Below are 54,375 nucleotides of genomic sequence, written 5' to 3' on the forward strand. Positions count from 1 at the left end.
AAACAAAATTCAAATAACAAGATCATGGAAATTCTTTCGCAAATTTGCTTCAGTCTGCAGCCTCTGCTAAGGGAAAGGAAATGGATTAGGTTGGGTCAACAGAAGGAAAAATCTCCTTTGACCTCCATGTTTTTCTCTTCCTCAGAGACAAGCTGGACTTTGCATGGGGGTGGGGTCCCATCCTAGATGTGGCCCTAGTCACAGCTCCATCACATAAGAGAAACGGCAGAATATGTGGGTTCAACAGTGGTTGATGCTCTTGCTAGTCTCTTATTTAAACTTGTAATTTTTTTCAAGATTGCTTATTATGCTAAAATGTAGTCTCTTTGGAAACAGCTGACGTCACCTTGTGAACTTCAACTACACCAACAGTGGAATAGTATCTGAGTTGTCTAAGTATGTCCTTCTAAGGAGGTGCCCACATGCTACCAGCCTATGCCTTTTCCCTGACAGACCCATCCTTTGTCATTTCCCACCCCCTTTCACTCTCACCTTCTCCTATCTTCTCTCTCTCATGCAGCCTCACACCCACTACATTAGTCTGCTAGGGCTGCCTTAGCAAAATGCCATTGACTGGGGGGCTGATAAACAACAGAGATTTATTTCTCACAGTTCTAGAGGCTGAGAAGTCCAAGATCAAGGGACTGGCAAGGTACGTGTCATTCTGAGGCCTCTCCTCGTGGCTTTTAGGGTTGCTTTCTCCCTGTGAGCTCACATAATCGCTCCTTTGTGCTGGTTTTGGGTTTGTATTGGGGGTGAGTGTGGAGGGGAAGGGAAAAGAGAGAGACAGGAATGCAGGGGTGGGGGGAACTCTCTAGTGTCTTCTCCTCCTTTTATAAAGACACTAATCCTGTTGGATCAGGGCGCACCCTTATGACCTCATTTAACCTTAATTACCTCCATAAAGGCCCTACCTCCAAATGCAGTCACATTAGGGGGCGGAGCTTCAACACAGGAATTTGGGGGCACAGAATTTGTGCATAGCACCTACCCTTGCTTCCTTCCTCCCACCTAGCTTCCTACTTAACTTTGGTCTTAGAGACTAAGTGGCAGTAATGGGGTAGATATGGCAGGAAAAGACCTGGGAAAATTGGGCCCAGCAAAGAAAGGTGTTTAAAAATAGGAAGTGGATTAACTGAGGTGAATGGTACCCCCATCCATTTAGTTTTGCAGACTTAAAGCCCAAAGTAATTTTCCACCCTTCTGGTATCAGCTAGCCATTGCTGAGGAACAAACAACTTCCAATTTTAATTTTTTGAAACAGTCTTCATTTATAGTCACTCAGGCATCTAAAAGAGGGCTGGATTTTGGCTGATCCAGGCCAGACTCAGTTGGGTCACTCTGTTTCAGGTTGCAGCAGCCCTGTGCTCTGCTTCTTGCTGTAGGTCTGTAGGGTGCCCTCTCCCACAGGTCTCTCATCTTCCTCGGACAAGGAGGCCACTCTTGCCATGTTCCTCTCATGGTGGTGGCTGCAGCCCAAAAGTAAAGCAGAAACACACAAGGTCTCTTCAATCCTAGACTCGGAATGGCACGCTCTCTTCTGGCACTGCCCTAGGCTAAGCTTTCCTGTTCCACCTGGACATAGCAGTAGCCTCCCAAATGGTCTCTACTTATCCAGTCTTGGACCTAACCTCAAAGTGACCTGTCAATTTCACAGTTCTGCTCATGTCACTTCCTGTGACTGCTCTTTGTTCTGAAGATAAAGACAAAAGCTTCTTATACCACCTAGGGCCCCACGTAATCTGACAGCCATTAGCTCTTCTGTCTCATCTGTAACCCACTTCCTCTCTGCGTTTTGGCGCCACTGGCTTTCTTTCAGTTCTTCCTAAGTGCAGGGTTCTGTGCCACTTCAGGGCCTTTAAAATGCTTTTGCTTTGCCTAGAACCCTGTCCTCTTCCCCTACCCTCCTAATTCACTTTTCCTTCAGATCTCAATCTTAAATCTCTTCTTCAAGAAAGGCTTCCTGGATGCCCCAGATCAGCTGTTTGTTTTAGAGAGTCTCATATCATGATGTACCTTTACTTCCTGTCTTCTTTTTTGCATTTTGTCACGACACATTTATTTGTGAGATTATTAATTAATGTCTCATCTCTCCAAACCCCCGGGGTAGACCCTGTGAAAGTAGGCATCCTTTCTATTTTTGTTCATCATTGTGTCTCAGTGCCTAGCATGGTGCTTGGTACATGGTGGGGACTCAATGCATTTTTGTTTCATGAATGAATGAACAAACTGGTCCAAATCATCAAGAGAACAAAACTAACTCTTTTGATTCTCTTCTCAAGAACCTGAGGATTGGGGCCAGCCCTGTGGCCGAATGGTTAAGTTTGCGTGCTCTCCTTTGGCAGCCCAGGGTTTCGCCGGTTCAGATCCTGGGTGCGGACATGGCACCGCTCGTCAAGCCATGCTGAGGTGGCGTCCCACATGCCACAACTAGAAGGACCCACAACTAAAAATATACAACTATGTACTGGTGGCTTTGGGAAGAAAAAGGAAAAATAAAATCTTTAAAAGAAAAAGAACCTGAGGACATCCACAAACTTTTTATTAAGATTTAATGCAGACATTCTATTTCAGAGAAAAATGCAATCAAGGACAAAGGACAGTTTCACAGGACAATGAAGAAATCTTTAGCCACAGATTCCTTCTTTCTGTATCCCTCCCAAGACTCAGTCCAGATTCAGTCTAATAGAAGAAAATATTCCAAGACTCATGGACCTTTTTCTCTGTTCACTTTATGAGTGTGTCTATGACTGTCGAGTAGGTTTATTATAGAACGTGAATTCCTCCTAGAAGAAAAATATGATTAATTACATGCTAAATAAAGACAGCAAATTCAGGTTTTTTGTTGAAATTATCTTTACTATTCTCAATTCCAGACAACTATTATTAGCATGATGGTAGATTGTTGCATTGATAGCCCCAGCTAGTGGTCCCCTTGTGTCCGTGTTCTTTGCAATGTGACTCTGCAATTCATCAAAAGATGGAATCTGTTTCCCCACTCCTTGCATCTAGACTGATCTTGTTATTTGCTTTGACGAATAGAATGCAGTGGAAATGACATTGAGCCGATTACGAACCTGTGCCTCAAGAAGCCTTGCATGTGTCTGTTCTTGGATTTCTGCCATGCCGCAAGAACGAGCCCAGGCTAGCCTGCTGGAGGATGAGAGGCAGTGTGGAGCAATGTCAAGTTGTCACAGCCAAGGCAGTTCGAGATCAGGCCCCCACCACCCTCCAAGGGGAGATCAGCCAAGATTGCCTCAGATCAGTAGAACTACCTAGCCGACCTATAGATTCCTGAGCTAAATAAATGCTTATTGCTTAAGTCTGGCGTGGCTGTTACATGACAACAACTAACTGAGCCAGTGTTTAAGGCAATATTACTGGGCTTCTAAAAGAAATTATCGCTTCTCCAAAAAGGTTATTAACTGGACAACTTTAGGCAAGTTAATTAATAGTTCTAAACCTCAGATTTCTGATCTATGAAATAGAGATGATAATATTGTGGCAGAGAAGGGATCTAGTTATCCCCCAATATTTGTTATCTTCTTTTATCTAGGTTTTAGATCCCCAAATTTTTAGCTGGGCACATGGCCACCCACCTAGGTGTTTACGTGACTAAGTTCTGGCCAATGAGCTCTAAGTGAAATATCACGTAGCAGAAATCTTCCTGAGGAAGCTGGTATGTTTCCTTTGCCCCTTTTTTCTTCATCCCTTTTCTCTCTGTTGGCAGTGCAGCCAGTGGCCAATTATAAGGGAGAAAGAGATTGATTCCCTAAGGACTTTGCAGAGCAGAACAGTGAAACCAGCCCTGGACTGCCTACCTTTGGACTTTTACGTGAGAGAAATCAAATTTTCCCTTTTTTAAGACATTGTTATTTTAGGTGTCTGTTCCTCACAATTGAACCCAATCCTAAGTATTATAAACAGCTTGCTTGCTGGTTTGTGGTAAGTTAGGTGACAGTACAGGTGCCTGGCCTCATGCCTAGGACACAGAAAGAGTCAATAAATAAATGTAGCTCATATGATTTTTTTATTGATGATAATAGTACGGGCAATACCAACATACCTCCCGGCTAATGTTGAGATAAAACTGGCAATATTGTTGAAGTCACCTAAAGCTACGACTGTAGTCACAACATTTACATAATAGCATAGATCTATGACGTGTGTTTGTTGATAATCTTATTTGAAAGAGTTTTCTTCTTACCTCATTCCTCACTAAAATAAAAATCCTATCTTAATGAAATTTAGGAAATAGATGTACATTAGCAATGTTAGTGTAGTACTTACCTTACACAAATTTTACTCATTCATGTAGCAAGCCCTCAAAATATGGCAACACAGAAAGGGGTTTTGAGCATGTTCTATATAATTCTTTTTCCCTCATAAACGTTTCAAAACTATATTAAGAAAATGCAATCTTGAGCCAGCCCTGATGGTCTAGTGGTTAAAGGTCAGCACTTGCTGCTTCAGCGGCCCAGGTTTGTTTCCCCATCATGGAACCACACCACCCGTTGGTCAGTAGCCGTGCTGTGGTGGCATCTCACATAGAAGAACTAGAACAACTTACAACCAGGATATACAACCATGCACTGGGGACTTGGGGAGGAAAAAAAAAGTAGAGGAAGATTGGTAACAGATGTTAGCTCAGAGCAAATCTTTTCCAGCAAAAAAAAAAAAAAAATGCAATCTCCATATGTACTTGAAGAACAATATTATATATAAAATACTATATTTACTAAGGTAATACAGCTTCTTAAAAAATTATACCTCAGCTTTAAAATATTGGAAAACTTTATTTTGGATGTTGGAAGAAGAAATACTTTTTAGAAAACTACTACCATTGTATCTTTGCCATTAGCTTATTCTCTACCGTGAAGATCATTATTTTGAGACTTGGAAAGTCAGCAAAAAGGCCTGCAGTATCTCCCTCCGTACTGAATCAATTTTTTAAGACAAATTTTCCTCAGAAATATGATGAAACTCAGAGAAGTCATTCAAAATGAGTTACTCAAGCAAAAATTCTTTTTAATTATTCTGACACTGGAAAAAGAGCTCACAGAGAAATTCTGTTTGCAGTAGATTCCTTATAGCATTTGATAGTTATGTGTCATTACCAGAGTAACTAACAGGTCCCAATTTCACTGGATGGGGTTTTCCCATTAAGGGGCTTTTTTGAAATTAATTAATTACTGAAGACTATTATGAAGACTTTTCAATAAGTCCTATACTGTGGAGATCAACAGATTCTCAAAATAGTTATTAGGGGAAATTGGTTAGAAAATTGCACGAGGTAATTCAACAGGAGAATCAAGAAAAGTTTCCAAGGTATACATAGACTTGAGATGTCTTAAGGAGGGATGGCGGTGTGACTAGTGAGATACAAAAGCACATGAGAAGCACAGGTCAAGGCAAAAGGCGAAATAGCCTGTGGACAAGTTGCCTAGCAGTAGCAGCCAGTGGGATACTAGTTAGGAATAGTAGAACATAAGATTGGAAATGTAGATTGTGACATTGTAGAGGGCACAGTATGGGATGTAATCTCTAATTTCTTAGCAATTGGTAACCATTAAAGGGTTTTTAACAGAAAGGAAAAAAAATCAGTGCTGACCTCGTTGGGTGAATTCTGTCAAACATTTACACAAGAGTTAATACCAATCCTTCATGAATTCTTCCCAAAACGTGAAGGTGAGAGACTACTTCCCAACTCATTCTATAAGGCCACTATTACCCTGCTACCAAAACCAGGCAAAGACATCACAAGAAAAGAAAATTGTAGATCAATGTGATTATGGATGCAAAAACCTTCAACAGAGAGTTAGGTAACCAAATCCAACATCATATAAAAGGATTACCTTCCATGACCAAGTGGGATTTATCCCAGGAATGCAAGATTGGTTGAACATTAAAAAATTAAGTAATGTCACCATATCAATAGAATAAAAAACAATAACCACATGAACATCTAAATAAATGCAAGATAAGCATTTGAAAAAACCAACCCTCACGGTAGACAAAATCCAGCTAACTAGGATGAGTAACTAATTTCCTCAATCTGATAAAAGCCATCTAGAAAAACTCACAGCTAACATCATACTTAATCGTGAAAGTCTGGATGCTTTCCCCCTAAGATCAGGAACAAGATGAGGCTGTCTGCTTTCACCAGTTCTATTCAACATTCTGCTAGCAATTCTAGCCAGGACAATCAGGCAAGGAAAGAAATAAAAGGCTTCATGAGTGGACAAGAAGAAGTAAGACTACCTCTATTTGCAAGTGACATGATCTTGTATACTGAAAATCCTAAGGAATCCACACACACAAAAATCCCATTAGAACTAGTAAACAAGTCCAGCAAAGTTGTAGGACACAGGATCCATATGCAGAATTAATTATGCTTCTATACAGTAAACAATCCAAATTTGAAATGAAGAAAGCAATTCCACTTACGATAGCTTCAGAAAGAATTAAATACTTGGGAATAAATTTAACAAAAGAAGTGTAAAACTTATACTCTGAAAACTACAAAAATTGGTGAAAGAAGTTAGGGATAATCTAAATAAATGGGAAGACACCCCATGTCTATGAGTCAGAAGATTTAATATTGTTAAGATGGCAATAGTCAATGAACTAACCTCAGATTCAATGCAACCCCTATGAGAATCCCACCCGGCTTCTTTGTAGAAATTAACCAGCTAATGCTGAAATTCATTTGGGAACTCAAAGGACCCAGAATAGTCAAAACAATCTTGAAAAAGAAGAACAAAGTTGAAGGACTCACATTTTTCCAATTTCAAAACTACCTACAAAGCTACAAATAATCAAGACTGCGTGGTACTTGCATAAGGAGATAAATATATGAAATAGAATTGAGAATCCAACATAAACCCTCACATTTATGGTCAATTGCTTTTTTTTAATCTCTTAGATATGATCTCAAAAGCACAAGCAATCAAAGAAAATAATAGATAAATGGGACTTCCCCAGAATTAAAAACTTGTTCTTCAAAGGACATCATCACGAAAGTGAATAGACAAACCACAGAGGTGAAGAAAATATTTGTAAATCATATATATAATAAGGAACTTGTATGTAGAATATATAACATCTAGTCAACAGCAAATAAAGAATCCACTTAAAAACTGGGCAAAGGATCTGAATAGATATATCTCCAAAGAAGATATACAGATGACAAATAAGCACACGAAAAGATGCTCAACATCATTAGTCATAAGGGAAATGCAAATCAAAACCAGAAGGATACCTCTTTACATCCACTAGTTTGGCTATAATAGAAAAGACAGACAATAACAAGTGTTGGTGAGAATGTGCAGAAATTAACTGGAACCCCCACATACTGCTGGTGGAAATGTAAAATAGTGCCGCCATTTTGAAAAACAGTGTGGCAGTTCCTCAAAAAGTTAAGCATAAAGTTACCGTAGGACCCAGCAATTCCATTCCTAAGTATATACTCAAGAGAAATGAAAATATATGCCCACACAAAAACTTGTAAATGAATGTGCATACAGCAGTACTCATAATAGTGAAAAAGTAGAAACAATCCAAATGTCCGTCAACTGATCAATAGATAAACAAAACGTGGTCTAGCTACAGGCTACAACATGGATGACCCTTGAGAACAATATGCTAAGGGAAAGAAGTCAGTCACAAAAGACCACATACTATATCATTCCATTTATATAAATTATCTAGAATAGGAAAATCTACAGAGACAGAGAGCAAATTAGTGGTTGCCTAGTGCTGGACGGAGAGAGAGAAGGATTGGGAGGAGATTTTAAGGGATACGAGTTTCTTTGGGGGATGATAAAAATGTTCTAAAATTGAATGTGGTGGTGATTGCACAACCCTATGGACGTACTAAAAACCATTGAATTGTTAAAAAAAAAATCAATGCTGTGTTTGGGGGAGATCACTCTGATGGGAGTGGAGAGAAACAGAAAGCACAGAGACCAATTATGAGGTTATTACTCTTCTAATCTAGACTCTTAGAGAAAAGGCGTGTCACCTCAGGACTTCTCGTCCTTCCTTCTCCATGCCTATTCCCCTCACACATAATTAGAACGCACTTAATTGTCAGATCTGTACTTGACAAATTGATAAATATGCTACAGGGTGGGACTTGGGAAAAACGAATCATAAAAGGAGCTCCCAACTCTATAATGATCATTTTTGTTATTTAAGTAACCAAGGGAAAAGGCCCAATTCCCAATCATTTACTTAAAGGCCAAGAATTTAAACTTCGATTCTGAGCAAGAGGTACTTAGCTGATGCAGAGCCTCAGACTAAATGGTGAATGAGTTTCTGGTTTGTTTATGGCACATAGCAGTCCTCAATAATATTTTTAAAAATAAATTAAATGAACGAGTTTTTCTAAATTATTTTCTTGAGGTTATATTGGTCTGTAACATTGTATCATTTCAGGTGTACATTATTAGATATCAGTTTCTGTATAGACTGCATCATGCTCACCTCTGATAGTCTAGTTTTTATCTGTCACCATACATGTGGACCCCTTTACCCTTTTCGCCCTCCTTCCCATCCCCTTCCCCTCTGGTAGCCTCTAATCTGTTCTCCTTATCCATGTGTTTGTTTATCTTCCACATAAGAGTGAACTCATGCAGTGTTTGTCTTTCTCTGTCTGACTTATTTCACTTAACATAATACCCTCACGGTCCATCCATGTTGTTGCAAATGGCACAATTGCGTGTCTTTTTTTATGGCTGAGTAGTGGTTCATTGTATATATATATACATATAACATCTTCTTTATCCATTCATCAGTTGACAGGCACTTGGGTGTCTTGGCTATAGTGAATAATGCTGCAATGAACATAGGGGAGCATAAATCTCTTTGTATTGTTGATTTTATGTTCTTTGGATAAATACTCAGCAGTGGGATAGCTGGGTCTTATGGTATTTCTATTTTTAATTTTGTGAGGAATGTCTATACAGTTTTCCATAGTGGATGCACCAGTTTGCATTCCCACCAGCAGTGTATGAGGGTTCCCTTTTCTCCTCATCCTCTCCAAAATTTGTTATTTTTTGTCTTGTAAATTATAGCCATTCTGACAGGTGTAAGGCGATATCTCATTGTAGTTTTGATTTGAATTTTCCTAAAAAATAGTGATGTTGAACGTATTTTTAAATGAATGAATTTTAAGAATAAAAATAGATTTTTCTGTATTATGTAAACATGGTCAAGAAAGACATTGTGAGATGAGAAAATGACACATCACCTTAAACAGGTGATGGAGAAAAAATTAAGAATGAAGAGAAAGGAACAATCATTTAACAAAATAGCAAACTTCCGAGATGTGTCATGACTTCCATCCCTTTCAGGGAAAAAAAATTGGAAAGAAAAAGAAATAAATTGTAAAGTTATATAAAAGAGATTATCTAAAAGAGTTATATAAAAGAATAATGCACCTTAAGAATACAAAAAAGACAAAAGTCAATTAATGTAATCCATCACAGCAACAGATCAAAGAAGACAAATCGTATAATCGTATAGACAGATGCAGAAAAAGCATTTGACCAAATCAAATACCCATACATGACATGAGCTCTGAGAAAACTAGGAATAGAAGGGAATTTTGTCAACTTGAGAAAGAGTAAAAAAGGAAATTAGACAAAGCGGAAACCAAAGCCTTTTAAGGATGCAGAGAGAAAAAATCAAAAATTAGCTCAACTAAAAGTGCAATAGAGAAAAAAGAGATTAAGGAAAAGAATAAGGAAGTAAAAGAAAACAAAGGAAAATAAGGAAGTAAAACAAAAATAAGGAAATGTCTTCAGTATCCAAAATTGAAAAAAATAGTCATACAGTCACCAGGAACACCATCCTGGGACTGTCATGTTCTCCCCAACCAGTTCTAGCCAGACAGAGCTGGTTTTTCCTATCCAGAGACCTCCTGTTCTTTGTCATAGGGAACAATTAGGAAGTTGAGAAGAAATAAGCTCCAAATTCAGGGATTACTCAGTACCATCTCACAAGAATGATGATTAAAATATCGTGATTAAAAATCAAGAACCTTTAGCCCCTTTGAGTGCCGATTACAAAGTGATTAGTAGGGCTTACTGTGAGATTAACGGTGTTTGCAAGGAAAATGATTTGATTCATTCCAGGCGTTAGGGACAGAGGTGGCAGATGGTTTGGTTATAACAAGAGAAACTGCAAAATATATAGAGTGAAAGACAGTTGGATTTTTATTCAATTTCGTTTGAAAAAGAAAAAATAGTTCTTGAAGGATGAGGACATGTTGTTTAAAGTCGTATAGGCTTAAGTTATAGCTTTTCAATTTATGAAGAGTGCCAAAACGCTGTGTTTAGTTTCTCCCTGGGAGGAATGAAGAGATCCAGATAATGAAAACGTTAAGGCTACGGTGCCTATTTTGTCCTTTATATATTAATTAAAAGCCCTTTGATGAGGAATTTATGAAGTGAACTAACTTGTTTGGTTTACCACTTAGACAGGTGTGGAAGGAAATAGAGTAGTTAAATCTTTAAACTAGGACTTGCATATGCAGATGACATGTTAATGATTTTATCAACTGATGAGTCTGTAAAAACCGTCTCTTGAATTTTTGAAGCATATGTTTAAAGCAGCTGGTTCTGAAATAAGTTTAAGAGCAGCCATTTGCTTGATAGAACAGACAACTAGGAACAGGTGATCATCTTGGCAGAAGGGGTTGTTCAAAAATGAACCAATTGGGAGTTTAGGAAGGTTTTTGAAGAGTCAAAACAGTGAAAAGTCAAACAGAAAATAGATGTAGCAGATAAGTTAGTGTCTCTTTAGCAGATTTGGAAGTTATTTTATTGTACTGAATGTGTTGTTAATCAAGAAAATTTCTCATTGCCTTGAGCCATATGGAAGTGATTTGCCATGTTTTTCTGGCCGGCCATTTGCAAAGTTATGTTTGAGGAAGCTGGCAAAGTGCCTTTTAAAAAAACACTGTCTTTACAAAGGTACCTTAATGAGCTGATTGAAGACAAGATTCTTCGCATGACAACCATGAGGGAAGTAACGGTCTCAACTTGTAAGAAGAGTCTATATAAGAAAGAATTTGACAAAAAAATTCTTTCTCGAGTAAGCCTGTTATTCTGAGACATATTTAGGAAGCATGTACACTAAATACACTCACTACTTAGAATTATCTACAGAAAAGCCTTTCCAGTCAGTATAGTTTATCAGAATTATTTCATAATCCTTTGAAAACCTTTGGTATGAAGAAGAGGCTTACTGATAGAGAACTATTAAAAGGCCATCAAACCCTCTCTTGAGGCAAAATGATGTAGGGGAAGGAGCCAGGAGGTGAGAGTCAAGAGATCTGGTTTCCAGGACCAAAGTCACCACTAGTTGTCACCCTTTCCCTGTCTTGTTTGCTTCACCTGAAAAAAAACAAAATAATAATAGCTAACATTTATAAAATGCTTACCAGCCATCAGGCAGAGTTAAAATAGTTTATATGCCTTGTTTCATCTCCCACCAACAATTTGTAGTAAACGCTATTATCATCCTCATCTTACAGATGAGGAAATGGAATAGAGATAATGGCAGACCTTCCATGAGAATGTAGTATTAAAATGTAAGAGGTTTTTTTTGTCTTAATAATAAAATATAACCTCAACTGCAGAGTAGTTTGGGTGTCGTCCAGACTAAGAATGAAGGAGATAGATTAAAAGTTTCCTCTATACCCATTCGTGATCAAAAAGCTTAGCCAACCAGGAATAGAAAGATTTCTTCTTAATTTGACAAAAAGAATCTGTAAAAAACATACAATAAATATCATACTTAATGACAAAATATTAAAAATACCCCTTGAAATCAAGAATGAGATACAGGTGTTTTTATCAACATTGAACTGCCATTTTTAGCCAAAGCAATAAGGCAAGAAAAAGAAAGAAAAATTATAAAAATGGCAAAGGAAGAAATAAAACTGCCATTATTCACTAATGACATGATTGTGTAGGTAGAAAATATGAAGGAATCTGCAGCAAATGTAGCAAGGTCACTGCATACAAGGTCAATACAAAAAAATCATATAATAACAATTAGAAAATGAAAATTTAAGAATAATATCACAGCATTTAGCAATCATAATGCTTTGGAAATAAATATAATGAAACATGATAAAAATCTACATAGAAAACTACAAAAAAATATTGAACGAAAAATGAAGAAAATATAAATACGCAGGGAAATATGCCGCAATTGCGGACTAGAAGATTCAATATCGCAAAAATGTCAGTTCTTCCCAAATTGGTCTAGAGAATTTAATGTAAATCCAACAGACATCTCAGCAGTTCTTTTGTTTTTTTAAGATTTTATTTTTCCTTTTTCCCCAAAGGCCCCTGGTACATAGCTGTATATTTCTAGTTGTGGGTCCCTCTAGTTGTGCTATGTGGGACACTGCCTCAGTATGGCCCAATGAGTGGTGCCATGTCCATGCCCAGGATTCGAACCGATGAAACTCTGGGCCACCAAAGCAGAGCACGTGAACTTTACCACTTGGCCACAGGGCTGGCCCCTCAGCAATTCTTTTTAAAAAATAGAAATTGATTACTTGATTCTAAAATTTACTTGGAAATTCAAAGGACCAAGAATAGCCAAGAGAATTGTGAAGAACAAAGTAGAAGGATTTATAAAACTACAATAATTGATTAGTCTGTCATTGGTACAAAAAGAGACAGATCAATGGAACAGAATAGAGAGTTTAGAAACAGAATCACTGTGGTACTATGGGGAAAGTCATGGTCTTTTCAAATGATGCTGGGTTAATTGATATCCTTATGAAAAAAAAAGTGAAACTTGTATCTTCTCTCTCCCTATACACAAAATTAATACCAGATGAATATTAATTCTAAATATGAAACAATAAAAATCCTAGAAAGAAGTCATATGAGAATATTTTCATGAATTTGAAGTAGGTAACAATTTCCTACACTAGACATAAAAAGCACTAACCATAAAAATAAAGATCTATAAGTTGGACTACATTAAAATAAGAATTTGTATTCATCAAAAGACATTAAAAGAGTGAAAAGGAAGATTACCAAGTGGAGAAAGATATTTTTAATACCAACATCCAACCATGGAATCATATTTCTATATACAAAGCATTCCTACAAATCAATAGAGAAAAGCAGACAACTTAACAAAAAATAGGCAAAAGACTTAAATAAGCATTTCACAAAAATGATACCCAAGCAGTCAATAAACATATGACAAGGTGCTCAATTTTATTAATCACCAGGAAAATACAAATTAAAACCAAAATGCAGGGGGCTGGCCCCATGGCCGAGTGGTTAAGTTCGCGCGCTCTGCTGCAGGCAGCCCAGTGTTTTGTTGGTTCGAATCCTGGGCACGGACATGGCACTGCTCATCAAACCATGCTGAGGCAGCCTCCCACATGCCACAACTAGAAGGACCCACAACAAAGAAGATACAACTCTGTACCGGGGAGCTTTGGGAAGAAAAAGGAAAAAAATAAAATCTTTGAAAAAAAAACAAACCAAAATGCAAATTAAAACCTCTGCATACCCACCAGAATAGTTAAAATTAGTAAGACTGACAATACCAAGTGTTGACAAGTCTCTGAAACAGCTTAAACTTTCATACACCCTGGTGGAAGTGAAAATGTGTATAACAACTTTGAAAAACTGTTTGACGATATATACAAAAGTTGAAATTACCCAAACCTTCCATTTTTCAATGTATAACCAAGGAAAACTTACACATATGTGCACCAAAAGTCACACACACAAATGTGCATGGCAGGACTATTCATAATAGCTCAAAACAACTCTAATGTCCATCAATGTTTGATGGATAGATATACTTTGAATAAATACATTATGGTATTTTTGTACAATTTCATTTATTCACATACAGCAATGAGAACGGATAACCTACTGCTGCGTGAAGCAGTATGAATGATCCTCACAAACGTTCATGTTGAATGAAAGTCAGATTTGAAATAATATATACTTTTGATCACATTTTTACAAAGATCCAAAACAGGCAAAACTGTGGTGAAAGAAGTCAGAACAGCAGTTAGCTTTGGAGTGAGGAGGACTAAATGGCAGAACAAGGGGGCTTTCTCTGGTGTTGGTGACAATCTGTTTCTTGATCTGAGTGGTTGTTATATGCATGTGGTCACTTTACAACAATTATTTGGCCAAACAGTCATGATTTGTTCACCTTTCTGTACATATAATATTTCAATAAAACATTTACTTAGAGAAAAGTTCCCTTCCAGCTTCACAGGTCTGTGAAACTTTATGGGCAGGAACAAACAGAAGAAGGTAAATGTAACCAATGGTTCTTCAAGCAATTCTTGCAAAGCCTGCTGAAATGATAACTGTGTCCGGTCACTACAAGCCCTGGAAGGTAAAAAGGATGCTTGGGGTTTGAACTTTTTTTCTTTTTAATTTTTTTTAAATTTTTATTTATTTATTTATTTCTTCTTGAGAAAGATTAGCCCTGAGCTAACATCTGCTGCCAATCCTCCTCTTTTTTGCTGCAGAAGAGTGGCCCTGAGCTAACATGCATGCCCATCTTCCTCTACTTTATATGTGGGACACCTACCACAGCATGGCTTGCCAAATGGTGCCATGTCCGTACCCAGGATCTGAACCAGTGAACCCCGGGCTGCCGAAGCAGAACAAGCGCACTTAACCGCTGCACCACCAGGCCAGCCCCTCTTTTTAATCAACAACATAAGATCAGAACTTTATTTTACCACTTTGACAAAGAATAGTGTTTATTGTTGACATTACTAAGAAAGTGTATCCACTGCTATGCTTTCTACTTCTAAATATTATGAGCAATTCTCCCTCTTTAAATCTATTCCCAGTTAGTAGTGCCTATTTTCAAATTTCTAATGCTCCTGAGCCCCATGTATTCATTGAACATTGCATGTGTTGCTGTTGATTTTCTTTCCCCTCAACCAACAATTCTCACTGCTAAGTAGCAACGTTCAACCGCAAAGGAACCGGTGTAAATTCTCAGGACACTAGGCTACCACGGTTGTCTTCTTTCTCTTTTGTCACTTTTGAAAAGTAGAAAAGTTTAGGGCAGCATTCCAAAAACATTTGAAAGACACTGTCATTGAAACTTAACTCAAATGGTGGAAAGGAAACATTGATTAATAATCTGCTAAATCAGAGTCCTTAAGAGGAAATTCAAAAACTTTATTCCTTTCAATAATCAAGGCACAAACCGAAGAGTAGTAATAAGTTGCTGGTTTACCTGGATCTCTGGTTTTACATTCTCCATGATAGAGCTTCCTGGATCCTTGGAAAGCTAATTCTAGAACAAACCCATTGCTGTACTTCAGAGAGCACAAACAAGAATCGGGCAGCACGTTTCTACCCTTTAAAAAATTTCCATATCCCAGGTTTCTGAGAGCCATGGGGTCAACTGACTTTGGACAACTTCAGATCTGGTAAATAAACAACCAGATCCTTCTTATAAGCACAGATGGCTAGAAGCAAAATTCTTTTAGCCATGGGTTGGAACTCTCCAGGGAAAAATCAAAGTTTTTTGCGTTTCAAAAATTGCCAGTGACCTGAGGTGAGAAAGTAGAGAGCCCGTTTTCCTCGATACTGGGGCCTGTGATACAACTTTGCACCTTCCTACCCTTCCAGCCCATCCTTGTCAAGAGGCTTACGTTAACAGGAGGAGACCAAGTTGAAGTTCAAATTCTTTGAAGTGGACGCTCAGCTTATCAGGCACTAATCTGTGATGTCAACATTTCTAAGATGTAAAAACCAAAACTACCATGTTTGAGGCCAGATAGAATTTGGCCAAGTCTCATTTTCCTCCTTGTGTCATCCAGCTGATATAAAGAATATCATTGTCCGTTTAGCACTCATTGATGTGGCACAAACCAAAAAGAAAGGCTATGTGCAACCGCACTCTGGCTCAGCATCTTGAAGACCAGAGTGGCATTATGAATATGTGTTTTTCAAATTGGGCTCATCCAACATCCTAAAGTCAGTGTAATCAAAAAAAATAAGCATTTCGTTGCCTTCTCAGAGACCGTAATTCGTATAAAAAGTTAATGTATTGATGTATATTAAATGTGGTGTAAACATTCTAAGAAAGTCAGGTTATATTCCAAACATGAAGTCAAAGCACTCCGCAGAGGAGAAGGGAGCCATCAAGATGAGCCATGAAAACAAGGGACGGAAATCTTTCTCCGGTCTGCGTCTGCTCTGGGGTAAAAGTAAACCGCTCCTATCTAAGGGATTTTTTGCACATCCCGTATGCTATTCCCACACCCCGTTTTGAAATAAAACATGGCCTATGAGCTCTCTGTGTTCCAACTACTATATTTATTGACTTTAAGATGTATATTTTTCCCATTTTTACATCTCTGAAATTGGAATATATCTTACAATTGGTGGCATCTTACAATTATAATTGCCAGCAATTTTAATTTCCTAGTGATACATAAAATAATAATGCAACTTACAATTAATCTTGCCTTAGGATCAATCAAGTATGGTATATATAAATGAAACTATTTCCTAGAATGCCAGATAATTCTTCCAGGAGCAGTTACTTAAACATTTCTCTTGACAAAAATGTTATAGATTAAAAGAGATTTAAAGATACGCTAGCCAAATTCAACGTGAGCATCTTGTTTGGATCCTGATTTGAACAAACCAACCATAAAAGGACTTTTTTTGGACCAACCAGAAAATTTTGAACACTAACTGGATATTAGGTGTTATTAAGAAATTACTATTAACTTTTAAAAACTGTAATAATGGTATTGTGACTTAAGAAAAAAGCTCCTTATCTTTTAGAGAAATATTACGGATGAAATGATATAATGTCTGGGATTTACTTTGAAATAATCCAAGGAAGAGGTGGGGGAGTAGAGGATAGAGATAAAAGAAGATTGGCCATATGTCGATATTTGCTGAAGTGGGGCGATGGGTTCATTATTCTCTTGTCTCTACTCCATATATGTTTGAAACTTTCCACAATAAAAAATTTAAAAATAATGTCCTAAGTTCTGAGTGACTAGTTTTTGTTTTAATACATTAATCTTTCCATAAAGCCACTCCACATACCCATTAAATTATTTTAAAATAGATTTCAATCTAAGTGATCTTCCAAATCTATATGTAAGTAAATTTCTTCATCAAAATGCATTTGCAATTTACATAACATTTATTTATTGAATGCTCTTGTATTCCACAAATATTTGGAAGTACTTAAAATTTTAAAGTCTAACATATACAACTTTCTCTCCAAAAAGTATACATTTCTAGAAAAAAAAAAAAACGCTGATGAAGCAGAGGCAGTGCTGCATTGCGGGAGAGATGGGCAGGTAAAGTGAGGGCCGCTGGGGGTTCAAGTTCTAACTCCAGCACCAACAAGCCATGAGACCTGGAGCAAACCAGGCACGTCCTCTGGGTTTCGGTTTCGTCTTTATCAAATTAGGCTAATATTAGCTGCTCTCTCTGCTGCACAGAGTGATGGGAGATTCAGAAGAATAGTAAATATAACAACCCCTTAAGTGGTTAAACATTTTTTTAAAAAGGGTACTCTTGGGGCCGGGCCTGTGGCCGAGTGGTTAAGTTCCTCCATTCCAGTGGCCTATGGTTTCGCTGGTTCAAATCCTGGGCCTGGGCCCAGCATGGCTTGTCAGGCCATGCTGAGGCGGCGTCCCACATAGCAGAACTAGAAGGACCTGCAACTAGAATATGCAACTATGTACTAGGGGGCTTTGAGGAGAAGAAGGAAAAAAAAAAAAAAAGAGGAAAGTTGGCAACAGATGTCAGCTCAGGGCCAATCTTTTTTTTCAAGAAAAGGGCACTCTTGGTACCATCAGATTAGAATTTGAGGCAGTGTCAACACAGTGGTTGGGAGAGAAAAATCAGCTACCTAACTGATTGTTTTGCTATGTGACACCAAACAACCCATTTGGCCGAGTCTCTCACTGACTTATCCAAACAGAGGAGATGTTTTAGTCCCGTTGTCGCAGCCGTTGAAGTTCTGCCCTTTGCCACACGTGAAGCAAGTCCTGGCCTGGGCACCAGGCGTCGTGTTGTACTGCTCTGCAAGGCTCCAGCTGACTCTGTGCTAAGAAGGACAGCAACAGTTGGGCAGACAGATTCAACACAAAGCTGATCGGGATTCAGAGGACCCTGTTAGAGACCTTAAAAGACAAGCAACGTGAACTTGTGCAAACAGAAGCAAGAGAAGCCAACTTTGCCTGGGTCCTGTTACATATGTGTTGGTATAGTTCCAGACAGTTTTAAAAGTTGGCGACTTTCTGAAATATATGTCCTCGAAGCCTCTTTCCTTTGTTCTGTGTTCCTTTCATCTCTATTGGTAATGCATTTAGTCCATTCTTGGCAGGAAGGGTTCCCTGGTGTGTGTTGAGTGGAACGTCCAAGGAACTGAAAATCTTTTTCAGAGTTTCGGCTCTACACAGAAAGAGAAAGTGAGACAATTGGAACTGGAAGACATGGGGAAACTGAGCCCAATAATGTTTTTAATCCCTTCAAGATGACAATAATGGCTTTAATTTATTAAAATGCTTACATCATTTCTTTGTGAAACTTTCACTGCTTCAGAAACAAATCTAGTCACTCTTTTCAGTCTCCCATAGAATTAAAGTAATATTCCACTGAAAATGAGACGTGTTTCCCCGATTTTCTCCTTCAGCCTCAACAATTTGCTTCTACCACTTGCTTATGCAACCAATGCCTGCCACTATTAAGCAGTGTTATCTTGCACCAGTTACTTAACCTCTCTGAACAAATACCTTGCTATTTTGTAAAATGAGTGGGTTTTGTCAGCTGTTTCTCCTAGCTCCATAATTTTTTGAACTTCTGATTCTTTAATCCTTACTAGAATGCTTAGAAAAAAGATGTTTTGACAGTATTTTCTTGCCAACTGAGGTTTAACCAACAATTTTTCTTATAATTCTTTTTCATTCAAAATGTGTCTAATGGGCATTATATTCCTTTTAGCAAATCCAAATGCCAAGTCATAAATATAACACTAGCAAATTAAATCTGACAGAATATTAAAACAATCATATATCAGATCTAAAGTTTATTCCAAGAATGCAAGGATGGTTTGATATCAGTAAGCATATTAATATCACTCAGCATCAATAAGATGAAAAAGAAAGAATATATAAATATATTCATTGATGATAAAAAGATAGTCAATGAAACTCACTTACTTTTTTCTTATTTCTAAACTGGCACTATAAGAAACCTTCATTAATATGGTAAAAAAAAAATTGTCTTAAATCAATAGCCACCTCATACTTAATAATGGAATTCACAAAAACCTTCCAGGTAGCCCATGATCCTAGAAACTCCTAAAACTGCTGACAAAATTTTGTGGGTGTGTGCATTTTTCTAGAGTAAGATTTTAATTGAATTCTGAAAGGGATAGAACATACCAAAAATGCTCCACAGGCACTGCGATTAATATCAGGAACAAGAAAAGGATTCCTGATGTTACCACTATTATTTATAATATTCTGGAATTCCTGGCTAGTACCATAAGACAAGAAACAGAACCAAGAGGCATAACTATTAGGAGGGAAAGATGAGATTATCATTATTTGAGGATAATATGATTGTACTAAGTTCTTTTGATTGCAAGACAGAAGCATGCTCAAGCTGTATTAGTTATAGCAATTAGTTATGAAAAGACACAGGAAGTCAGGAGGAGAAGAGTCAGCCACACTGAGTGGGATGTTGCTCAGGACGAAGGAATATGTCAAATGATCTGATGGTGTGTGTCCCTTGTTCTTTACTCCTGTGCTCTCCCAAGATGATTGATCTCCTGTTTCTGCTGCAATTAACTCATCGACAGAATCCATATGTCTCTTCTTTGTAAACAAACTTGGTCTTTCCAAGTTCCTGCTCATCAGGCCAAACAGAAATGTCCGTAAATTCAGATCCAGGCCAATCTTCCTTTTAGTATAAGGGGAATGTGAAGGAGAAATCCTCACCCTCGCTGTTGTTCAGGGATATCCACACGATTGTCCAGGATCCATAAAGCTGAAATCAACTTCTGGAATGTGCTGTAAGAGTGAACACAGCCAGCTATTAACCAGATCCATGTGTATTCACTGTCCATACTTCATTGGCAAAAACTAAACTAGCCATTGAGTCTGGTCCAGGGAGGGATAGCAGTTCAATTTGCTGAAGTCAAGCTTTACATTCAAGCAGCTTGCTCATGAAACTTACACGGCCTTGAGGCTTGTACAAGCCTGGTCCCATACAAATAGGATAATCATGATGATGATAATAATAGCTATAATTAGGAATGGGAAATAGCATAGTGGTTAACAGCATAACCCCCAGAACCAGACTGTCGTTACTCACCAGCTGTTTAATATAGACAAAGGTACGTAACCTCTCTGTGTCTCAGTTTTCTTATTTATAAAATGAGGATGATGGGGTTGTTTTGAGGATTAAATGAGCTATTACTTACAAAGCACTTAGATTACCTGGTTAATGCCATACAAATGTTTGTTAAGTAAACACTTAATGTCCCTGAGCACTTACCACGTGTCTGACACCATGCTAAGTGTGCCTTACATGTATTTTTTTTCATTTAAATTCCATAACAACCCTATGATCACGATGCTGATAATATAACAAGATGTTTAAAAGGGACTTTCTGCCTGAGTTTCGGCTGAGAACAAAACAATCTTAGCAAGAATTCCCACATTCCAGAGTTAGATGCTGACCAACTTTTGCAGGACTTTCAAACGAGGTGGTTAAGAACCAGTTTGATCCTTAGGTTAAAGAAGTAAGGAGAGAAGGCATCTTTGGAAAAGGGCATTGTAAATGGGAAGAGGACAGGAATATTTCCCTGGCCTCAAACCCATTGCAAAGGGCATTAAGGAGAGCTTTCCCTGTGTCTCTGGAGTTTGGGGTCACAAGCATCTGGTATCTGAGGCATAGCATCCAATTCTGAAAAATCTAAAGGACTGGGACTTTCAACCTGTGGGTAGAGCAAAGAGAGCTGCCTTCACTGGGAGCAGGTTGACCTGCCAGAGATGGCAGGACAGAAGTATGTGAGTTCCATGGACAGGATGGCCACGTGGGAGGGGCATGCCTGGGAGTCACTTTAAAGGGGCCTGACACCAGGGACACAGGCCTTTAAGCAGCAACTGGGGGGTGGCAGGCCAGCAGGACTTGTAAGTGACCATCCCCAAGAAAGACCTTGCCCATGCCCATGTTAGAAGTGCTGCTAGTATGTTCCTAAATGGAGTCTCCAAGGGACCAATAGGAACATCCCATGAGAGAAAGAGTCAGTGTTGAACATCTGTCATTTCCAGAGAACTCCAACACCAGTGTCAGTCAAGGAAAGTCACAGAGGGGTCAGCTACTCTGGCCATGGGGTTGGGGTCGGGAGTGGGAAGAGGGGGCATGGAGGTGGGCAAGCACAAGTTGGAAAGAGAAAGGAAACCAACCAGAGATCACTTCTTTTCCCTTCACAGGCTCATGTAATGAACCAGGGGTGACATCAGAGAAAGGGGAAATGAAGTCCAAGTTTAAATTTTCACATATAACTGGACATTTCAATTACCGAAATGTGACTGTTCTCTGACTACACATGATAGAGAACTTTACAGTACACGGGAGTGACTGGAGGTGTCCTAGGACCTTTCTTAGGTTTCACCCAAGGGACGGGGAAAGGCTAGCCCTACAGGGTGGGTTTGAATGCACAGTAGGGGGAACAAAATAAAATTGTTTTCTGCTTGCACTCTACGGAATCCTGCTCTTTAAATAAAATGGTTGAAATCATGATCATAGCAATAACAAGCCCTAACATTTACTGAGGACTTACTATGTGCCAGTTCATGTTTAAAGTGCATAGTATGTCCTTGCTCATTTAATCCTCATGACAACCCGAGGAGATAAGTCTATGGATTTTGTAAAACCCATTTACAGAGAATGAAACTGAGACTTAGAGAAATTAAGTACCTGTCCGTGATGACACAGCTAGTCAGTGGTAGACCTGGAATCCATTCGATGTTATCACACTCAAATATGGACGCTGAAAAATCACCTCCTCACCACAAGCAACTTGTGAGCCCAGTAGCAAGTCAGGAGCTCTCTTGATGGACAAGGGAACGGTTGCAGGGAGCAGAGACTTGCTCCAAAATCTCCGGGATCATCCAGAGAGATTTCCCACGGGCTCCACACAGTGCCCTGATCTACAAGGTCCTGTCTAAACTCATGGGACCAGAGGGAGGCATTCTTGGGTAGGTCTCTGGGGAAGACTAGAAGGAAGATTGATGGCATACATTTGTGATTTTACAGCAGACTTCCTTAAAGGTAACCAGCCTTTTCTTTCGTTAAGGCTTGGACTTTTTTAATGAACTCAAGCCAACGACTTGCCTGAGGGCCCGGTACTCCTTGCTCTGTTGAGTTTGAATTGGGTACAAGATCCTGTTTGTCAGGTCTAGATTTTTTCTTCTGATACAATCAAGCAATCCTTTGCGTTACGTGACAATTTTGTTCCTGTGGTCCCCATAATTGATAAGCTTGGGGTATGGGGCCTCTTCCATGAGTGCTTGCTCCCAATGTGTCCCAGCTGCAGCTTCCTGGATGACACACCCCTCTTGGCTTCCCTCTCCTTATAGTCACTACCTGGACCCTCTTGTCCCAGCTCACCTCATCCCCATGGTAGTCAGTAAACTGACTTTTGTTTCAAGTTCTTGGGGTGAGACATGAGATTATAAAGGAAGATAATGTGGGTGTCAAAAGTTAAGGTAATGTTCAGAGTTTGAAAGATAACAAAAACCAGTTGAGTATTCAATGGCTCAAGTTTGGGGATTCTCAAAATAGTATGAACGTCAAAATTTTCTCACTACAAAAATGATTGTATCTTAATACCCTGTAACTTTATTACTATACCTGAAGGGTTAGTAATAAAAAATCATAAATAGAAGAAGATATTGATAAATATATAAAAATAAAATATTAATAAATACAAAGTATATATTAAAGTATACTATGAACAGTTTTTGGTTTCATTTGGAGGGAAAATAAATGGTGTTGTAATATTGAATAACCATATAAAAAAATAAAGCTTGGATTCCTACCTCACTCCATTTTCAAAAATAAAATCCAGATAGCTCAAAGATTTAAGGATGAAAAGTAAAATCATAGCAGTACTAGAAAAAAACATGGAAGAATTTTTTTTCCTTTATAACATCAAAGTAAGAGAGGGCTTTTCTAAGCATAAGGTAAAAGCCATAGAGAAAAAATGAATACATTCGACCACATGAATTAAAAATTTCTGCTTGAAAAGTTAACCATGAACAAAGTTGAAAAGCAAGAACAAACTCAGAAAAAAATATTTGCGGAAAATATGATAGAAAAAAAAGGTTAATTTCCAAGAGTCCTTAGAAAGGAGAGAGACAGACAGAGACAGAAATAACTGAAGGAGGATGAAGCAAGGAAGGAGGATGAAGAAGCATTTATCAAGACGTGAAAAAGTTGTCCACAAAGAAAGACACATGTTTGTTTAAACACAGGAAAATATACTCATCTTCACTTGTAATTAAAGAAATGCAAATTTTAAAAAGAATGAGTTATTTTTGACTCATCAGAAAGTTTTATATCATGCTAGCAGAGATGTGGAGAAAGAATTACTCTCATAGAGTGTGAGACAATAAATTGGTACAGCCTCTCTGGGAAGTAATTTGTAAATGTTAGAAAAAGTTTAAATGCAAACATCCTTTGACCCTGCAACTCTTTTTCTAGGAATTTATGTTGAGAGTCACAAAGAGTATATGAATAAGGATATTCACTACAGTATTTTCAATGACAAAATACTAGAAACAACTTACGTGTCTCTCAATAAGGAGCTGGTTAAATAAATCATGGTACATTCATGCCACAGAATACCATGCAACTGTGTGAAAGACTGAGTTGCAGCATTACGAACTGACGTAGAATTGCCTCCACAATATAGTTTTAAGTAAAAAAATACAATCTGTAGGAAAATGTGTAAAGTATGCTCAAATTTGGGCTTATACAAAAGAGAGGGCCGCTCCTACATATGCATGCTTGTACGTGCATAAATGGTTTCTTTTTTTTTTTTGAGGAAGATTAGCCCTGAGCTAACTGCTGCCAATCCTCCTCTTTTTGCTGAGGAAGACTGGCCCTGAGCTAACGTCCATGCCCATCTTCCTCTACTTTATACGTGGGGCGCCTACCACAGCATGGCTTGCCGAGCGGTGCCATGTCCGCACCCGGGATCCGAACTGGAGAACCCTGGGCCACGGAATTGGAACGTGTGAACTTAACCGCTGTGCCACCAGGCCGGCCCCCATATATAGTTTTTAAGGAAAACTATCAATATCATTTTGGAAGTAAAAATGATTTAAACCATCTAAAGAGGACAAACACTTTGATCCTTGATGTATCGGCAGCAGAATCAACCTGATCATCAATAAATTGTTGTTAAGGATGTCCTTGACACATTATCCCATGCCCAGCTCTTATCCTGAAGGTTTCGTTTAAAAAAATAATAAATTTCAAATATAAACATGCTTCCTCTGATATCCTTTTTTCTTTTAAAAAAATGATACAGATAACTATTTTTTGTTTTTGTTGTAAAGTAGGTTCCAGTTAATCACAGTTTACTACGGAAGGTTGCATGAGCGGTTAGAAGTATTGTGAGAAGCGGGATGGAATCGTCCCAGCAGGTAAACAAAAAATCTCCCAGCAGCCTCTGGGTCAGCCTTGCCTTTTGCAGTTTTCCATCAGTGCAGAGGCAGCTGATAAAAGACAGGGGCACCACTCCAGGACCTTGTCGCAATAGGCCAGGGAGAAGCATCAGGGACCTAGAGTCTGCAACATTGAGTCTGGAAATCATGGTGGCCTCAAAGACTTAAAAACCCTATTCCACACTTTCTGCAAAGAAGGCTTAAGTTAATAAAGGCATTTAGAAAGCAGGATGGGCCCTCACTTCCCTGAGTAAGTGGTGCCCACGTCAATTTGAGCCATTTCCTGGACTGGGTCTCAGACCCTGTTATAACTAGCAAGTGGAAACGAGAATAAACCAGTCTCCAGCCATGTTAATTTGATAGTTTCTGTGACAATACATTTAGCAGCAATAGAAATAAGGGGAAAATCTGTAAGTTGGTTCTCTATCAACTTTATTTTCCATTTGCAGCTTAATAGCTTGTGAAACTTTATAAATACTTAATGAAATTATCTTGGTCTAAGGCAGTGGTTCTTAATTGGGGGTGACTTTGACCCCAGGGGACATTTGGAAATGGCTAGACACATTTTTGACTGTCACAACCAGGGAGTTGTTTCTGGCAGCTAGTGGATAGAGACAAAGGATGCTGCTAAACATCCTACAATACACAGCGCAACTCCCACAACAAAAAGCTCCCCAGCCTGAAACGTCCATAGGCACCAAGGATGGGAGCCCTCAGTCTCTTTCATTTCTAGTATACAGTAAACAAAGGGTGTCTGCTTTAACTCAAGCTTATGAGAAAATCCAGGCTCCCTTTGACTTAAAATCATCAATTTATTGTTTATGAACTTAATGCAGTTCTAAAAACTATCGATTAGCTCCTAAAGTACATCTTCTTAATATTTCCTCTCTCTCCCACTTTCAAGCTGAGTTACACATTCTTCTGAGATGCTCTCAGAATACTCTATCACTCTGCTACATTCTTTGTAATAGTGAATACTTAGTAATCCTTCCTTGTGTGTCAGGGTTATGCTAAGTGCTTCGTATACACTGCTCCTTTTAGCTTCACGACCACCCTCTGGTGTTATTTTCCTCCCTGGCTGACTCTGGAGTTCACCGGTGGCTTATAGAACAGTGCCTTCCTGATCACACCAGCCTGTGGTCTCTGATTTTCACATCGGCCTCCTCTCTTCCACCTGGGTTTTATTCATTTCTATATCTTCAGAGCGTCTCAGACAGACTCACACATAGTGAGATAAATGTTTGATGGATGAATGAATGGACGAATGGTTATAGAGGTACATGCTGTCAAATTTGGAATCTCGTCACATTCATAATACTCACATATAGATTCTCTGCCATGCAAAGCAGACAATCTATTTCAGTTTTTCCACACGCCAAAAAAAGGATTGAGAAATATTGTAGCATCTAGGGGCTTCTATAAAAGTATTCAACTGAAAACGTAGGTTTTCATCTTGACTCTGTTTCAGTGTCTTAATTCAATTCCCAGTGACCTAAGAAAAGCCACATTATTCAAGAAGTTTTCTACTGGAAACATTTCCTAGGAACAGTTTATTTGGTTGATCTTTCAAATACTTTGTCACGTGTAATAATATCTGAAGTAAGTGTTAGAATGGTTTCACAGTTTCTGCATCGGGTGATCCGTTGACTGGTATAACCTGTAGCTTTTTCCCAGGGCATGTGCAACCCTATTATGCCTGTACACAGAAAGCTGCATAATCACCACTTGGCTTGGACTTTAGAATGGACTTTGGCCTTTCCCTTCGTCCCATGACCACGGAGTAGCTCTTTGGCACATGGAAAAGAGAACCAAGTATGTAAGGACATAACAGGAGGCTCATCCTTTCTCACTTGGGGAATAGGAAATACAGAGAGTTTTGTTTCTATTTTTTCCAGTTGTTCTTTTTAATCACGAATGCACATTTACTTATTCACACACATTGCAAAAATGCAAATACGTCAGAATGGTTCCGTTAAAAAAAAAATCTCCAGCTCCTCATTCCTCGCTGCCAATTTCTTTCCCCATAGGTAAACATTTTTTTCTCAGTATTTTAATTTGGGGGTGGGTAATTAACATTGGCGCCAACATCAAAAACTACGAAAGGTGAATTCTCCCTCCCATTTCCCATTACTCCACAGCAGGTAATCATTGTCATTAGTTCGGTTTGTCCTTCCAGAATGAACACAGAGTTTGATAATATTTAGGAAAGAACGCTTTTCCTCAGAGTCCACTCTGTAAGCTAAATATTTGCAACCCAAAATTCAGTAGAAAATATATTAACATTTCTTGGCCTTTTTCCCCCTTTAGATACATTTTCGAACAAGAAAAAAGAAAGGCACACAGGAGAATAAGTCTCATTAAAAGTCTGAACAACTAAATAAATTTGTTTTCTTCAGAGGGTAACTTACTGTTCAGATTTTTTTTTTAATAGATGTGTTGACTTATTAGGGAGGTAGAAGAGGAATTCTGCATGACTCGGAAAACTTTTTCCTAACGTCCACATAGGAAAATGCCTAACATCTTAGGTCTGGCCCCTGTGGTACTGAGCAAAACTCATATATTGGCTTCAGATCCTATATTGCTTATAAATCTGAACCACAAACATCTCTGTATGATGCAACTGTTCCAGGCAAGGCCAATGATTTTCCAGGAAATGTCCTCAGTATTGTACGTGTTCAAGAAGTGTGCTCTCAGTGCTCTGCTAAGAAAAAATCGCACTGTTTCTCCACGTGAGAAACGCACTTTCCAGAGTGGCCATTTTGGTCACCCTACGAAAGGCACTATTCCGGACCTATGAGAGAGGAGTTCCAATGTTAGCTCCTGTCAGAACATGGGTCCGAGGCTTAATGGGACTGGTAACACTTTAGTTTTCAGGCTTGCTTGTCCTTATTATTTCACTTCGCCTCCCTTTTTCCTCCATATTTGCGTAGAAAGGGAAAAAAAAACCTGTCAAGTAAATACAGCACTCAAGGAAACCATATGTAAGTGATATGAACTGTACAGCTTTTTCTCGAAACAATACCTTTTATTTAATCAGGACCTGAAAAAACCTCAGAGTCCTTTAAAGGCCTCAAAACCATTTTCCTCCTATTTTAAATCTCATTATCTTGTGGTTTTATCCTCACAGTGCCCATAAAATGAAAGGAGAGAGAACAGAGTATTATTGCCTGTCTATGCACGAGACAGCTGAAGCCACAGAAATAGCCTAAGTGTTCAGGGACACACACCAAGTCAGAGAGAAAATCTAGGAAGAATTCTGGGCTCCTCCATCATCGTTAGCTCTGCTTCTTTTGCCTTTAACTCAGCAGCTCCCTTGCCTAGAACATCACACCATTAATTTGGTCACCTGGAAACCAATGCACGGAGAGGCTGGGGACTCCCCAAGACCACCTGGACCAAACACAGGAACTAAAAATAGCACGTGCCATTACCGGGACCTGATCCTTTGCTGGCTCCCTTAACCTCATGTTTGGGGTCGCAATATTAGAAGATATTGGAAGTCATGTGTCTCCCAGAGTGATGGCTTCTCTCCTGCTGTGGAGCCTGTGCTCCTGCCATCTAAGCCAGGGCCCTGGGTTTGCTATTGACAAAGGGCAGGAGGGAGGAATGCCGGGCCACCGCTTTGGAAATATGTAAAATGTCAAATGCAGAATTCTCAGGATAATTCAGGGCAAGGTGGTATATGTCTGGAAAATTCAAATAGGTCAGGGGAAAGTGTTTGGAGAGCTTGGAAAACTGTCTCAGTTTCCAGTTTACTTTGCTTCTGTGCAAACCGCCTTAAAAATGTCCACTCTCGCAGAGTCGCTGCATGTCACTACGTGTCCAGGTAAGGAAGTGACACCGAACTAAATCTCCGGGAAATCTACCCCCTCAGACATCTTGAAGCCGAAAACCATTAAAATCAGACAGATTGAAAGAAAATCCTAGTCGTCTAAGGAGCATTTCCATCAGAGAACAGATCCCCTGAGCTGTGAATGTTTCATTTTATCTGCTTTTTACTTTAAGGCACATTCGGGCTCCAGAGGCCTCGACAAATTGCTCACCAGTGCCTTCCCTGGGCCGTGAGAACTGCTTTAACTGAGAAGGGACAAAGAAGGGACAAAGTTGGAAAGACAGTGAGAGAACACGGTTATAAGAGTTGTTAGAACAAAAATGGATGCCTTTTTCTGTACAAATTAGTCAACCATCACATATAACAAAAACTAAATTTTGTTGGCAACAGTAAATTATTTTGTTTAAAGTAACTGTTTTTCTAATCACAGAAAAATCAGAAATTACGGGTGAACACAAAAAGAAAAATCACCCAGAATCACATCACCAGAGATAACCATTGTACAATTTATTGAATTTCTCTCCTATTTTCTTCTAGAGTTTCTTATATATACATGTGTGCGTTCACATATTCATGTAAAACAGAGGTCATGATACACAGCATCTGGAAAACCACTGTTATCACTTACCTATAGGATAAATATATTTTATAGGAATAAAGATTTATCTACATAATTAATTTTAATGGTTGCATAACATTTAACTGTATGGATGTACCTAAATTTATTTAACCAACATTAGTATTGGACATTCAAGTTGTGTACAAATTTTTCAATATAATGAACAGTTCTAGAATAAACAGCCTTATACAAATGTCCTTACATACCTATTTAGTTACTTCCTTAATACAAATTCCTGGAAGTAAAATTTCTGGGTCAAAGAAATTCACATTTTCGGGCTACTGACTCATTCAGACCATTTAAAAATAGCAAGCAAAGAAAGTTGGAGTACTTTTTCTTGAAAATCAACCTGAGTAACAAAATATTATATTAAAGGAAGAAATGAAAAACTGTATTAGAAAATATAAAATGTTTTTAAAAAATAATTATAGCTAGGAACGTTTTAAACTCTCAATTTAGTTCCAAATCTTGGTGGTTTATGGGTGAAAGAGAGAAAGGAAATGTGGAAGGGATCAAGGGGTAGACAACAAAAACCTCAATAAAACACAGGAAAGAGAAAGAGCACAGAGGGAAACATCCATACCATCCACTTCAGTCTTTTGGTCCCCTCCCCTCTGTTCCCCCTTGGCTTTTAGGCAAAAGTCTGGGCTCTCAGGTATCTCTAAATGAGCTCAGCCCTGAAGATCCCAGGCCCCAGACTAACGAACAAACACACATCTACCCACCAACATTCCCAGGCATCTCACAGTGACATCCACCAGGATAGGGACCTCCCTAGCCTAGTCACAAACTTTTCAGCACAATTCTATTGGTAGAAGTTTCTATTTCACTTTCAAAACTGTAGGAGAAGGGAAAAGAAAATATTTCCTAAAGTTCATTAGAGTTTATAAGAACATGAGGTCTGCAGAAAATCCCTGGTAAATGAGACCCAAATGTCTTTTGAAAGCCCTAGAATTATCGATACCTCGCATGCTAGCCTTAAGTTTGATTAACTTTTAAGTAATCAGTTCTCTATTATATCCTCCCTAACGTTTTTCGCCCCAGATAGGAAAGTGAATACAGGGTTAGATCAGCTCAGCCGCTTTCTACCTTTAGTGGGAGACCTGTGGCACCTTGACATTCGCTGAACAAATGTGCATTTGGAACTTTTAACCTACATGTTAATAAATGCTATAAAGAAAAAATAAACTGGATCATGGAAGAGAGAGCAACTTCTGATGAAGGGGTAGGGAGCAGCGCTGGGCACAGCTGGTGAGAAAGAAGCCAGCCAGCAAGGAGGAGCATTCCAAGCAAACGACAGAGGTGAGGCAACGCCAGACAATAATATCAAGGGGAGTGTGGCTCAGTGGTGAATATGAACGCCCCTGAAATAAGGAGAGATGCTCTCTATTCAAAATGGAGCCATAGTAAGAGCTTGTCTTAGTCCTCTCAGACCACTCTAACGTAAAACCATAGACCAGGTGGCTTATAAACAACAAAAGTTTATGTCTCAAGTTCTGGGGGCTGAGAGGTCCAAGATCAAGGCATTGGCAGATTGGGTGTCTGGTATGGGCCACTTCCTGGTTCATAGATGGCCATCTTCTTGCTATGTCTTCACATGATGGACGGGGTGAGGGAGCTCTCTGAGGTCTCTTTTATAAGGGCACTAATCCCGTTCATGAGGACCCCATCCTCCCGACGTAATCACCTCCCAAAGACCACACCTCCTAATACCATCACAGTGGGGATTAGATTCCAACATATGAACTTGAGGTGGGGGGACAAGTATTCACTCTCCAGCACGGCCTTTATAACTTTGGAGAAGAAGGCACAGACAAATCTCTGACCAAGTAAAAACCAGTTTGATTAGTTTCTCTCCGTTTTGAACACATCCCACTCAAATTAGCAATCAGTCAGTTAACAAATATTATTTCGTTGTCATGACGGGGGGCAGCATATAGATTCTGCCCTGAACCAGCTTAAATCCAGCTGAAAAAAGGAAACGAATACTGGAAGAATTCAAATGCGTTCAAATGTTAAGCAATAGGCATTAACGGAAAGGTCAGTGCGAGTTCACAGGTCATTTCAGAGAAAAAGGAGTGGCCTGAAGTGGGAGGTGGGACTTCATCCATTTCTCAGTAAACTCTTGTTACAAGTTTATACTTAGGCTTGGTACTGGGAAAGACACAGACACTGGGTAGCTAAAATATACCTTTGTCCTTGACTGGCTCATTGCCTAATGGAGAGGGCCTGAAAAATAAACAAATAATTACTGTTCAATGTTGTAATACAGATGCGTACAAATTACTAAGGGAACAGGAGGTGTTTCTGAGAACAGAGAGGAGGATAGACTCCACGTCAGAGGAAATGAAGAAATGACATTTGTGCTAAGACTTAAAGAATGAGAGATGTTTCATTGAAGACTTGGGTTCTAAATGCTGATGTTTAAAGTGATCTCTTAAATCACCCAGAAGGTACAGTATCTGCATATATAGTATCTAGACATCCAGTGTCTAGAAAGCCCAACATAGCCAGATTTCCCTCCAGCTTAGGAACAGATTGTTACTTCTTCTTTGAGCACCAGATGAAGAGTTGGCTTGTGTTTACTGGCTCTGTTGTATGAAAAACACTTATCTTTAAACACTGGGATTACACCCTCTGTGGTGAGATGCTCACGCTATCATATGAGAGGCACAGGGGATCTGAGCAGACCGAGGAAACAGTAGGTTCAAGCTCCTGCCTCGTGTTCATTCAGAAACATACACTTCTTACGTAGAATTGCCCTTTCTCCATGTCTCTTTGTAGAGTGTATAGTTGAATTCTCAAACATTAAACTCACACGTGATGTAATTGCTCATCCTATGAAGAAAAGGGAGAAGGATATTGTAGATACGAGCACAAGATGCGATAAGACACAGAAATGGGAGAGGATCTTGGCATGGTGAGAGAGAACTAAGAAGTCCAGGGTGGTAAATTATTGAGTAGGGTACAAAGAAATTGGCAAAGTAGGGTCAGACAGCTTGTCGTATCGTAGAAGACTCTGGATTCCACTGTGTAGGCTCTGAGGAACCATCTGATATTTTTAAATCAGGAGGTGACAGGATGGGCCTTATTTTCGGAAAGACCATTTTCGTAACATGATAAGGATGAGGTCAGCACTTTTTTTTCTGTAAAGGGCCAGATCAGAAATATTTCGGGTTTTGGGGGTCATGTGTCATAAATCATGTGTCTCTGTCACAAGTACTTATATCTACCTCGTAACACAAAAGCAGCCACGGGCAACGTGTAAACAAATGGACGTGGTTGTGTTCTAATAAAATTTTATTTACTAAAACAAGCTGTGGGCTGGATTTGGCGTGAAAGGCCTGAGTTTGCTGACCCCTGGATTAGAAGATGGTGACGTTACTGGTGGAGAGATCAATAAAAAATTAGATAAAAATCTAGGTCAGTGGTGTTCAAAGTGTAGTCCCTGGACCAGCTGCATTAACATCACCTGGGATCTCTGCGGGTGGGTCCCGGCAATCTGGGTTTGAACAAGCCCTCCAGGTGATTCTGATGCCTGCTAAAGTTTGAGGACCACAGTTTAGGACAGATGAAAGGGAATGCATTTCCACATTTGGGAGGTGGCAGTAGGAAAGAATAGGATGGGACAGATTTAAGATGTTCTAGCAAGGTAGGCTCTCCATTTCTAACATACTGATGTACAACAGACAGGACTTGGGTGATTATTTGGATGGGAAGTTGGGGAGATGGAAAACAGTAGTTAATTCTTGTCATCTGTTGTGTTCACTTCTTGATCCCCAGCACCTAGGACACTGCTGGCATAAGGTAAGTGTTCAAAAAGTAATTTTTGAATGGATCAATGAGTGATTCTTTCAAAGTTTACAGTTTAAGTGACTGAAGAGATGAGGAATGGTATTAGCCAAGATAGAGAGTACTTTTATTGTTCTGGAACAGTTATGAGGGAAGGGGCTAAAAGGGACATTTATTGAGTGACAGCTTTGCCTACTATGTGTCAGGCAGTATGTCACACACGTTGTCTCATTTGTTCCTCAAAACAGTTTTCAAGGAGCTATTACCATCACCATTTCCCAAACGAAAACAACTGAGGTTTCCACAGGGATAAATAACATGGCACGAGTGTAACGCAGGCAGTGAGTGACAACCAAACCCAGAGCCTGGCCACTTTGCAGAACAGAGTTGTGTTTTGAATTTTAGCCAGACGGCAGAAGAGGAAAGCTCTCACTATAAAATACTATAGACCTTTACAGCTAACAAAGCAGTTTCATAGATTATTTCTTTTGAGGGAAACCACCTTGTGTGGCAGAAAAAGCATAAAATTCTAGGTTCAAATCCCAGCTTTGTCTCTAATTCTGTGCCTGGAGGCAGCCACATGCTCCTCTGGAAAGTGGAGGCAATGATAATAGTTAATAAGGCACTATGCAAGTCAAATGGGATGTGCAAAGCACAGGCACAAGAGCTCAATAAGTGCTGGATATTATAGCTTTATAATTTTTACTACAGCTCATTGTCTAAGCTCTTTCTGTAAGGATGATGACAGGCCACTCCAGCCCCCCAAAAAGTCACCTGAGAGAAATTCTTGGTTGAAGTCTTACAAGTACCTCTTAATGAGTTTCACTGTTTTGCTCAAAGGACTTATCTCCTTTTTCAAGGTGTGTTGACATTTAAACAGGTTTTGAATCTGGGTAGGGCCCGTTCCATTTAAAGGCTGGCTTTAGCTCACATCTTTTCTCTTGGTGGCCACAATGACCGTCCATTCCGGGGTTTCAGGCTCCATTCATACCGGTTTCCCTTCTTTCATCACTTTTTTTTTCAATCTGCAGCTTCTACACAATTTTCCTGCATTCGTTCCCTTGACCATTGTCGAGTCAAACAATGGGTGAGTTTGGGGATCGGAAACCAGGAGCTGAGAGAGAAGGGTGTTCTGGAAAGAAATGCCTCCTTGTTTCAAGGGAATTCACTCACTGTTAGAAGGCAAAAAAGAAACAGGCCTAAGAAACCTGGATTTGCTAAAGAAGGAAAACTAATTACCAATTTCTGCTTTGCTTCCTTTTTTCTTTTTCGTTTTTGTACTCAGAATTGCCTAAGAGGGTGGTGGCTCTCCTCCACTCTCAGAATCTGAGAATGTCACTTTTTCTACCTCCTGAAGGACATGTTCTGAACACCACCAGTGCCTTTATCCTAGAGAGGGTGGTTTGTGACATTGTGTTTATCAGCTTTTAGAAGAGAAACTTCTTGCTTTCTAGCATGTTTTAGGTGACTTTAGAAAACAAGACTACTGCTTTGCAACACACCAGGTAAACAGCAGTTTCTGTTGCAAGGGCAAATCATACTTGACCATCTTGCCTCTTTGGCTCCACTGGATTAGAAAACAAGCAGAGATAAACGCAGCTTTAGTGGCGCTGGTTATACACTAACGAAAGGAATAACTGGGCCTTTTAAGATAAATGGAACTGACAAAGAGCGCATTCTGCAAAAAATAAACACAGCTATGGGAGAGTTATTCTGAGCATTGATATCCACAAATGATAGTGGAATGATTTTGATGCAAGGGTCCTTTTTCCCAAGATTTTAAATCAGGTCTTTCCCCCTGCCCACCATCATTTAACCAAGCTTTTAGTTCTCTGATAAAAATCACGTTGTCAGAAATGACAGAACTAATTTGTGACTTTTCCCCAAATCAATTTTGATGTAATACAAGATGAAATGGATGGTTTCCCTTTTTTCCTCTACATGAATTAGAACACATCGTACTGTTCGCGGTGTCCTGTCACACAGACTGGCTTAACATAAAACTCAGGATTTTATTGCAAGATTTGGAGAATAATTATTAGAGATCCGTGTTCCCTCAACGTTTACTGGGTCCCTATAGGATAAGTGATGATTTCTCATTGCAGAATAAGAGTCTATTGTGATGACATTTGGGACGATTTTAAGGTCTAGTCCAGGATTCGCAGGCCTTCTCAAGGTCTGCCCATTTTTGCCTTGGATTTATTAACTGGGATCATAAGAACCAACGTCTCCCAGTTAACGTGTCTCCCAGGCGGTGATGAGCGGGAGGGGGACCCTGCCAGCCATCCTTACAGTGACTTGTAGTCATAGTGATTCGCACCAGAGTCCTCTGCCAATTACACCCGCCTTGTAACTCCTGACACTTAAACAGGCAGTTTCTCACATGAACATATGTTGTTCTCCCCTTTTGAGGAAATGAATCCCAACCTCAAGCACACCAGCAGGCTGTGATTAGTTCTAATCCCTGGGTTTTACGACAGGAAAAATGATTATAAGAAAATGAGGGAACTATACGAAAACGTTAGTTTTCTCTTTTCAAAAATGGCCTCAAATCACTGCCCCAAACTTTCCTTCAATACACTTGTTAAAATGTCCTCAAGGAAATCATCCTGAAATCTATAAAGCTAATAAACCTGCCCCTTAGAGTTGTTCAGCTTCGGCATAACATTTGGCAGGAAAATGTGGTCAAAGAGACTGCATCATATTAAATGGATTTTGTGTCTATTGACTACTTGTAGCACTGCTTAATTGATTTATGTATGCTTTAGAAAGCTCTCTACTATGAAACATACAATATATCATTTATAGTTTATTAAGTCCTGCATTTGGTAAAAGTTGGCATAAGGCCCTAGGTCAGGAACTTTGCCCTTCTGCTATAGCACTGTTTCTATAAGAAAATAACATTTGATATACTATATTTCCACTGACAGTAAGTTTTCTAGGACTATAAGCCACATGCAAAGGCTTCTTGCATCTCCCAGGTACTGCCAACTGTCATATTCCCACTGTGTTTGAATGAGGTTTTCCTGTGTCCTTTTGTGTCTTTGAGTTAAAATAATAAAAGAGAGAAAATAGTAAAAGATAAAGTGTATCTTAGGACCTAAGGTTTTTATTCTACTGGTTTTTAGAACTGACAGGAGAAGCCTGAGACCAGATAGAAAGAATGTTGCAATAATACTAAGATTTTGAAAACTGTCTTACGATAAGTGTATCTGTATCTATATATAACAGAGATATGAAAATTAATAAAAATAATAGTAAGTCTTTGTACAATTGCTACTGCTGCAAAGGCAGAATAGATGGGTGCCTACATTAAGAACTAGAATCTGGGGCCAGCCCCATGGCTTAGTGGTTAAGTTCAGCACGCTCTGCTTCCGTGGCCCAGGTTCAGTTCCTGGGCACAGATCCACACCACTCATTGGCCGCCATGCTGTGGTGGTGACCTGCCTGCAAAATAAAGGAAGACAGGCACAGATGTTAGCTCAGGGTGAATCTTCCTCAAGCAAAAAAAAAGAACTAGAATCTGGTCTTATGTAACCAAGGTGCGACATCAAAGGGGTACCATTAGTTCTGAACCCATTGCCCTAGCCCATTCCCAGTGCCTCGTCTCATCCTTCCACCTGCCAATCCTGTCTCCCCAGTTTTCCCTCCAGAACAAACTCAGAAGGTCTTGTTTCTCCTCTTCCCCTAAAACCACACAGCCAATCTTCTGAACTCACGCCAGTCCTGTGAGCAGGAACCAACAAATAAGTAATATAAGAACTAAAATTGGGCACCTCTATTTGGAGATACAGAAAAAATTGGGGGCAAAGGGAGAGTTCTGTATTGGAATTTTTTTTGAATTGTCGCATCCAGTGTCCCATCTCCTTTGAAATATGTCAAGGGCAATAACCATGAAATGTTATATTTTTGTTTGCATTCTAAGCACTAACCAACGTTCAGTTAATAGCATTAATGGAAGAGAACACTGCCCGAGTCAAGTAAAACGGTGGCTGATGTAAACATTACTTAGACTTGGCTTTGAAATGTGCTTTTGTTAAGACATATTTACATATGGGCAGATTTGATCTCAAAATTCCAACAAAGTAAAATGGAGGCATAGCTGAAGAGAGTTGGGAAGCCATCTTGCCCCCTTATCCTGATGTCTACTCCCCCGTCCTCTGCCTTCCAGCACACCTGGCAAAGACTGCTAACGTTGTGGACAGATGTAACTCACCAGCCCAAACTTCTGGCTTCCGAATCTTTCTTGACTTGGAGACTTTTGTTTTGTGTTTTGTTTGCAATTAACTCAAAGTGCTTCCTTTGCTAACGTGTAAATATCATGTAAAAATCAGTGTAAATATGGAAAACTGAAAAGTCAAAGTAACTACTGAAAACAATGGAAGTGCTGTTAAAATTGAAAGCAGGGTTTCCTGCAGGTGATACAACCCAGATGGAAGTTGATGCTGTCTTTGTGCGCCCAGCAGATTATTATGCGGGAGCATAACTGTTCACTTTGTGGATTACCGTAGGCTGGTCTCCTGCTTCTACCTAGCCTACTGTCTCTCTGGTTTTCTGTATGGCAGCTCACTGTGCTATAACGGAGCCTGACAGACCAGACAGTCACTCCCAGCAGAGTTGCCACTTAGGAGCTGTGAAAGTTTGGGTACTTAACTTAACCTTCCTGAGCCTCAGCTTTGCCATCTCAAAATGGGAATAACCACAACTCTTTAATAAAGATGATTATCGATCCTATGTGTAAAGAGCACGTTATCTGATACATCTTTTATCAATTGTGCATTAATTTACCTAGCAACATAATATTCTGATTATTTTCTTTGGCACTAAGTTCTGGACTTAGAAGAGCAAATAGTATTGTTTTATTTGATTTGAGGAGTAGAGAAAAGCTTTTTGACTAAGCACCAGTAGTCAGCTAAATTTTGCATAATTATTTCCTCCATTTTGAGTATGAGTCATCCTTCTTGCTTAATTGTGTATGAGTTAGAATCTCCTGCTGGAGTAGCTCCCTAATACAGACTACTTTAGTAACGCTACTCGTTGTAAATCTAAAAGATGCATTTACCTCTGGGAAGCTATTTAGGTTGTGGCTGCACATCCAAAATGCTTTGATAATGTTGACCAAATTCATGCTGAGTTATTGCCAGTTGAGTGAATTTATCGTGCCTGCAGTACCCTTTCTCATCCTTGAAGACCAAGTCCTGTGTCCCCTTCTCTATGAAGCTTTCGTTGATCGCCTGATCAGAAGCTCTCTCTTTTTCCTCTCATGTCCCGTTCTGATTTGCTTATATCACCCTTATAGTATGTACCAAATTCACTTTGTTTTAATGTTACTTTTAAAACTTTCCTACTAGATTATAAGACCTTTGGCAGCATGAAATAGTCTTATATTAATGTAAGCAATGATCCAGTGGAGAAATCAGCCAAAGCTTTGGATCAACAGTAACCTTCTTCTGGAAACTTCTGTGAAAGGTTCAATCCAGTCCAAGCCTGCCTAGTCCTCAATTCATATAATATTTATTCCATTCAATCAATTCATCCTTCAACAATATACTGTCACATTAGTCTCTAACTATTTTACTCTTTTTTTTTTTAGCTACAAATAGATTATAAACTTCTTGAGAGCAGGGACTATGAATGAGATAAATAAGAATATCTGTGAAAGCTCTAAAAAAGTGTGATGCAAATGAAAGGGTTGTTGCGTTCTTGCTTTTTCTTAGCGCTTCCCACATAATTTGACACATGGAAAGAATTCAACATATACATGTTATGAGACTAACAGCAAGCACTCATAGAAGGGAAGTTTCTGCTCAGGTGGCTAGACCTTCCAGATCAACTGCTGTCTTTTTTATTTTTCAATAATGTGGGAAAAGAATACTTTCAGGAACGTAGGAAATTACCACGGCATCAGAATATTCAATGATTTGTGAAGTGAACCAAGATGGGAAAGACAACTGACCCTAAGAACACGGAGTGAGTGTGTAAGTCCCATCACACATGAGGATGTGAGGCAGGTGAGGGCAGCACCTCTAAGCCCAGTTGTGCTGTAAGCCAACAGGCCCATGCCTGGGTCACCTGGCAGAAATGATCGCCACAGCTGAAAAAACAAAGCAGGTAATTGATCAACCAGTGATAATCTAATACAACTGTCTCCTAATATTATCTAGACTTCTTCAGGTAGGTTGTCTAGGTGACATTGTTTGCTGATAACTGTGCCTCCAAGAAACCTTTCTGTGATAATTTTGCAAACCCAGAGTTGTACGATAGAATGATATAAATCTAGAGAACTCAGGTCCTTTATTAATTGACTCTGAGTCATTTTTTCAGTGAAAAGATTATTACTGAGCACCTACCATGTGCCAGACCAGTTTAGGTGCATTTACATCAATGCACAAGACAGAAAAATTCCCTTCTCTAAAGATTATACGCTGGGAGCTAAGACAGACCACGAACTATAAACAGAAGTATATCTAATATAAATTCAGATAGTGAAAAGTAACATGAAGAAAGGGTATTGAGAATGACAAGGGGCAGGCAATCTAATTTAAAATCATGGCACAGGAAGGTCTGTCTGAGGAGGCAACACTGAACAGAGACTAAGGCAAGTGACGACAATAGCCTGGGTCAAGGTGGAAGACACAGAAATGGTGAGAAGTGGTTAGATTCAGAATATATTTTGAAGAGAGTGCTGCAGGACTTGCTAATGGATTGGATGAGGAATTTTAGAGAAATAGAGGAATCTGACCTTTCTCAGCATTGATTAACATCAGAAAATGACCCTCCAATTCAGCTGCGTAAGAGTAGGTGCGCCGGGATACGCCCACACCAGTACTAATGTGAAAGAGTTGAAGTTTGTCAAACAACCACTTGACCTTACAGCAACCAGTTAGTGACTAAATTGAACCATCAGTTGCCAAATAAATTCTTGAATTGATTCTACCATTTCTTTCCACAATTTTTGCATGTGTGTCCGTATGTCTATCTTTCTGCTTACTTATATATACTACGCTTACACCCAAGTAGACACCTGTATTGGAAGGACACTAGGTCGGGAGTCGAAGGGTAATGGTTTACAGCCCAGCACTATCGTCCTTTGGGTGAAAAGAATACAACTATCTAGAGATTCCCAAGTGTTTAGATAAGTAGCTGTAATTTCTCCTTTTTATCCAACGGTTTGCTGTCATGTAAAACACAGCAATCATGTGAAGATGTCATCCGAGAATAGCAGTGGCATATCACTTCACTAATGATGCTTTACTTAGACCTGTTCAGACCCAGAAAAGCACCCAGAATACAAGATCATAAGTAAATTGCAAGAACACCGAGAATAATATGACACTCAGCAAATCTGAAGAAAATCTTTGTAATAGTAAATAACACCCATAAACCCAGATGCTAAAATTGAAAATGAGGAGGTAACAGCACCTTGCAAGAAACAAAGCAGTTGGTCCTCAAATGCGAGGTGGTTTATATACTTTTTTAAAAATCAAAAACTTGGGGCTGGCCCAGTGTTGCAGCGGTTACATTCGCACATTCCACTTCTCGGTGAGCCAGGGTTCGCCAGTTCGGATCCCGGGTGCTGACATGGCACCACTTGGCAAAAGCCGTGCTGTGGTAGGCGTCCCACATATAAAGCAGAGGAAGATGGGCATGAATGTTAGCTCAGGGCCAGTCTTCCTCAGCAAAAAGAGGATTGGCAGTAGTTAGCTCAGGGCTAATCTTCCCCGCCCCCCAAAAAAATCAAAAACTTATATCCACTTGGTTTTTCAATTCAGTTCCTTCAGATAAATCAAGTTACTCAACAGTAACAGCATTTAATATTTACGATGTCAGATGTCAAAGAACCCTTACAAATTATTCCACAAAATACACCAATGTGGGAATGCCTAATTTTTTATGGATGAAGGATGAAGAAACTGAGACAAGGTCCCAGCTAATGTCCCGCCTGTGGCAATTGAGCAAGTTGGTGATGGAGCCAGGAGAACATAGAGGACAAGCCAAACAGCACTGTGTGGGTGAGAGACAAGATGCAAACTGAGTTCCCATTTCTAATTGACTCTTGCATTGAATTATGCGGCTACATTGCTTTCTTTGGCATAAATTGCATAGATTCTTTTTTTTACTACTTCAGCCACAGAAGTAGAAATACTTTTACACTAATAGACATGTAATAGACATAATCAAAGTAACACCCATGTATAGAAAACTAGGGGCCGGCTTGTTGGCGCAGCAGTTAAGTTTGCTTGTTCTGCTTCAGTGGCCCAGGGTTCACCAGTTTGGATCCCAGGTGTGGACCTACGCACCACTTGGCAAGCCATGCTGTGGCAGGAATCCCACATATAAAGTAAAGGAAGATGGGCACGGATGTTAGCTCAGGGCCAGTCTTCCTCAGCAAAAAGAGGAGGATTGGTGGCAAGTGTTAGCTCAGGGCTAAGCGTCCTCAAAAGAAAACCCAGAAAACTAGATAAGGTGAAAAATGAAAGACAACTACTCTTTAGAATGTTAAGATGTAGAAAAATATATTAAGGATGGTAATTTCAAAGATAATTATAAATATGTATTCAAATACATAAAATTTGGTGTGACACAATTGTGGATAACGTTGAATTTCATTGAACTTTTGTAAATGATGCCTTCAGGAATCACAAAAGGACATACATGTGAAAATATATACACTAATCCAGAACTAGACGGAAGACTATGACCCAAGGAACAAAATAATTAGAAAAATCATAAAAATAACTTTTGGAAAAATCTGAATGTAATTTAAGTGGGACTGTTGGCAGGAATATTGGCATAATTAACATGACTTTTAAATATTCACAGCAATCTGTTAATAAAATTATCATCCAGAAAGAACGTTCTCAATTATAGCAAAAAAACAAAACAAACCCCCCACTAGGGTACAAATTATCATGCCCAAGACTTGGATGAAATGACGACTTTATGCTCAGCTCTTGAGGTCAACAACCAGCCGAATCAGCTGAGAGATGACTAAAAATATAGAAAGCAGACTTTTATCATCATGGATTAAGGGTTCCTAAAATATCTACATTTTTCCTGCTGCTGATTCATTATGAAACAATGAAAAACTTACCATGCACACACAAGCTAAACTTTCAAACACTTTTGACCTAAAGCGTGTAATAAATATTCTCCTCTCTGGTGCCAAAAGGTCCCGTCAGTTCAGAGAGAATTTGCCTACATAATGCCAGACATCTGGGCAAAAGCTGCAAATTTTGGTCAAGGATTTTAATGTTTTGTCGACATGGTGCCAAACCTCTGGGTATTTGAAAATATCTAGATAATTGACTGACTTTTTACTTTTCATCCAGATGTTTGGCATCAGAATTAAATACCATCTTACTGTTTAAGTGCATTTGTGATGTGAAAAGCACTCACAGTGTACCCTTAATATTAAAAAAGAAAGGTTCAAAGCCATATACGAATTGTGAGCCCAGTTTTGAAAACGAAAATTGTATGTATGCCCGCAGAAAAGAACTCAGAGGGAAACAGACTGAAATGTTTACAGAGATTATTCATTCTCTGGATGGTGGGATAATTGCCGATCTTTATTTTACTTGAAGTTTTAAAAACTTTTTCTAATGTTCTTCAGCGAAACATGTATTGCTTTTATAACCAGAAAAGCATTTTAATTGTGCGATTAGGCAGTGTCAGTTAACTTGGAAACTAAAAAGTAAGTCTCATTTATGGCTTGGCATTGTGTACATACACTTGTAGCTATGAACCTACTAGTAGTTACGCTGGTTTTAGAAAAGCAAGTTCAAACTAAGTTAGCAAAGATATGAAAGCTCTGGGAATCTAGTGACTACTAGGCATATGTGGCTGGAAACAATGGGCCGGACTGGTTTTTTCTCAGTGAATTGACTGGAACTTTTTATTTTGCACGCATCTCAATGTATGCCCACGCACACGTATGCATTCAAGCTCAGAACACCAGATGCTGTTCTCAACATCGTCCGCTGCTTGACTGGTGCATCGAGAAGCCTGCTCCCAACGGTCCCTCCTCTTGACACCACCACTTCCCACTGCCTGTATGCCTTCTGACTCCGGTCCCCTTTCCTCTTTGGGGTTGACAAATTAAATTTAGCTCTTAGTCATTTTCTTGCTGTTGAAAAGTTCCTGCACCGTTAGACATGTAGAATGTTAGGGTCCTCAGCATGTCTGGTCCAAATTCCTTGTTCTCTAGGTGGAGAGACTGAGGCCCAGGGACATTAAACGCCGGGCCTAAGATGTTACAATCAAGTCAAGACACAAAGGGTCGGTTTCCAGCGTGGGGCATTTTTTGCTACACAGTGTTAAAATATTCTAGTCCCTAAATTTCCTCATCTATAAAATAGAATAAATATTTGTATGCAAAGTTCTTTGGGATATTTGAGATAGAAACTAAAATCTAAATATCAAGTATTGTTTTGGCACTCTTTTTTATTGTATTTTATAAACTCTGCCATTAGTAATGCTTAGAAAAATTAGATATAATCTAGATTGAATCTCAAATAGGATCCTAATGAAAATATAAGCTCCTAAAGCCTCAGGATCTTAATTGTTCTGAAATTTTTAAGAAAACAAGTGTTCTTGAGATGATCTAAACAGTTCCAAATTAAATAAAGACCAAATGGTAAAGTTATCTGGAAACTTTTGAAATGGAAAATTTGAGATCCTTTTTAAAAAGTAACAAAACGAATGAAGGACTGTGTCGGCTGATTTTTTTTTTCAGCCTTTGTAGAGAGCAAAGCAACCATAATTCACTGATGAATCCCATACACTCTTCAGTCGTTGTTAATCTTAAAAAGCTGTTCAATAAACAACACAAAGTAAAAAAGCAAACACTATACTCTTTAGTTTATTTTAAACTTCTTTCCATCGTTCAAGAACAAATTGAACTAATCCGAAAAAACACCAGGTAAACAGATCTGAAAGAAAATGGCTGCCTCTTTCCGAACAAATTTAAAGCTATTTAAACTTACAAAATACTAGGCGGTAAAGCTTCTGTCCCTCCAAATGCCTGTCCAATAGGAGAGAAGAAAGAACAAGAATAATCATTTCTACGGTGGCCCGGGGTTCACCAGTTCAGATCCCAGGTGCGGACACGGCACCGCTCATCAAGCCATGCTGTGGTAGGAGTCCTACATATAAAGTAGAGGAAGATGGGCATGGATGTTAGCACAGGGCCAGGCTTCCTTGGCAAAAAAGAGGAGGATTGGTAGCAGATATTAGCTCTGGGCTAATCTTCCTCAAAAAAAATTTAAGGGGCCTGCTGGGTGGTGCAGTGGTTAAGTGTGCACATTCCACTTAGGTGGCCCAGGGTTCACGGGTTCGGATCCTGGGTGCAGACATGGCACTTCTTGTCAAGCCATGCTGTGGCAGACATCCCACGTATAAAGTGGAGGAAGATGGGCATTGACATTAGCTCAGGGCCAGTCTTCCTCAGCAAAAAGAGGAGGATTGGAAGCAGATGTTAGCTCAGGGCTAATGTTCCTCAAAAAAAAAGAATAATCATTTCTAGGCAGTGAGCCCTGCAGTTACGTGCAACTGCTTAACTCAGTTCTTCACAGCCAGACCCAAGAAACACTTCCACGTTGTAAAGAAGATCACAAAACACACACTTAGTGGGTCCTGGAAACACCTTTAACTCTTGACACTTCTAGGTTTTTAAAAAAATTATTTATTTGCTCAAGACATGTAAAGTGTGAAAAGAAGCAAGAAGTTAATCTTTAAATACTTTGTCTTTTCTCTACATTCAAGGTTCTTTTCATGAACCAGGGCTTGGGGCCATAAGGTTACTAGTATGCAGGCTCATTATTGCTCATCTATGTGTGGTATTTATGTTTTCAAAGCATTTCACCATCATTAGCCTCACGTCAGCTAAGCAGCATATTGGCCTTGATGGAAAAATGATCTCATCCAATGTGGAAAATTCTGTTCCTAAAAACCACACCTGAAACAGGAAAACTTCTCATGTCTTTGTCTGTGCCAGAACATTCTCAGAATGGAGGGCTCACAAAGTTGTCCCCAAAATCTTTGCAAAGGGGGAGTTTTGTCTCATGGAATGGACTTTGTTGTTATTGTTGTTGGGGGCATCTTTGTTTGTTATTGGCAGTGATGGTGGTGTTTTTGGTAAATTTTGTTTGTCTCGTTTTGTTTTGGGTTGGTTCGGTTTTTCAGAAAGTAAAAAAAAAGGATGGTTAAGTGAAGTCATTGTCAAAGTCAAAACTGGAGACTGCCGGCGTTCTAAGACAACTTAGCTGATGGTCTAGTGTTACCTTTGAGATAGAACAAAGGTTTTTACGCAGTGAGGCGGTGGGAGGATCAGGGACTCTAAGGACAATTTCCCCAGAGAAAGGTCAGACAACCAAGCAGTCCATTATAAGGAAAGTTTGCAGTCAAGTGTTGATGAAGGGAGCAATTCAGTTCTTTGCACAATTGCTAGTTTTGCATTCTGTCATTCACTCTCTTCTCAAGAACGGTTCAGAGCTGCTGAGCTGTCATGAGCATGACTTGATTCCTATGAATTGACTGTGTTCCAAAAGCTCGTTATTGGAAAACTTTTCCATTTGATGCTAAATATAGGATCTTATATAAACAGAATGTATTACAGGTCAAATCCTGTTAGCACGAATGCTAAGAGGCTATCCAATTTGGAGTTAGGAAGGGAGATGGTATTAGAATTTTATGGTACACATCAAATCTGATTACAATTACATAAAACAAAACTATTTTCAAGCCCTCGTCAATGGGCAACATATTTCAATTGTCAGTAGAAAATCTTTAAGAGTTCTTCAAAATGAGAGTCGCCTTAAATGAAATATGAACTATTCTCAATCTTTTTCATCCCATGGTGACCTCATCCTCCTGAACTTGCATACTTATTCCTGTACCACTCATTTAGAATTTAATCATATATTGCTGTGTGACACGCTCATACACTGTTTAAAGCATACCATTATCTAGCATTTTCCACGTATTTCTATTTGTCTCTTCAACTTGATTGTAATGTCTTTGAGGGCAAATAGCCAGCATTTACTTCTGTGTGTCCTTCCTATTGCTAAGTCTAGAGAAAGTCCTTAGCAAAAGGAAGGGAGAAAGGAATAGAAGAAAGGAACGAGAAGATGGTGTGGCAAATTGGGGAAGAAGAGATGCCCATCTGAAAGGGCCTCATTGGGATTTTGGGGCGGGGGGTGTTATTTAATAAGCAAATCTCTTACTTAATTCATGAATTAAAATAAAGGAAGAGAATAGACCCAGTATAGCTTTCTACTTATGAACAGGATAAGCTTGTAAACTTGTAGCTCTCAAAAGCACTTCTCCCAAACAGGAGTGTGAGTTCATCTTTTAAGCTTTAGAACCAGGTTAATTCACATTCTATCAGTCATCTTTGCACAAAATGGATTAGTTTCATCTGCAATGCACATGTGCAGAAGGAAGCCACTCCCTTCCTTGATGATTCTGCGAGGGCCTAGGGAACCCCTTAGCAGATAGAGGGTCTTCCTTCCTGCCGATGACTCTAGCATTGAACCCATTTGAATGTGTCATAAAACCAGGGGTACTAGTGGGGTGGGGTCTTGACAGGAAACTTTCATCAACAGCCCTTCAGCCATTTAAGTAGCACTTTGGCATGTAAGTTCTCCAATTCCTAGCCCTCTGCGGAATTGACATTAGGCTAATAGACCTCTGGGTTTGCTCCTGCATCTGAAAGTTCTAAGTTAAAAATTTGTTATGTAGGGCAACTTCTGTACCAAGAAAAATTAACCCTTACTCTTCAAGAGAATCTTTGGAACTTCAGTGTGACCTTGATCTTGAATAATATCTGACTGAAAATACAAAACCAAACCTTTGTGACCGTGATGCTGTCTGTCTCTTAGAGAACTGGGTCTTACAGAAAGATCTTTAGTCTTTGGCTCCCAGCTCCTTGCAATTTTTGTAATCTTTACTTTCTTCCATTTACTCCCTAGGGATTGCCCTGTGGACGCAGTGATCAGATAATTAATGTCCAAACCAGGACATATTGGGGTTTGGTTTGATTTTGATATAGATCTTTTTTGCAATTCTTAAAATTGAGGTTTAATTCACACGACATAAAATTCACCATTTTAAAATGTACAATTCAGTGGTTTTTAGTATATTGAGTATTTAGTACATTTATCGCTTCTATCTCATTCCAAAACATTTTCATCATCCCTGAAGGAGACCCTGTACACAGTAAGCAGTCGCTCCTCATTCCTTTTTCCCCCAGGCCCTGGCTACCACTAATCTACTTTTGGTCTCTTCGAATTTGCCTATTCCGAACATTTCATATAGATGGAATCACATAATATTGTATCTGGCTTCTTTTATTTAGCATAATACTTTCAAGGTTCATCCTTGTTGTAGCATAAATCAGTACTTCATTCCTTTTCATGGCCAAATAATATTCCATTGTATGGCTGTACCTCATTTGTTTATCCATTCATCAGTTGATGGACATTTGGATTGTTTCCACCTTTCAGTTATCATGAATGCAGCTATGAACATCCATGTACAAGTTTTTGTGTAAATATCTGTTTTCATTTCTCTTGCATATATACATAGGAATGGAATTGCTGCGTCATATAGGAATTCGTGTTTAACCTTTTGAAGAACCAGCATGCTGTTTTCCACAGTGGCAGCACCATTTTATGTTCCTACCAGCAACTTATGAGGGTACCAATTTCTTCACATCCTCATCAACACTTACTTATTTATTTTATTGTAGCCATCCTCATGGGTGTGGCATGGTATCCCATTGCAGTTTTGATTTGCATTTCCCTAATGATTAGTGATGTTGAGCCTCTTTTCATGTGCTTATTGGCTATTTGTATACCTTCTTTGGAGAAAAGTCTATTTAAGTCCTTTGCACATTTTTAAATTAAGTTGTCTTTTTATTGTTGAGTTGTAAGAGTTCTTTATATATTATGGATACTAGACCCTTATCTGACATATGGATTGCAAATATTTTCTTGAAGATATATTTATAAGTGAGGGAGAGAGCTATTAATGCTTATTCAGATAGAGCAGGCATAAACAGAGATTGTTTCAGGAAAAACAGGACATATGGTCAACCCACCTATGAAGGATCTTGATCCAGCAGGTTGAAGAATAAATGTTATGTTAATTTTAATGGGACAATTGATCTCTCTAAATAATCAAATATAGTTAATCAAACTAAGTACTCTCCCTGCACTACTCATGGTGCTAGCTACTGCGGAAAGGAATCTAAAGAAACATAAAAAAATTTCATGAGCCTTTAAGCAACTTAAGGTCAAAACAAAAGGACAGAAGAAGCATACACATAAAGAAATAACTAATAAGGTAAGGCACTATGTGCTATGGTGGCTTAGAAGAAGAAATTAGTGTTGCAGCACTAAGAGAAGTTTTAGCCTTGAAGGATAGACAGCACTGAGATCTAGAGAAATTTTATTTAAAAAAAGGATATGAGCACCAAGGGCAGTAGTGTATGTACCAGACGTGCTAGAGAGTCAAGAAGTGTCATGCAACGCCATCTGCTTCTATGGCAGAGAAAGAACTGACAATAGGGTGTGTGTGTCACACAATGGTCATGGTCTCCCCTTTCCACCTTCTTATATTATCACCCCATTAGAACAGGGAGAAAGGTCTCTGAAAGTGAGAAAGGCACATACTATTCTACAGTTGTGCTTAGAGTTCTATTAAAATGCTGCTTTTAATCAACACTGATAAAAAAAGGAGTAAGAAAAGACTGGATTACAGGAAACACCAGAGGACATGTTTCCTCCCTCAAAATGTATTAGGATCCACCACCGCTATGACGGAAACTGTAAATAAAGTTGCTTTGCCAAAAAAAAAAAAAGGTACTTTTGAAGAAAAATAGCTGCCATTCAGAACACTTTGACTCAATGTTGTTGCTGCTTCATTGCATACTGCCCCAACTAGAAATTATCCCTTGGTTTGTACTTGCCTAATAGCACTTAAGTCTCTTATTGTTAGGTGTGAACAAATCCACTTTCTAATAAGAAAGTAAATTCTGTGAGGACAGGAGATTTCCTTTTTTTGCGGGGGTGGTGAGGAAGATTAAGCCTGAGCTAACATCTGTGCCAATCTTCCTCCACTTTGCACATGGGATGCCACCACAGCATGGCTTGATGAGCAGTACATAGGTCCATGCCCGGATCTGAACCCAAAAACCCAGAGCCCCAGAAGTGAGCGCACAAACTTAACCGCTACGCCACCGGGCTGGCCCCAGGAGCTTTCTTATTTACTTGTCTGAACCTGTGCTAGGGTCTTCCATCTGCCCCTCCAGATCTCCTGGTCACAGGGCTCCCCTCTACTCTCACCTCCTGTCGGCTGGCCTATATGGGTCAACAAGCTCCGAGCCCTCTAGATTCCTGCCACGTTCAGTCGGTGGGGAGCCCTGGGTGGAGACGGGCGGAAGGAAGAAGAGTGAGATCAGGATAAAGGTGCCCCGGCTCCTTTTCTGTGAGTCCTCTGCTCTTTGCAACTCTCTCTCTGGCTGGGTTCCCTTGCTCTCTCCCTCTCCTTGTCCCTTCAGGACCTCGGGATGGGAATAGGCGTGCTGATGCTCGCCTTGGGTTCCTGTACAATGCCTTTTGTAAGTAACCTCCCCTTGGATTCTCCTGATTTGAACATGCCATCTGTCTACCCTTGGGACCCCAACTGATACACTCCCTCATGGTACCCAATCCTTTGCTGGGTGCTTAACAAATATTTTTTAAATAATTAATAAATGAATAAATGGGAGCAGATGCTTCCATTTCATCTTGTTTCCTCTGACAGCTACTACTTGGGCAGAGGTGAAATTTTTGATAAAGCCCATGACTCTGGTGAATTCTCAGTTTGCACTTAATGTATAAGTTGACTTAATTGAGAAATCTTTTTTTGGGGGGGAGGGTGAGGAATATTGATCCTGAGCTAACATCTGTTGCCAATCTTCCTCTTTTTTTTTTTTTTCTACCCAAAGCCCCAGTACACAGCTATATATCCTGTTGTAAGTCCTTCTAATTCTATGTGGGACGCTGCCATAGCATGGCTTCATGAGTGGTGTGTAGGTCTGTGCCCAGGACCTAAACCAGCAAACCCCAGGCTGTGGAAAGAAAGCACGCAAACTTAACCACTCAGCCTGGGGGCTGGCTCCCTCTATTTTTAATTTAAAAATGTCAAGTAACATGTCTCATTGCACGATAATTCTGCTTTATTGTATCACCACAGTAATTAAGTACATTGTTTTCTGTAAGCCCAGCAAAAGCATGTAAAGGTGGAAACGGGGGACATTTTAATTTTTTTTATTTTATTTTTTTCTGAGTTGTACAATGTAAGTGACGTGTGTGTGAGACACTGTGTGAGTGTAATATCAAAGGAATAAGAGGAAAAGGTAGTTTTTCTTTCATTTCAAAAACTTCTTTCACTTTTTCTTGCAATTTCTTTTTCAGTCATTATTGCAATCTCTGTCTTTGCCAACGATGACCCTGAATGCTTTTGATCACAGGGCAGGAAAAGCCCTGGGGTGGAGGGCTCTCAATTTGGACTGAGGTCTTCTCACCTCTTTCAATTTGGCCTTTGCTTGGCTCACTCTGATTTTCTGTTCTGTGTTGATTTGTTTATGGAGTGTGTGCGTGTGTTTGTTTTCAGCACGGCCATGCGAAAGAAAGGGGAATTTCCTACATTCGAGCATGCTTACCCAAAGACATTCCTTTTAAACTACCAGCTTTCCCACAGAAGCAAGATATCCATAGCCACTTGCCCCACAAAGACCAATAACACTTTTTTTTCTTTCATAAATGATTCCCTCGGTCCTCTCACCTTCTTGAGGACGAGAAGAAAGAAAAAGACGTAGCATGGGCCTCCATTTTATCCCTTTGTACCAGAGCCTCTACAAACTTGAAGAAAAAAATGTCTATTAGAAATGACAAGGGCCGGCCCCGTGGCCGAGTGGTTAAGTTCGCGCGCTCCGCTGCAGGCGGCCCAGTGTTTCGTCGGTTCGAATCCTGGGCGCGGACATGGCACTGCTCGTCAGACCACGCTGAGGCAGCGTCCCACATGCCACAACTAGAGGAACCCACAACGAAGAATACACAACTATGTACCGGGGGGCTTTGGGGAGAAAAAGGAAAAAATAAAATCTTTAAAAAAAAGAAAAAAGAAATGACAAATATGCCCACCCAGGTTCTCTTTACCAAGAAATTTGATTCGAATGAGAACATGAATGATTATCAAAGACCAAAGAAATGGTGATCATTTCAGTTAGCCCTGAAAAGAAAAATGAAAGTGGGAATATAGATTGACTCTCAAGCAGGATTAGAAGATAAAAAACGAGAGTCTCAAAGAAAACATTTGTGGAACACCTTTTTTGGTGAATTTGAAGTGAGTCACCCCGTAAATCTCTTGGACGTTTATCTGACGGGGCACAATGGGTGTGGCTGCCGTTATTTGCCTGCACACCCTCCCTAACGCTTTCTAAATTGAGAGCTCGGTACATGACCTTTCTGGAAAAGTTTCTCTCGAATTGTTGCCTAGGCTTGTCGTGGCTTGTCCCAAACAACTGTCTTCAGTGTGTCTTTGTGCCCCAGTCCAGCTGTTCTGAGCCTTGTTGAGACCGACTGTGCTCCCGATCTGGTCTGGACCATGAGGAGACGTGGCAGGGAGGGGGTGTGGCCTGCATCCTGCTGCAGTGACCATGTGTTAGGTTGCTTTCTTCAAATAAATACGCCACTCTTAATTATATTTTTGTCAAAAAGTAATTCTCAACGATTGCCCAAGAGAAATCCAATCATAATTATCTTCGTATTAATTTTCTTGTGAATTCTGTAAAGCACAGATGAATCGTCATCACTCTAGTATGTTTGAATTTCCAATATTACCCTGATTTCAAGCCAATTAAGCTTGATTTCTGATTTGGTCAATTCACCAAAAAATTTCAGGAAGCCTAGCATTGCTTAGCAACTTCAGATTCATGTCCAGTTGACAGGACAATAACGAATGCTTAATCGCATTTTGCATATAGTTTAGGGTGCATATCAAACCTTGAAGATTCCAGATGGGCAAAGATTGTATTAAATGGCATATTTTCTTATCCTTTTATTTCTCTTTATCCCTTCTCATATAGCTTGCAGAAAAAGAACCATTTCTTTCAGAAAAATCCATTTCAATGGACCCTCCCTTCAGACAGAAAAACTGAGTGAAATTGAGAAAATAGTTAATTAGAATACTTCCTGGGGATTCTCTGGGGAAAGGCAAGGAGGAAAAAAACTGAGATTTACAGTAGATTTAGAGAAGAAAACAAAAACAAAACTCCCTCCCAAACCATGATGCAGTGATGAACCAGGAATGAGAGCAATGAGAAATATAGTCCAAACCTAGAGAGGAAAAGCTATAACCAAAAGGAAATAAACAATCTGGGAACGGGAGGGTCTCTGTGTATTTCGACACCAAAACCTATGAAGTTTTTGTAATCTTGCTCTCTTCCACAGTGCCCTCTGGAAAACACTTTAGGGGTTAATGTGATTCTAAAGCTATCTGGGTAACAAATCAAATTTTAGGCCCCCAGCCCTGAAGCCGATAAACGGGTTGTTGGCCGTTTGATGCTGGTGCGTCACTGCCTCTCCCGGTTCTACCAAGCGGACGCTCCTCAAATTGAAGTGCTGCTTTAGGAACGAGGAGCAGAAATAGCAATGCGGAGGGGTGGAGCCGGCTTGCTCTGAAGAGCTTTTTGTCTGGTGATTCTGTGACTAAAGATAATATTTGTTTATCTAGTATGTTTAACTTGTGTCTTGTAATCCGGGGAGCTGGAAAAAAATTGTGGAATTACAAGTAAGTTAGTGAACAAACCCATAGCATAGGGTATAATTTCTAAGCCTGGGAAGGGCAGGAAGGACAAAATCAGCAGTTATGACAGAATGTATTTTTTCTGTGCTCTCTGCAACCCTTCCAGGAGGATAATTTTACAATTAAAGTGCCGATGGCACAGCAGCATTTGATAGAAAGTTATGTTGCATTCCTCATGGAAGCCACTTTCCTTGAAATGCTTTCTTACTTAGAACTCTCAATTCTTGCATAGTTAAATGATTTAAAAAATAATAAAAGAAAAGAAGTCTTTCAGAGGCACTCAGGAGCTGGAAAGCCCAGGGCTGCGGAAAACTGAGAGGGTTTTAAAACTTTCACATCATCCAAACACCAAAATGTGATTAAAGAAACTCTGTGAATAGACCAGATATTATAGCAGAGACTTGAGTGACCGGAAGAATGTGGGGTCTCGGGGCAACACATTTAGGCTCTTTAAGGCTAAGAGGCCCAGCAAAATTCCAGAAGGAGAAACCGCCTTCTATCACAGCGTCATATTCTCAGTAAGATCGGCTCCTCCTCTTTCTCTGGTTCCAGGCTCGGCTCAATATTGTTGAAGTAAAGCCAACAGCAAGTTAGCAAACCAGCAGGGAGCAAATCGATTATACAGTTAACTGTGGAAAAACTGAAATTCTTTATTAAGGGAAAATGAAATACGGTTAATTTATGCTTCAACGGAGCCTTTCCCCACGTGGCATTTACTCTGCTGGTTCTTTGACTTTGCTGTGAAGCTGTAACTCGGCCAAAAAATGACAGAAGCTTTACTGATTTAAAAATAAGGCAGGTTTTGAGCTTTTTTTTCCCCCTTGCATGATGATTTTTCCAGCTACAATTACTGTAACTCACTCATTATAGAGGATAACATAGCAGGCAAACAGGCAAGAAAAAAAGTGTGGTGAAACAGTTGGCAGGATGTAAATTGAAAGTCTTTGCTGTCTAATTTTAAACAGTATTTATAGAGAGCACCCATAATACAGCATTCAACGTCTCACACAAAATCTCCTAAGTAGTAGAAACATTTACTGAAGTTCTTAGCAAAACTAGTGGACCCTTATAAGTAAAAGAAATGAATAAGACCCTCAAATCCACATTTAAAAGGTAGAATCAAGGTTAGGTACATCAGTTCGGTGTAATTTTGAATTATAAAACCTAATGCTGAGGTTCCCCTTCAGCCTTAAAAATAACATCAATGATTTACACACGGAAAGAACACTTTTTAAAGATCTGTATTATATATCGTGTCATATGGATTCTTAAATGGTTCAGAGAAATTGCTGTGTTTTTTTAAACTTTTTATTTGGAGATAATTGTAGATTTTCATATAGCTGTAAGAAATAATACAGAGAGAGTCCAATTCCCGTTGCCCAGTTTCCCTCCATGGTAACTTGTTGCATAATTATAGTCAATATCACAACCAGGAAATTAACATTGATAGGATCCAGCAAACGTATTCGGAGTACATTCAGTTCTCCTCATTTGTGTGCGTATGTGTGTGGACTTAGTTCTATGCAA

The 54,375-nt window shown here is 39.4% G+C and overlaps 1 long non-coding RNA gene across 1 annotated transcript; it reads right to left on the reverse strand.

Annotated features, from left to right (window-relative positions):
- Positions 1–16,274: 16,274 nt before the first annotated feature.
- Positions 16,275–22,290, reverse strand: LOC139085028 (uncharacterized). The gene is made up of 3 exons (XR_011542999.1): positions 22,092–22,290; positions 20,012–20,083; positions 16,275–18,461 (listed from the first exon to the last, which is right to left on the reverse strand). It is a non-coding gene; the product is annotated as an uncharacterized lncRNA (long non-coding RNA).
- Between the last annotated feature and the right edge of the window lie 32,085 nt (positions 22,291–54,375).

This window comes from Equus przewalskii, chromosome 8, assembly GCF_037783145.1.
Source record: "Equus przewalskii isolate Varuska chromosome 8, EquPr2, whole genome shotgun sequence".
In the NCBI taxonomy this organism is placed as follows: Eukaryota; Metazoa; Chordata; class Mammalia; order Perissodactyla; family Equidae; genus Equus; species Equus przewalskii.